This window comes from Mustelus asterias, chromosome 18, assembly GCF_964213995.1.
Source record: "Mustelus asterias chromosome 18, sMusAst1.hap1.1, whole genome shotgun sequence".
Lineage (NCBI taxonomy): Eukaryota > Metazoa > Chordata > Chondrichthyes > Carcharhiniformes > Triakidae > Mustelus > Mustelus asterias.
In genome coordinates, this window is record NC_135818.1 from 77,090,081 (window position 1) to 77,152,086 (window position 62,006).

The following is a 62,006-nucleotide window of genomic DNA, read 5'->3' on the forward strand; positions in this document are numbered from 1 at the left end:
TATTCAATTTGCCTCCCTCATTACTTATACGCTATCTTTTGATGTTTCGTGTACAAGGACACCCAGATCCCTCTGTATCAAAAAATTCCATAGTCTCTCGATTTAATTATTTATTTTTTCTATTCTTCCTACCAAAATGGATTAATTCACATTTCCTCACACTAAACCCCAATGCCAAATTTTGGTCAGTCAATATCTGATCTATATCCCATTGCACTCTTTGTGTCCTTCTCATAAATTGCACAAAAGGCGGAAGTCCTGCCTCCAGCCAATTAATGCACTTCAGAGCATTAAACGGCTGTGGGGCAGCTGACATGAGTTAGTTGGGCATGACAGTCAGCAGCACCACCAGGAGTGGTAGTTACTGTTGGGACTACAATCAGTCCCACTAGTCTAAGTGCCAGTGCCCATGGAACCAGGTAGGTATTGAGTCTTGTGGTGAAGACTGGACAGGAGCTGTAGAGGATGAGGAGAGAGGAAGGTAAGGATTGTGGTTGTAAGACCAGGTGGGGAGGTGACACCCCTGGGGGGGACATCCAATTTGGAAAGGGGCCAATAATGGAGGCAGTTGTCTTTTTCCCTCACAAAGCTTGGGCAGGATGATCTGCCGGGCTAAAATCCTCCACCCTCACCACCCATTGAAACATAGAATATAGAAAATAAGAGCAGAAGTAGGCCACTTTGTCCTTCGATCCTGTTCCACCATTCATTATTATCATGGTTGATCATCCAACTCAATAGCCTGATCCCACCTTCCCCCAATATTCTCTGATCCCCTTTGCCCTAAAAGCTATATCTAGCCAAAGAATATTTTGGTCACAACTGCTTTCTGTTGCACATTCCCCTCGCTTAGTTAATAGCCATTCAGCTAATAATCTACCTTCCTGTTTTTGTTACCAAATTGGGTAACCTCACATTTATCCACATTATACTGCATCTGCCATTCTTTTGCCCACTCACTTAGTTTGTCCAAATCACAGTAAAGTATCTATGCATCCTCCTCATTTTTTAAATAGTGCGGTTACATTAACTACCCTCCAATCTATAGGAACTATTCCAGAATCTATAGAATGACCACCAATGCATCCACTATTTCTCAGGTCACTTCCTTAAGTACACTGGGTTGTAGATTATCAGGCCCTGGGAACTTATTGGCTTTCAATCCCATCAATTTCTCAACACCATTTCCGTACTAATACTGTTTTCTTTCAGTTCCTCCCTCTCACTAAACCCTGTGTTCCCCAACATTTCTGATGTTATTTATGTCCTCCTTTGTGAAGGCAGAACCAAAGTAAGTATTTAGTTGGTCAGCCATTTCTTTGTTCCCATCCCACCCATGAATTCCTCCCATCAGTTGAAACATTGCAGCCGGGCAGGAGACAGCCCTCAAGTGGCCAATGCGGATCTGAATTTGATCAAGGAGGACAGGTTTGAAATCACCTACATCCCATAAAATTGTGGACAAGTCACAAGTGGATGGGATGGTGGTGCAAAGACCACCCAGAGAAATTTACATACCCCCACCACCTGCAAACCTACCAGTGGAAGACTGTAAAATTCTCGCCATAATATGTGGCACTGGGCACATTAGATAGTGAGATCCACTCAGTGACTGATAACACAAGTTTCCTGATAAGCTGAAGCATGGTTATGGAATGTATTACTGATTCCATACATGAAACTTGTCAAACATCAACATTTATCATATGTTTCCCTTATGCTTAAGCACTATACAAAGATGGACCGATAAATGATGCAACGAGATGGGATTTTAAAAAAGCTCCTAATTATACAGCACCTTTGGCATTCAATATGTGCTCTGATGTAGAAAAGAGCTGTTGCACAATTATGAGTATATTTACATACATCCATTCCATGCTGCTAAAAGAAATTCCTGAAATTAAGAAATAGTACGGCAGTTACTGAGTGTGCAATTATCAGTAAAACACTATTACACATCTTCAAACAATAATTCCATATGAATTGATGATAATGTATTACATCATGATTTAAAAACATTAAGATCAGTTCTAGATTCAAAACGCAACATCACTTTGAAATGGATAACATGCAGCAGTACATTGCTGGGCCTGGAAGTAGGTCAGTCTCTCATCCTCATTCTGAGGCATGCTATATGATTTGAAGATTAATAGGGGGATAAACATTGCAAAATCAAAGTTTTGTTTTTAATTATTATATTAAACATGTAATTACCTTACTACAGCCATTTATACTTCTTTTACTTTTAATTCTGGAGTTGAAGGAGTGTTCTTTAATTTCAGGTGGCAAAAGATCAACTAGATGTCAACTATTTAGACAAAACCCCCATTTGTTTATTCCTACTACTGATATCTTGTATTATGTACATAATTAAAATCAAATGCAGTTTTTCTAGATTTACTATTCTCACAAAATTCAATCAAGTAACTGAGATTCAAAAATTACATATTATGGAGAACTTTTGCATGGGAAAAAAAAATCCTCTCTGGATGAGGGAGTCTTCTGGAGGGGGCATGCCATGGAAACGGGGGGTAGTTGGGAGGGTTAGGGAAGTCCCATGGGGGGAGGAGGGGGAGGTCAGTGTGTGCCTCTACAATAGTTACCCAGAAGATAGAGGTGGTTTTAATTACTCTTATCTTTTTCTATGTAATTATGGATGTAATACAGCAGAACCATCCAAAATTTGCAATTTAAATTGCATTTTCAGATGGTTCCCAGTGCAGGACATTGTCCACTGGAGGTTTGCACTTTTGTTTGCAAACCTGGGAACTTATGAGGGGGTTGGGCAGGGTGGGGGGGAGCGGGGTTGTTCCCCAACCCATCTTTGAGGTAACTCCCAGTTACATTGACCTGAAGCTTGGAAGCTACAGCCAAATGCGCCTACACATGATCTTATCATTCACTCAGCCAACAACTCTGTTGCATCTGGCCTGTTGTTCACCTATGCCCTTCGCCACACCTCCCACGCCACCTCTTACCCTACCCCTCACTTTCTATCAGTCACTGGCCAGCTCCCTCTGTCATCCCGAGCATCACCCACTTTCTCCTATGCACTTTCAGTGCCGATGCCTTTGGCCATTATGAGTGTCAAGTCTATCTCAATTTATTGTTCAAATTTATTTCATGCCAGATGTTGAGAAAAGTATATAATTTCTGGACAGTTGACATTATGAGCACATAATGTGTCAGGCTGTCCTTATTGAAATGGTACTGCAGCTTTCTGTTATTGAAGCCACGAGCTTTAACAGCGTTAAATGTAGAGATACAGCTCCAAGTTCCTCTTTGAAACCTCCACATTAATGGACACAACATTTGCTTCTTTCCATTCAAATGAACAACATTGATTGACAATTTTTTTTAAAATAATTTATGGAATGTAGGTGTTGCTGGCACTTATTGCCCATTCCTAATTTCTCTTGGCATGTAGCAGTGAGCTGCTTTCTTGAACCATTGTAGGTTCATCCACAGTACTGTTAGACAGAGTTTCAGGATTTTAACCCAGGGAGAGTGAAGGAATGGTGATATATTTCCAAGTCAGAATGGTGAGTAACTAAGGGGAGCTTCCAAGTGGTGGTGTTTCCATATGTCTGCTGACCTTTAGAGGAATGAATAAGAAAATCAACTAATACTTCAGATGGGGCCCTGTGAAAAAAATACATGGAATTCTCTTTGGTGAAGTTCACATACACGTGATTAACATACTCAGGCTACTATCAGTTAGTATATGAAAGGAGGTAGGTTTTACGAGTAAAAGGTCGTACTCTCCGTCACTGGATTTGACATCACAGACTTCTTGGGAAGTGCACCTAGTTGAAGTGCCATCAAACTCAGTCAACTTTAAGGGCAAATCCATATTATTTAAATGCATTATGTTCTTTGTGTGTACTTCACTTGTACAAGTGAATCAACATTAACTCAAATGGTTAATGGTGATCACATTTTGGACAATGCCATAAGACCATAAGATATAGGAACAGAATTAGGCCATTTGGCCCATCAAATCTGCTCCACCATTCAATCATGGCTGATAAGTTTCTCAACCCATTCTCCCGCATTTTCCCCATAATCTTTGATCCCTTTGCCAATCAGGAACCTATTTATCATATATATAATTACACTCAATGACCTGGCCTTCTGTGGCAATTAATTCCATAGATTCATCACCCTCTTGCTGAAGAAATTCCTCCTCATCTCGGTTCCAAAGGGTCGACCCTTTACTCTAAGGCTGCACAAGAGCCCATTTTAACAAACTCATACCAGCAAGAGCTCAGAGCCCATTTTAAACATGGGCATTTCAACTGGTGGGCGCAATGCATCGGATGTGGATGGGGTGCGCAGAATGGGGAGGGAAGGACGCAATAGTCTGGGAAGGATGACCCTCGGAGGAAAACAACACAGGAGCTGCAAAAACTTCAGGGTAAGGGTAGCAAAAATGAAAGCAGGCTAAACAGTGGGAGAAGAAATGGAAATGAAAGTGTTGGGGGGAGGGTGTGGAGGGAGGGAACACAGCAGGTATGGCAGTTTCCCCTCATTCAATGTTTGCCATTAAATTGCATTTTCAGAAGGTTTCCAGGGCAGGACAATTGCCCATCAGAGGTTTGCACTTCCTATTAAAAGAGAAAGAAGGGTTGGGGGGGGGGGCAGTGATTCGACCAGATAAAGTGACAGGAGGGCAGATGCGCTGCATGAGACGGTAGCCATCTCCTGGACTTCTTTTGGCCGTGGTGCAGTTGAAGTGAAATACTTAAGTGCATCTTCTGAAGTTGCAGTGCCATCAAGGGCAAATCCATTTTTCTTTAAATGCATTATGTTCTTTGTGTGTACTTCACTCATACAAACTCACACGTATTGTTTGTTGTTGCTGCTCAAAATAAACAGCAACTTCGAAATCAACATTAATTCGAATGACTAATGGTGATCACATTTTGGACACTACTATATTGTGTTGTTTACTCCCAATTCCGCCCTTGCGCAGCTGATCAGACCGGGTGTTTTTGTTCTCTCTCTCCCTACCTCCTTGTCTGGGCGCCGAGCCTGGCGGTTGGTAACCCCTGGCAACCGTTTCAAAGGGGACGCGAGAGCTCGGCACCGCTTCCGGTCTCCGCCCGGGCCTCGAGGATCCACAGCAACCAACAGAATGGCCGCCCTTCTATTGCAAGCCTTTCAGAATCACCACCAGCGCCACAGGATTAGCCAGCAGGATGGAGACTAGCTGGGAACCTAGTCTCCATCCTAGGTTCCACCCAGGAACACAGCCCACCCCCTCAAGTTGAATATAATTCTGAGACTGAGACCATGAGCATGGGTCTTGCATACTGAAGCAAGGAATGTTACATTCCCAACCCTGATTTGGTCTCAACTAGACTATTGCGCCATTGTGTGTGTCGCACTCTAGAGGAAGGATGTGGAGGCATTATAGAGGGAGAGAAAGAGTGCAGAAAAGATTCAGGACGGTGATCCCACAGGAATGAGAAACTTCAGTTATATGTGGATTGGAGACACTGGGACTGTTTTCCTTAGAGAAGAGAAGTTTGAGAGGGTTTGAAACGAGTATTAAAACTCATGAGATGTCTGCCGAGAATTGGCAAATAAACTATTGGAAGAATTGTACAAAAGGGCATAGACTGGCAGTACAATGGTTAGCACTGCTGCTTCACAGCGCCAGGAGCTATTACAAGGGGGCATAACTACAGGGTTCATGGTGGGAGATATAGGAAGGATATCAGAGGTAGGTTCTTTACGCAGAGAGTGGTTGGGGTGTGGAATGGACTGCCTGCAGTGATAGTGGAGTCAGACACTTTAGGAACATTTAAGCGGTTATTGGATAGGCACATGGAGCACACCAGGATGATAGGGAGTGGGATAGCTTGATCTTGGTTTAAGATAAAGCTCGGCACAACATCGTGGGCCGAAGGGCCTGTTCTGTGCTGTACTGTTCTATGTTCTATGAACCCGGGTTCGATTCCCAGCTTAGGTCACTGTCTGTGTTGAGTCTGCATGTTCTCCCCATGGATCTTTGTGGGTTTCGTGGGTTTCCATCAGGTGCTCTGGTTTCCTCCCACAATCCGAAAGACATGCTAGTTAGGTGCATTGGCCATGCTAAATTCTCCCTCAGCGTACCCGAACAGGTGCCGGAATGTGGCATCTAGGGAATTTTCACAGTAACTTCATTGCAGTGTTAATGTAAGCCTATTTGTGACACTAATAAATAAACTTTATTTTTTAGAGATTTAGGGTAATTGGCAAAATAAGTAGTAATGACATGAGGGAAACTTTTTTCACTCAGCAAGTAGTTAGGTCCCTGAGTTCATTTGAGTTGGTTTATTTGGTTTGCCCTAAAAGACAAAAAAAAGCAAGTAGTTAGGTTCTGGAATGTACTTCCTGAGTGTTTGACGGAGGTAGGTTTAATGAAGGCATTTAAGAGGGAATTGAGTTATCTTGAAAAGAAAGAATGTACATGGCTACATGGAGAAGGCAGGGAAGTGGTGAATTGCTCTTTTGGAGAGCCAACATAGACATGAGAGGCCGAATGGCTACCTTCTGTGCAGTAACCATTCTGATATTCTGTGATTTTGTGACTGTTATCCTAAAGCCAACCAGCCAGGCACCAGGAGCAGTGATGCAGGTGCATTCCACTAGCACTGTGTCCACTGGCGCATGCGGCAATTTCTCCCATTATTGAGCTCATTGGTGTTTGCTCCTTTGCATGCATGTGTCTATGTTATCCAGGCTACCACTGGTCTGAACTTTTGCTGCCTCTTGCCCAAGCTGTATCTCTCCCCTCCACCACCACTCACTCACCATTCCTGAGCTCTCACTGACCCTCCCTTTCCTCTTGCCCATCACCCTTCTCCCATCCTCACCCACCCCCTCCTTCTGATGCTTTTGCTTGCCACCCCCTTCCAAGGCCTCACATGTCCTCCCCCAAGTCTTCGCTGCCCCTTTCCTGCTCTTACAGCACTTACAGCAGAGGAAAGTAACCAGGACATTGTCCCATCACACACTTCCCAAGAAAGATACAACTGGGGTTAGATTCAGACTGTCCATTTAATTGTCAAAATTCCTCAGTCTCTCATCCATTCATAGAAGTGCTCTTTCTGGAATGTTGCAATCATACCTTGGAAAAAGTTATCTCGGGGTCTGTCCAATCTCATGCAATAATTAACTGATAATCTGCTAAAATGTTACCATTTTTATATTTTTAAAAAGCAGTTTTTTTAGAGACTAGGATATAGGATTGTTTGCAGTTTCCAGTTCAACATGTAATTTTCTTCAGGCTGCATTTTATCTACACCATCTTTGGGACGTTGCTGACAGTGACCATAGAGCCATACAATGCAGAAGGAGACCATTTGACCCATTGAGCCTGCATCAACTCTCCGAAAGAGCATCTTACTCAGGATCACCTTCCCTATCCCTCTATTTACCATGGCTAATCACCTAATCTACGCATCTTTGTGTCTAAGGGGCAATTTAGCATGGCCAGTCCACTAACCTGCACATCTTTGGACTGTGAGAGGAAACCAAAGCACTCAGAAGAAACCCATGCAGTCATGGGAGAACATGCAAACTCAAAACATGCAAACCAAAGCCAGAATCAAACCTGGGTCCTGGCACTGTGAGACAGCAGTGCTAACCACTGCCACCGTGCCACCCACCGATACTATGACATAGGTACTGTTACAGCATGTGCAGAAGTGTGCCCTCTGCAGTTGCAATGTCACCCAACTCAACCAATCAAAAATGGTAGCATAAAAGCAAAATACTGCAGATGCTGGAATCTCAAACAAAAATAGAAAATGCTGGAAAATCTCAGTAGGTCTGACAGCATCGGTGGAGAGAGAATAGAGCCAACGTTTTGAGTCTAGATGACCCTTCGTCCAGCTCTGACGGAGGGTCATCTAGACTCAAAACGTTGGTTGTATTCTCTCCCCATAGATGCTGTCAAAAATGGTAGCACTTTGAATGAGAAAGGAGAAGAACATTTGCAAGCTATACAAGTGTTATGACAACAATGAGGGCCATGGGGCATCATCAATAGATCTGCCTGTGGGCTTTGTGGAGTACGAGCTGCTTTATTGAATGAGTGGAGAGTTGCCCAATGGGAAGCAGCCAGTGGGGGTTTTTAAGCCTATAACTTTACCCAGTTTGGAGGTCCTAAAGTGAATACTACCTGATTGTAAGCTGCCGAAGCAGCCTTTTCCTTTGCTACACAATAAAGGGTATTGGTGTTGGAAAATTGACATTTGATTGAATTACTACAAGGATACAGCACAATGGAAGCTACTTGATTCATTCGTCCTGGTAAAGCTACTTGATTAATCTTATTCGCCTGTTCTGTGCTGCACAGGTTTGCAAATTATTTCTCTTCAACTATTTATCGAATTCGCCGTTGAATGTAACAACTGAATCTGCTTCCATTATCATTTCAGGCAGTGCATTACAAATCATAACTGACTGTATTTTTTTTTACTTTATTTATGTAGCTTCTTCTTTTTGCCTTTCACCTTAAATCAATGTCCTCTGAAAACCAACACATCTAGAACAAAAAGAACAAAGAAAGATAGAGCGCAGGAACAGGCCCTTCGGTCCTCCAAGCTTGTGCCAATCATGATGCCCTAACTATACTAAAAAAAACTACTCCCCTTACTCGGTCCATTTCCCATGATTCCCTCCCTATTCATGTACCCATCCAGATGCCTCTTAAATGTTGCTAATGTGCCTGCTTCCACCACCTCCTCTGACAGTGCATTCCAGGCACCCACCACTCTCTGTGTGAAAATCTTCCACTGCACATCTCCCTTAAACTTTTTTCCTTTCACCTTGAACCTGTGCCCCCTTGTAATCGACACTTCCACCCTAGGAAAAAGCCTTTGACTATCAACCCTGCCTCTCATAATTTTGTAGACCACTATTACGAAACAATTTCTCTTTAGTTACTCTATCAGAGACATTCAGAATTTTGAACACTATCAAATCTCTTCTTAATCTGGTCTAATAAGAACAAACCCAGCTTCTCCACTCACTCCATATAACTGAAGTCATAGAACATAGAACAGTACAGCACAGAACAGGCCCTCATCTTTAATATCATTCTCCAAGGCCTTGGCATCCTTCCTAAAGTGTGGTGCCCAGAATCATACACAGTACTCCAGTTGAGCACTAGCCAGTGTTTCATTAAGGTTAAGCACAGTTTCCTTGTTTTTGTATTCTATTCCTCTATTAATAAAGCCAAGTACTGCATAGATTTTAATAGCATTCTCAGCTAGACATTCCACTTCTTTTTAATAGCATTCTCAGCTAGTCATTCCACCTTCAATGATTTGTTTGTCTACACCCCACAGTCACTCTGGTCTGTCATCCCCTTTAAAATTGTACTGTTGGTAAGGCTGGTGAGGATATCGAGCTGCCAGAAGCAGCATCACTCCCACTAAAAATGACATAAAGGTAAGATTTAATTACTTTGTTGAATAAGAATTTTTTTTTAGTTATAATAAATGGATACATATAAGGAATAGTAAATCCTTTTATAGATTTGTTTTTGTATGTTTGTACTTATTGTTCAAAAAAATAATTATTTGTGGTTTAACTTTGCAACATTATAAAAATGTTTCTCAGGGGTTCCATCAGTACTTTTGGCAGGTCAAAAGGGTTCTTTGGCCACAGCATTTGATTTGATTTGGTTTATTATTGTAACATGTATTAGCATACAGTGAAAAGTATTGTTTCTTGCATGCTATACAGACAGAGCATACTGTTCACAGAGAAGGAAACGAGAGAGTGCAGAATGTAGCGTTACAGTCACAGCTAGGGTGCAGAGAAAGATCAACTTAATGCAAGGTAGGTCCATTCGAAAGTCTGATGGCAGCAGGGAAGAAACTGTTATTGAGTCGGTTGGTATGTGACCTCAGACTTTTGTATCTTTTTCCCGAAGGAAGAAGATGGAAGAGAGAATGTCCGGGGTGCGTGGGGTCCTTAATTATGCCGGCTGCTTTGCCGAGGCAGCGGGAAGTGTAGACAGAGTCAATGGATGGGAGGCTGGTTTGCGTGACTGATTGGGCTACATTCACGACCTTTTGTAATTTCTTGTGGTCTTGGGCAGAGCAGGAGCCATACCAACCTGTGATACAACCAGAAAGAGTGCTTCCTATGGTGCATCTGTAAAAGTTGATAAGACTCGTAGCTGACATGCCAAATTTCCTTAGTCTTCTGAGAAAGTAGAGGCATTGGTGGGCTTTCTTAACTATAGTGTCAGCATGGGGGGACCAGGGCAGGTTGTTGGTGATCTGAACACCTAAAACCTTGAAGCTCTTGACCCTTTCTACTTAATCCCCATTAATGTAGACAGGGGCATGTTCTCCTTTACACTTCCTGAAGTTGATGACAATCTGCTTCATTTTGTTGACATTGAGGGAGAGATTATTGTTGCTGCACCAGTTCACTAGATTCTCTATCTCATTCCTGTAATCGGTCTCGTCATTGTTTGAGATCCGACCCACTACGGTGGTATCATCAGCAAACTTGAAAATTAAGTTGGAGGGGAATTTGGCCACACCGTCATAGGTGTAAAGTAGTATAGTAGGAGGCTTGTGGGGCATCAGTATTGAGGATGATCATGGAGGAGGTGTTGTTGCCTATCTTTATTGATTGTGGTCTGTGGATTCGGAAGTTCAGGATCCAGTCGTAGAGGGAGGAGCCGAGGCCCAGGCCACAGAGTTTGGAGATGGATTTTGTAGGAATAATGAGATAATAAGACACAATGGTGTTGAAGGCTGAGCTGTAGTCAATGAATAGTAGTCTGACATAGGTCTTTGTTATCTAGGTGTTCCAGGGTTGAGTGCAGGACCAGGGAGATGGCGTCTGCTGCGGACCTGTTACGGTGGTAGGCAAACTGTAGTGGATCCAAGCAGTCTGTGAGGCTGAAATTGATTCGTGCCATGACTAGCCTTTCGAAGCACTTCATAATGATGGATGTCAGAGCCACCGGACGATAGTCATTAGGGCACGCTGCTTGGCTTTTCTTAGGTCCTGGGATGATGGTCATCTTCTTGAAGCAGATAGGGACCTCAGATTGTTGTAAAGAGAGATTGAAGATGTCTGCGAATACCCCAGTTGGAAAACCATAGTATAGTTAATAAATCTCACTCCTGATTTTTTTCTCAGATATAAATATTAAATTTTATAGCATGGTTACTAGGACCGAGATTTTATTTAGCTTTGGTTTGCACTTGGAAATTACAAAATAAAAATACCAACAGCATACATTTATCTAGCTCCTTGAACTAACGGAAAATATTCTATGTTGGTTGAAAGAGGCATAACATTTTTAAAAATGAAGGTTGAAGCAGAGGAGGACATATTAAGGAGTGTCCAGAAGCTTTGTAAAAGAGATGGGTTTTCAGGAGTGTCTCTAAGTAGAAGATGGAGGTGAAGAGGCAAAGGGATTTTCAGCCAGGATTTCACAACCTGCAACTAAAGGAACCAAGTGGTGAAGTGAAGGGAGGGAGGAATGCACATGAGGGAAGATGTGAAGGAACAATTAGTTCTGGATGATGGAGTGCAGGTGATGGTTACAGAGAACACGATAGGGCAAATCAATGATGTTGTGTTCCAAGACAAAGTTAGGAATTTCAGATTCGAAGAATGGGAGTACATGGGGTCAGTGTAGTTCAGTGAAAAACAGAAGTGATGGATGAGTACAAATTGATGTGAATTGAATATCGACAGCAGAGTATTTGGTGACCTTAAGTTTGCATAGAGTTGAATATGGAAGACTGGTCAGGAAAACATATGAATAATCAAATCTTGAAGTGACAAAGTCATAGATAAATACATTAATATCAGATGCTTTGAAACAGTAGTGGAGATGGGCAATGTTACAGAGATGGAAATAAATGTTGATTTCAAAGGTGAGAATGTGCAGTCAGAAGCTCAGCTTGAGGTTTAAATAGGATGCTGGAGTTGCACAGTCTGGTTCAGCCTAAGCCAATAGACAGGGAGGGATTGGTATGGAAGTCTAGAGTAGAAAGAGAATATGGCAGAAACCAAAGTGATAAAACTAGCACCCATGTGGATGACATTATATATCAATTCTTCAGCTGTAAAAATTGATTACTTTCCTGTACCCATTTCGAATAGCTGTCAATTTCTCTTGGTTCTCTCAATCCAGCAGTGTCCATTTATACAAGGAAATGTAAGAATGTAATTAATGAAAATAAATAAAATGACATGATCTTCTAACAGCACAGAGTGTACTTGCACCACATGGACTACAGCAGTTTAAAAAGGTGGCTCACCACCACTTACTCATGAATAATTAGGGCAATAATTGTGATGCCCACATCCCCAAGCATCAATTTAAAACAACCTGTTGCATAAAGAGGTTTTCCCTCAATAACACCTCTGATTCTTATAAAGCATAATTTTACTGATGTTTGAGGATTCAAATGATTAATACATAGGAGAACAATATTGGGCGGCACAGTGGTTAGCACTGCTGCCTCACAGTGCCAGGGACCCAGGTTGGATTCCTGGCTTGGGTCATTGTCTGTGCAGAGTTTGCACATTCTCCCTGTGTCTGCACGAGTTTCCTCCGAGTGCTCCAATTTCCTCCCACAGTCTGAAAAATGTGCTGGTTAGGTGCATTGGCTGTGCTAAATTCTCCCACAGTGTACCCAAGCAGGCGCCAGAGTGTGGTGACTGGGGGATTTTCACAGTAACTTCATTGCAGTCTTAAGGTAAGCCTATTTGTGTCACTAAAAAATAAACTTTAATGGTAGATTTATAAATGATATGACCAACAGATTTCCTTAGAGCTCCAACACCTCAAATTTGGCACCACCCCACCATCTGCAGCTATCGCTTTTAGAACTCAAGGATGTAGGGATTTGTTAGATTTTAGCTGATTATATTTCTCCAATACCCTTTCTCTGCTGATATTAATTACCTTAATTTCCACACGTTTTATTTCTGGTATGCATTTTGATATGCAACATGTGTCTCCCACTGTGAAGACAGACATATGTTTAATGTCTCTACCATGCCCCATAATTTCTCCCGTCTCTGCTTGACCAATATTTATTTTAGCTAAAAATGTGCAAAGCTAGGGGAGTGGGACCAGCTTCCTTCTGTACTGTTATCATTCCACGACTCGGAAATCTCCTTTTGTGGTTGTGTATATTGTTTGATGTTGCTTCTGTGAAACGCCTTGGGGATTTTTACTATGCTGTTTCAATGCAAGTTGTTACTTCGGATCATTAGAAAGATCCCAACAGTTATTCCAGATTGTTTTTCACGAAACGATAGTTTTTTTTAAAAGCGGGAAATTGCTGAAATAACTATGAATACTCCTTCACAGCAGCGATTGACAATAGTCGGGGAAAAGGGGTGTAGTGGAAGGAAGGAGATAGAAAGATTCAGATAGGGTGGATGGCAAGAGAGTTTACGTGACGAAGGGGATGATGATGCAAGGTAAAATTGGGTGGTAATGAGAAAAAACGAAATTTGCGTTCCGATGAGATGTACATGGTTGCAGAATTTTCGTGGAAAATATAGCAGAGTAGAATACTTCTGGGACATTAATCAAAGGTCCATCACGAATCGGGACATGAATAAGGCAAATATGTCAAGTCAAAACATGGTTAGTGGGAAAATCTTGTTGTAAATGCCGCTGCAGAACTGCTCATCCATTAACTCAGATGTTCAATAAATCCATCTCGCCAAAGTGAATGATACAATAAGAACTCGGTGCCGTCAATCAAATTGTTGGGTCCACCCTCTTGAATCGGTTTGCGACAATATTTGGAGGGGGCGTGGAAGCAAACCCTTTGTTTTTTGGGGGAATTTTACAACGTTGCCGTAAAGTGGTTAGGTGTGGGTGGGGAAAATGTAGTGAAAGCTGCAGAAGTAGGAGATTTCCGGTAGGAAAGAGGATTAGGGAAAAGGAATTGGTGTATCGGGAGGTGGATGAGAGAGTTGGCAGGAAATGAACCGAAGGTGATACAGTTGCTCTTTGGTGCTACATTGTAACCCGGTGCTGAGTGAGTGAATCCGGAGCTTGCACGGTGTAACACAGCCCCGGGGCCAGAGATGTCTGCTCATCGTACTGGAGGAGAATGGGAGGCACACAGCCTGTATTGCAGCAGCAAGAACCACGTTTCAAATAAATCTAATCCTACCTTCTCAGACTGTCTTGTAAAGAAAATCGAGATATCAAATTCCCTATTGTTAAGGTACCTACACTTCTTTCCAGCTAAGATTTTTTTTAAAAATCTAGATATAGAAACATATGGAGAGTGGCTATTATGTTATAGGTTGGTTTCAAATTGGATAAAATTCAACTGTTCTTCCACCCGCTATCTAAAGTGTCTGCATATGTTAGAACTCCAAACGTGCCTGTTAATTAATTAATAGTTAATAAAATGAGCAGAGAAGTGAATCCAACTTGGATTCCCTCCCAGCAGATAGCTTGTTTGAATGTCTGATATCATTGCTGTTTAAATGTGTGAAGTGTGTGACATGTTGAGTGTAACAGCTGTGAGTGCCATGGGAAGATTTAGCAAATTAGCACCTCTAATATTCTGATGGGATATAAGTGGCTGTGTTAACATAAGATTTTCAAAAAGGCACTCGGCTTCAAGGAAAGTGTTTGACAAGCATTTTTGTTTGGGAAGTAGCAGGCAATTAAAAGATTAGTATTACTAGCATGCCATGTACAGTGAATTTATAATTCATTCTTTTGAACGAGTGAAGAGACGTTTGCCAGTTTCTTTGAAGCAGTGTTTATTTTGTGGTTGTTATAAACACTGTCTATAGGTCAATAAAAATGAAGTTCTGCTCTTTTTTTCAAACCTGTTTTGTCCCTTTAATACCTGACTCTTTTTTAAAGAGACAATATGGTAAGAAGCCATCATGGTTCTGTGTGCTGTACAAAATCCCCAATGGATCATGCCACATGGAGGGGATGTACATTGTAGTTGAAGTGATTTTTTTTTTGTAGTACAATAATACAGATGAGACAATACAGTAGACTTGTCATGTCTAATTTTCAAATGTTCACAAAATGGTTGTTGTATAATGAACGTGGATCTTTCTTGTAACTTACTGTAGGATATACAAGGCGTAGCCAGATGATTGTAAGTATATCTACTTGAAAGGTATAAATCGCACTGCACCTTTCATGTGTAAAATGTCTCAACATCCTTTAAGTGTGCACAGGAAGGGAGAGATGGGGAAAAATGGGATTTTCAGCCAAAATGGTCCAAAAGATGTATAAAATAATGAAATGTCTTTAATTTTTGAACCAATACATCTTTACTTCATAGGAATTGTATGAAGCAAAGCTTCAAGCTCGTTATTTAAATAAGTATTAGGTTTATTCAAGTTTTTCTTCATGTAAAGTGATAAATTTATGGAGTGGAGTTCTGGATAAAGTAGTGCAGATGAAAACCTGGGACTAATTTAATAATCAGCTGAATGCTGCAAGGTGAGAACATTACAGTCTCACTGGATGAGTGATGGCCTCAGTCTATAATCTTGCAGAAGGAATAAACACTTAGCAACAATGTAAAGTCAGAACAGATGACAAAGATTGATCAAGTAAAGCAGTTTTTAAGAGAACTTTTTTTAAAGTAGAGAGATGGTAGAGCCTCAGTGTAAAACTGAGGTCACTGCAGCCTCTACCACCAATGGTGGTGCAAAGAGGGCAAGAACAAAGGACCAAGTGGTGCAGCATGAGAAGATAAGGCTGCATGTTTGGAGAGTGTAATAGGGAGATTTTTTTAACAAGAGGATAAGAATTATAAATTCAACTTAACTGAGGCACAATGAGCTATGGTTGGCCAATAAAGATGGCAGTGATGAGCAAGTGGTATTTGTTGCCGAGTGAGTTTAGATCCGTTGGTCTATGGAAGATATAGAAAGTGTGACTGATATCAAAGATGTGGAGAATCTTTGAGACTAAAGGTGCAAGTATGGCATTCCTGTAGGGTTGAGGAAAGGGTGGAAGTTAAAGCCTAGCTGTGGGTCAGAAGGAATGCTTGGCTTTCACAGTCTGATTTAGCTCAAATTAGGGGCCATAGAGTCAATGGCAGAAAATGAAACTTTATAGCCTTTGAAAATTATCCTTCAGATGTTGAGTTTCTGGAAATTTTGGTTTCTCTGAAATGTAATGTCAGACATTGTAAACTCAACACTTATTTTCAACTACATCTAATAAATACAGTTGTATTCATGCTGGACAAAAGTGTTTGTGTGGGTGTTGATTTCAATTCCAACTGTTTCTATTGCTCTTAGGGTGGGTTATGGTGTGAAGGGTAAATAGGCAGGAGTAGTAGTGGTTGCTTAGCAACTGGAGGCCCTTTTATTCTTCACTTTGCTGAATTTGATGGCAGTTTGTGATGATACTGCTATTATATTTTATGTTTAAGGGAGAGTGCTTTGAGATTGTGTTTTGTTATAGTAGTCGGGCTGTCTAGTAGGAATGCAGCAGATGCTGAAAAGCAGGATAATTACCCATTTTAGCCATGCAAATATTTATTCAGCAGAAGGCTTAATGGGCTTTTGTTTACAAAGAAAAGGACCCCGGGGGTGTTTTCCTCATTAAACTATACAGGGTCATATAGTCATGTGATACTAGAAATGGGAGGAGCTAGGTTTGTAACAGAGGGCAAAAACAGCTCCCTCTGTTCAGTTACTGGAGGGGGCTGTTGAAAGATCAACACCTACAAGCTGTTCTCTTTCTCTCAAAAGTCTTTTTGCAACCTTCACAGCTGTTACTCAAGTTAGAGCAAGCATATTTGGATTGCTAACTGTATTTAAGTGCGTTTTTAAGTCCGTAAGAGGATGTTGCTTAATTGGAACTGAAATAGTGATAGAAATTAAAATTGCTTAGTTTCATGTTTAAAGATTGTTCAACTGTTAAGAATTAAGCTGCTACATTTTTTGAGTTATATTTATTCTGTTATGAATAGAGCCTGTTTTGATGATAACTCTAATTTGTCAGGAGAATCATCCCTGGAGTGAAACATCCTATCTTCTCGATGCTAAAATAGAAACATTGTTGGGGTCTAATCTGGTTTCATAATATACCTTGGGGTTCAAGACCAGCACCTAACACCAGGGAACGAACACCTCTCAACTCTGCCAGAAGAGAGATCAGACGGGATGGAAGCTGCAAAGAGACAGGCTTCCCAAAGAACCAGTTACTGTCCAGATAACCAGGGAATTGGGACAGACAGAATGTCTTAAGACAACTAAAGTCAAGAAAAGAGAGACCATGGTATTGTTCGGAAAAGTAAACGGAATGTTTTGATTTTAGAGAGACATTTGCAGCAACCTGATTTAAAGTGGAAAAGCAAACTTCAGCTGTAAATCAAAAGTTTAATGCCAATTTATGGAGTCTGGGAATTAAGAGTTAAAGCAGTTGTGAACAATTTTTACAGCAGTACAAAGACATCCTAAAGAGTAGTATAAAACCTGAATACCGGATTCACTTAAGTGGAGTGGAAGCTTTGCTTAACAGTCATTTGGAAAACTTGATTTGGAATGCAAACTGCTGATGGAAAGCATTATTGTGGAAGAAGATTTTAAAGCATGATTTTGGGAGTGGAATTTGGAAACTTTCACGTGACATAATTGGGGGGGGGGGTGGGGGGAGGATGCCGAGAAGAAATCCACAGACATTCGAGTGTGTGTATTTGACCACAGTCAATCTGTGTGCTTAAAAGGAAGTTGTGATAATGAGACTGTTGTAACTTGAGATCTAGTTGTAATCCATGCTAATCTTGAAATTTGTGTCTAATGATTAAGCTAAGGGAGCAGTAAAGGAGTATTATCATAATCCAGTTTTTCCTGTTTATTTTTTTTTCCTTGTTAAAACTAATTACTGTCCTATGCCTCTGTTCTTTGTTCTATTTTTTTTTTTAAAGTTAGTCCTTTGAGCTAGGGTTCCATTCTGGATTATTCTTGTTCAGTTAACTAGGATTGTAATGAACTACTGCTTTCCTAATTGCTTGCTTTACCACCAAGGACCACCACGTTCCTCTAAATTCTACTATTTACTTGAAAAAAATCTACTTAAATCTACTTAGCTATTCTTACTGGTGTGGATAATTCTACATTTCCCATGTTGTACTACACGTCCAAGTACATACCCAAATAATTCACTGGTCTATACCTCTTGCCTACTCTATATTGCTCAGTTTCCTACTTAGAAATCATAGAAAGAATCATTGAAACCCTACAGTACAGAAAGAGGCCATTTGGCCCATCGAGTCTGCACCGACCACAATCCCACCAGGCCCTATGCCCATATCCCTACATATTTACCCACTAATCCCTCTAACCTACGCATCTGAGGGCACTAAGGGCAATTTTTAGCATGGCCAATCAACCTAACCCACACATCTTTGGACTGTGGGAGCAAACCGGAGCACCCGGAGGAAACCCACGCAGACGCGAGGAGAATGTGCAAACTCCACACAGACAGTGACCCAAGCCGGGAATCGAACCCAGGTCCCTGGAGCTGTGAAGCAGCAGTGCTAACCACTGTGCTACCGTGCCGCCCTACTTGTCACCAGAAAACCCGCTCTTTGTCTTAGCCGTATCATCTATGTCATTGATATAGATTGTAAATAACTGTAATCCAGGTATGGATCCTTGCTTGATGCCTTAGGTACCCTGCCATCCTGCAAATGTCCTATTATTTCCACACTTTTTTTGTTTGTTTATCAATCCTGAATTAATGCTAATTAATCCCAATAACTCTTGCATGGTACCTTACCAAAAAACACGTTGTAGCCAATGGTTCCCTTTCACCTATCCTGTTAATTATGCCCTCAAAAGGCACCAATAGATTTATTAAATGCAATTTCTGTACATAAAACATTTGTTTCCCCCCCCCCCCCCCCCCCCCCAAAGACTGCTGTAACCTCATCATCAATAGTAGATTCTAGCATTGTCTTCAGGGCTAACTTGATTTAGAGTTTTCTGTTTTCCTTCTCGCATTTCCTGAACCACCAGGTGAGATTTGCTACTTTCCAATCCATAGCAATAGTTCTAAAATCTAGGGAATACTGGAAGATCAAAACCAATGTATCCACTATCTTTTGTGGCCATTTCTTTTAAAACCCAATTGTGTAGGCTATCCGATTCATAAGACCATAAGACACAGAAGAAGAAGACCATTCAGCCCATTGAGTCTGCTCAGCCATTCACTCAGATCATGACTGATCTGACATAGTCCTCAACTCTACTTTCCTGCCATATCCCTATAACCCTTGATTCCCTTATTGATCAAAGATCCGTCTATCTCAGCCTTGAACATAATGACCCAGCCTGTAGTAAACAATTCCACAGAAATACTGCCCTCTGAGAAAAGAAATTCCTACTGCTCTCTGTCTTAAATGGGTGATCTCTTACTCTGAGATTATGCCATCTGATCCTGGACACTTCCCACAAGGGAAAACAACCTCTCAGCATCTACCCTGTCAAGCCCCCTGAGAATCCTATATGTCTCAATAAGGTTGCCTCTCATTCATCTAAACTCCAATGAGTACAGGCCCAACCTACTTAACCTCTCTTCACTTTTAAAAAAAATCCCTCTATACACAGGATCAATCTAGTTGACCTTCTCTGGACTGCCTCCAATGCTAGTATACCTTCCCTTAAATAAGGGGACCAAAACTGTTCACAGTATTCAAAGTGTTGTCTAACTAGTGCCTTGTATAGTCTTAGTAAGACTTCCCTATTTTTATTCTCCGTTCTCGTTGAAATAAAGGGTAACATTCCATTTGCCTTCCCAATTATTTGCTGAACTTGCCTGTGAGCTTTTGTGGTTTTTTTTGCATGAGGACCCCCAAATCCCACTGTGCTGCAGTTTCATGCAGTTTTTCTCCATTTAAATAATGTTCAGCTTTTTTATTCTTCCACCAAAGTGCATAATTTCACATTTTCTACATTATATTCCATTTGCCAAGTTTTTTTGCCCACTCACTTAACCTGTCTATATCCCTCTGCAGGCTCCGTCATCCTCACCACTTGCCTTCCCACCTATTTTTGTCATCCGCAAACTTGATTTGATTTATTATTGTCACATTAACATACAGTGAAAAGTATTGTTTCTTGCGCGCTATACAGATAAAACATACCATTTATAGAGAAGGAAATGAGAGAGTGCAGAATGTAGTGTTACAGTCACAGCTAGGGTGCAGAGAAAGATCAACTTAATGCAAGATAAGTCCATTCAAACGTCCATTCCCTGACAGCAGCAGGGAAGAAGCTGTTCTTGAGTCAGTTGGAACGTGACCTCAGACTTTTGTATCTTTTTCTCGAAGGAAGAAGGTGGAAGAGAGAATGTCTGGGGTGCGTGGGGTCCTTAATTATGCTGGCTGCTTTGCTGAGGCAGCGGGAAGTGTAGACAGAGTCAATGGATGGGAGGCTGGTTTGCGTGATGGATTGGGCTACATTCACGACCTTTTGTAGTTTCTTGTGGTCTTGGGCAGAGCAGGAGCCATACCAAGCTGTGATACAACCAGAAAGAATGCTTTCTATGGTGCATCTGTAAAAGTTGGTGAGAGTCGTAGCTGACATGCCAAATTTCCTTAGTCTTCTGAGAAAGTAGAGGCGCTGGTGGACTTTCTTAACTATAGTGTCAGCGTGGGGGTACCAGGACAGGTTGTTGGTGATCTGGATACCTAAAAACCTGAAACTCTTGACCCTTTCTACTTCGTCCCCATTGATGTAGACAGGGGCATGTTCTCCTTTACGCTCCTGTTTTGTTGACATTGAGGGAGAGATTATTGTTGCCGCACTAGTTCACCAGATTCTCTATCTCATTCCTGTAGTCTGTCTCGTCGTTGTTTGAGATCCAACCTATGGTGGTGTCGTCAGTAAACTTGAAAATCGAATTGGAAGGGAATTTGGCCGCACAGTCATAGCTGTATAAGAAGTAAGGCTGAGAACACAGCCTTGTGGGGCACCAGTGTTGAGGATGATCGTGGAGGAGGTGTTGTTGCCTATCCTTACTGATTGTGGTCTGTGAGTTAGGAAACCTGGGAATGGTACACTCACTTCCCTCATCCAAGTCATTAAAATATATATTTTAAATAATTGTGGTCACAGCACAGGGGCATTCCACAGGTTGCCATCCTGAAAGTGCTTGTTTTATCCCAACTCTGTTAGCCAATCCTCCATGCATGCTAATATACTATCCTCAACACAATGGGCTCTTATTTATTGGTGCAGTACCTTATCGATCGCTTTTTGGATGTCCAAGTATATTACATCTAGTTCCCCTTTATCCTGCTGGTGACCACTTCAAAGAATTCTAATAAATTTATCAGGCATGATTTCCCCTTTATGAAGCCATGCTGATTCTTGTTTTTCTAAATGCTCTGCTATTACATCCTTTATAATGGACTCCATTTCCCCAATGACAGAAGTTAAGCTAACTGGCATATAGTTACCCATTTTTGTCTCCTTTTTGATTAAGGTTGTTACATTGGCAGTTTTCCAATTTGCTGGGACTTTTCCAGAAGGTAAGGATTTTTGGGAGATTACTACCAGTGCATCTATTCTCTCTCTAACTACTTCCTTTAATATCCTGGGATGCAACCTATCAGGTCCATGGGAACATTAGTTCAGGGCCCCATCAGTTTCCCCATTACATTTTCTCGAGTGATAGTTGCTGTATTTATTTTGTCCCCTTCCCAAATTTAAAAAAAGACTATGAATATTTCTTGCTACATGTTTTTGATTATGCTGAAAGATTAGCCGTGATAACACTACGCACTAGGTTTGATTGCCAGCAGTATTTTGACTTGTGCCATTCAAGGGAGCTAAGCCCTTTATTGGCTTAGACATGACAACTGGATTTTATGCTGACAAATGAGGTGTCATGCACACTAAAACAGAGAACTTGACCAATGTACAGGCTGAAAACATTTCCAATAGCAAAGGCAAATTTTCTTCTATTATGTGTTCATTGACTATTAAGTGAAACTGCCTAGGCTGGGCTTAAGTTAATCAAATGGGCTAATAGAACTACTAAATACATAAGTGGAACAATTATTTTAATAAGCTTGTGGAATTCATTGATGTAACCACACAAAATTTAGGCAGTTCTGGTTCCCAAGCTTTAAAAGAGCATTGGTGCATTTGAAAAGTTCAGAGATACGAGGGTGATAGTTAAATTTATTTTTGTTTGTAGCAGAATTATAAAGAGATGCAAAGCAAGATTCTAAAATATGGATAATGTCGGTTTTTTATTCATTTGTCAGATGTGGGTGAGCCAGCATTTATTGCCCATCCCTAATTACCCTGAACTGAGTGGCTTGCTCAGGCATTTAAGAAATGTAAGGAATTTAAGCAGATAACTTAACCCTGCATGTTGTTTCATGACTTTCGCTGGTGGTTATCTTTCAAATCCTGTAGATTCTGGAAAGATTTCTGCAGACTGGAAAGTAGCGAATGTCACCCCATTATTTGAGAAGGGATGGAGAGAGAAAACAGAGAGCCACAGACCTGTTAGTTTGATGTCAGTCATGGGGAAAAATGTTAGACTCTATTATAGAGGATGTGATAACTGGACATTTAGAAAATAATTGTGTGATTGGGCAGAGTCAACATGGATTTATGAAGGGAAAATCATGTGAATAAGTGTGAAGTTATTCGCTTCGATAGAAAATTAGTGAGAGATTGAGAAGTGTTGGATGTCCAAAGGGACCTGGGTGTCCTTGTTCTTAAGTCACTAAAAGCTAACACGCACATGCAGCAAGCAATTAGGAAGGTAACTGATATGTTGGCCTTTTATTACAAGGAGATTTGAGTATGGGAGTAAAGACATTGTGCTGCAGAACCTTGGTGAGACTGTACCTGGAATATTGTGTACAGTTTTATGTTCCTTTCCTTTTTAAAAGGATATACTTACCATAGAGGCAATGGAATAGAGGTTCACCAGACTAACCCCTGGGATGGCAGGTTTGCCTAATGAGGGATTTTGAGGAAACTGGGCCTGTATTCTCAGCTTTGAAAAATAAGAGGTGATCTCTTACAGGGTTCGATTGGGGGGGATGTAGGAATGATATTACCCCTAGCTGGTGAATCTAGAACCATGAGAGAGAGAGAGAGACTGTCTCAATAAGCAGCAGGCCATTTAGGACTGAGTTGAGAGGGATGTCTTCACTCGGAGTGGTGAATCTTTAGAATTCACGCACCCAGAGGGCCATTGAAGCTCTACCATTGAACATGTTCAAGACACAAATCAATAGGTTCCTGGATACTAATTACATTAAGGGATTTGAAGATGGTGCGGGAAAGTGGCATTGAGGTGGATAGTCAGCCATGATCTAATTGAATGGCTTAGCAGATTCGATGGGCAAAATGGCCGCCTCCTGCTCCCATGTACCTTAGGTTCCTAATGGACACGGGCACAAAAAAATTAGATGACAAATCTAAGTTTAAAAACAGGAGCAATTTTCTTTCCTTGTTCAATAGTGGATATGGGCAATGAGCTTCAATAAACTGAACTGATTTTTGGGATGGAAGTCTAGCTAAATATCTCTTTCAGAAGATGTTTGATGGCTCTAATGACAAGGATGGTTAGAGATAATTGAATACTATGGAGCATAAACAGCATAAATATTCTGGTGTTCTGGAGAATAGTGAATGAGATGGGGTTAAGTGTAAAACTTACTGTACACTAAATCCTTTTCTAAATGCAGCTGCATTTTTTTCTAGAAATCTGAAAAGAGCTAGTTGTGTTTTTATGCATGGGTGTTTTCAATTAAATGGCACAAGATTGGTGTAATTAAACCAGGCATGTGATACTATTAAATGCTGTTTGTTCCATTTCCACTGAGTTCTGTAGAAGAACAAGAGAGCTGAACACGCAACTCCCACAGGTGGGTGCTTCCCTGTGACAGTTACAACAGGCTGATGTCATTAGCAACCAATCCACATTGAGCTCTGTGTTCAAGGGGCATTCAGTTTTTGCTGTGTGTGTGGGTGCGCTGTCTCCACCTTGCAGATGTCGTCAGTTTTACTGTTAACACTTATTGTGCTGAATGTGCTGCAGTTGTGGTACAATGGTTTTCTGTCTCTTTCTATAGCTGAAATGAAAATGTCCATTCTGTTATGGATCAACCTTTGCTTTATTCAGTTAGAGAACCACTTCTATATGCAACAGTTCTACAGTGTGTCGAGCCGCTCAGTTCTCCAGGTTTTACCCTGTTTCTGTTCTGTTCAATAAAAAAACAGCAGAGTAACAACCATGTATGATTTTTTAAGTTTTGCTTTTAAAACTAAAAATCATCTCATTTTCTGGTCACAGACTTTTCCAGGTGCTGGGCAAGGTTTATACAAGCTAGAAATATGAAATCATTGTGCCCTGAATGCCTTGCCACTTAGACCCAGAAAGCAAACTGTCACTAGTGCACTAGTATAAAAAGGACATTTGTAACATTTATTTTAGGCTTTCACTGAGTTCTGTTTTATACTCCAGATCTTGGTGAATACAATTGAGAAATAATCTTCCATTGCCAGCATGCCACCAAGCTAAGGCACAATTCATTTGGTTTTGCACCAGTCTCGAGGGAAGTAGTTTTTGTTCGGTCCTTCGTAATAATGTTGTTCCATGGAAGATTCTTTTACAAAATGTGGGAACCGGTGATGTGGCCTATATTTGTTTCCCACCCCTAATTGCCTGTGAACTATGTTACCCTGGGGCTTAGTTTACCCTCTTAGCTGGATGTAGAAGCTCCCACAATACTGGACAAAGCAGAGGAGGAAAGTTCTCCACTGTCCAAGCCAACATTTTTCCCCTTAAGTAATATCACATTTTCAACAAAAACTGATTGCTCGTTTAATTCCATCCTGTTGATGGTATCATAGAATCCCTGCAGTGCAGAAGGAGACCATTTGGCCCATCGAGTCTGTACCGATCACAATCCCACCCAGGCCCTATCCCCATAACTTATTTACCCTGCTAGTCCCTCTGACACTAACGGGCAGTTTACTATCACCAATCAACCTAACTTGCACATCTTTGGACTGAGAGAGGAAACCAGAGCACCCGGAGGAAACCCACGCAGACGCGGGGAGAATGTGCAAACTCCACACAGACAGTGACTCGAGGCCGGAATTGGACCCAGGTCCCTGGTGCTGTGTGGCAGTAGTGCTAACCACTGTGCTACCGTACCGCCCATGTATCTTGCTGCTACCTTTGCATCTGTTACATTGGGAGCATTTTTTAAAAAAAAATACTGTTTTTGTTCTTTCAAGAGATGTGGGCTGCACTGGCTGGGCCAGCATTTAATGCCCATTTCTATTTGTCCTTGAAAAGGTGGGGTGGTGAGCTGCCTTCTCGAACAGCTGCATTACTTGACTGTGAAGCACTTTCACACTTCGCTGCTTGGAAAAGCTGCTATGTAAATGCTGTTTGCCTGTTTTTTTTTTACTTGCATATCTGATGATGAAATTGGTACTTCAGCTCAGGGTGGCAGGCAGCCAATTGCTTGTTGTCCTTGTAGGTGAAAAGTTGTGAGAGATGCAAATTGAGCTGCCGACATCAACAGGAATGCTTTTCGATTGTATGATTAGGTCATGGAACAAGGTAGATGCAAAATAAATCCACTCAGGCTCACCCCTCCACTCTGCTACCACATTGTGAAGTCTTTTATAAAACTGAACTTACTGCCATTTTTCATGTGTGTCAGTGGAGAGTCTAGTTAAAGTTGACATTTTTATCTATTAGCTTTAACGAGCTGCAAATCTCTAACATCTGTGTGTGTTCAAAGTGAGCAATGGGTAGTCTCAAACTGCTAGTTGGGAAGTTGCAGTACAAAACTGTCATTCAATACAGTTGAGCAATAAATTACCAATTTCACTCACAAAAGGCATAAAGAGAGAAGATGTCTGAAATGGAAATGTCACGCTAGTACAGTTTGAACTGCCCTTTTTTGTGGCAAGGATTTGGGCAGACCTGCCACAACAGATAGAACTCTACTTGCATCTGATCCATTTTGGGAATACTCATTGCTGACAAAATGAGAAATGTTCCATGTCCCTTATCTTTAATCATATATGAAGGATTCTATAATTAACTTTCCCAACTTTCTGCTCTTGCCCATGTAGACTCAGCTGACTTATTTTGGCAGCATTGGACTGAATGGGATTGAGTGCAGAAGTGCCTGCATGTTCTGAAGACACCAATGATGTACAGCTTTGCTGGAGAGAGGCCTCCTGGGCAGGATGCTGAACCCTGTTCTCGCCCTCTGTCTCAGGCCCGTGTATACTTGGAGCAGATCCGGAGCCGAGTATCTCCCAACATACAGGAGGGTCATCAGGCAACCAGAAGCGCAGCCACGAAACGAGACTACCTTGTTGATGCAGCAAAGCAGATTCGCTTAGCTCTGGATCGAGAAGTCAATGAGGATTATGAAGCTGCATTTAACTATTACAAAAATGGAGTGGATCTGCTTCTGAAGGGAGTGCAAGGTATGCATTTTAAATAGAGCTGAAAAGTATTTTAACCCACGGTAATTTGGGAAAAGTTTAGATTCCTGAGACATCTTACGATTGATGAACAGCAAATGTTTTGACGAGCATATTGTTATTTTGACAGAATAAAACCATACAACAAAAACTCCTTGGACTCCAATATCACCGATATTTAAAGTGGTACCTTCTTTATTTACACACATGGCAAATCTTATTATTTGTTGCATTGTTACTGATGACTCATTGTGTATTGCCAGCTATGTTACTAAGGTCAGGATAGTTCCGTTTTGAACATCCATCTGTGTTGAGCTAGCAATCTTCGCTAGGATGGCAATGAAAATAGTCTGCTTAACTTCAGCGCCTGAGGTTAGATTACTGACGTGAATCACTGCATTCAGGAGCAATGGAAGAAAAGCTGTGTTTGGAATATTTGATTGTTGAACTAAGGACTAATTTGCAGAGAATTGTCCAAAAATGTAAATTTTGCTTGATGTTGTGGCAGAAAAAACTGAGTGCTGTCTTCCTTTCCCCAGAATTAGTCAGTGCTTCTTTTACTACTAACTAATGGCAGCCCTCAGAATAAGGGAAACGCTTATCAAGAGGAAGAGAGAGGATGTAAAAAGTGAAGACAGTGCCAGGTAAAAGAGGTGGAAAGATGCCAAGGGAGAAAGAGAGAGCACATGAACAAGTAGGCCATTCAGCCCCTCGAGCTTGCTCTGCCATTTAATAAGATCATGGCTGATCTGATAACCTCAATTTGCATCCTATCTACCCCAGATAACCTATTACCCCCTTACGGAGAATCCATCCCTCTGTCTTGAAAATGTTCAAAGACTGCTTCCATAGCCTGTTTAGGAAGCATTCCAAAGACGCTCAACCCCCTTGAGGGAAATAAATTCTCCTCATCTCCATTTTAAATGGACAACCCCTTACTTTTAAACAGTGACCCCTAGTTGTATATTCTCCCACTAGAGGAAACATCCTCTCTGCATCCACTCTGTAAAGTCCCTTCAGCATCTTGCATGTTTCAATCAAGTTGCCTCTTACTTAAACTTTAGGGCATAAAACATAGAAAAACATAGAAACCCTACAGTGCAGAAGGAGGCCATTCGGCCCATCGAGTCTGCACCGACCACAATCCCACCCAGGCCCTACCCCCACATATTTTACCCGCTAATCCCTCTAACCTACGCATCCCAGGACTCTAAGGGACAATTTTTAACCTGGCCAATCAACCTAACCCGCACATCTTTGGACTGTGGGAGGAAACCGGAGCACCCGGAGGAAACCCACGCAGACACGAGGAGAATGTGCAAACTCCACACAGACAGTGACCCAAGCCGGGAATCGAACCCGGGACCCTGGAGCTGTGAAGCAGCAGTGCTAACCACTGTGCTACCATACAAACCTATCCTGATCAACCTTTTCTCAGAAGACAACCCGCCCATTCCAGGTGCTTCCAATGCATTTATATCCTTCCTCCATTAAGATAAAACTGTACAAAGTACTTCCAACTGTGATCCCACTAGAGCTCCATATAACTGACACACAATCTCCCTACTTTTGTATTCAGATTCCCTAGAAATAAATGATATTCTATTAGCTTTCCAATTTAAGTATCTGCATGCTAGCCTTTTGCAATTCATGTACCCAAGACACGTCGATCCCTCAGAAAATCAAAGTTCTGCAATCGCTCTCCATTTGGATATTCTGTTTCTCCTTTATTCTTCCTGGGCAACCCCAGGAATGTTTTCCCACATTATACTCCATATGCCAGATCTTTGCTCATTCACTTAACCTACATCTACATCTTTTCACAGTCTCCTTATGTCTACTTTACAACTTACTTTCCCACTTATCTTTGTGCCCTCAGCAAATTTGGCAACCATCCCTTCATCCAGGTCATTTATATAAATTGTAAACAGTTAGAAGTCACAGCACTGATCCCTGTGGCACGCCACTCACTACATCTTGCCAACCTGAAAATGAATTTTTATGCCTACGCTCTGCTTTCTGTTAGCCAGCCAATCTTCTATTCATGCCCATATGTTACCCCCATACCAGTGGGTCCCAACCTTTTATCTGTCGGGGCACATGTTTATACTTTTTTTTTAGAAAAAACTTTGAGGCACACCTCCGATTTTCTCCAACCAAGCTGCCCTCTAACAAAGCCTTTTATCTCTAAAACCTCCTTTTTTAAAAAAAAACATGTCAAGCCACCATTAATGTGATTTTTATTAGTTTGAAGTTTACAGTGACAGTCTTATCACGAGTTACATGTCAAATATAATTTTTTATTGAAAATGTGCACAATTTAAAAGGTTCTCATTAAAGATTTCAAATGTTTCCAGTTTTAAGTCTGCATTTCTCAACGTGAAAGTTCAATATTGAAAGAAATACTGTGAGCAGCATCTTACTGACAACAGTAATGTGACACCTGGGCCTGCCTCTGTGAGCAATCTCTTGATCCAAGGAGAAACTGATGACAGGGCATTTGCAGGTCTTGCTGCACTGACAGGTGCTTTGTTTTTTTACATAAGCCAGGATTGAGAAAGTCAACTCGCACAGGTGGGTTGTGGGAAATTGTAAGTGTACTATTATAGCACAATCTGAAATAGATGGATATTCTTGTCCTGCAAGCAACTCAAATGTATCCCGAGGCATCTCAGCAAATTAGTGTATGATCCATCCTGAGCTCTGCGAATTCCTCTTGTCCTTTAGTGACAATTTCTTTGATTCGAAGAAAGTGAACTAAATGGACTGGGGAAGTAACATTCAAACTTCTGTTGTAGAGTTTTCAGATGTCTGTTGAAAAGGTTGAGTATGGTTTTGCCAGTAGGACTTGAGCATCCAGCAGCACGGTGGCACAGTGGTTAGCACTGCTGCCTCACGGCGCCAGGGACCCGGGTTCAATTCCCGGCTTGGGTCACTATATATGTGGAGTTTGCACATTCTCCCTGTGTCTGCTTGGGTTTCCTCCTACAGTCCAAAGATGTGCAAGTTGGGTGCATTGGCCATGCTAAATTCTCCCTCAGTGTACCCGAACTGGTGCTGGAGTGTGGTGACTAGGGGATTTTCACAGTGACTTCATTACAGTGTGAATGTAAGCCTACTTGTGACTAATAAATAAACTTTATCTCAATTGACCCACTTGCCACTTTTTCCTGTCAAGTGGCCAGTTTTGATCTGAAGCTTTAAAATTTATCTCTGGTTGTCAGAATGTTCATAGTATCCCCCTGCATTTTAACATTCAGATGCTGAATATACCTGAAAGATATGCAAGCTGAGCATATCAAGAATCATCACATTAAATCTTTATGTCGCAATTCATGCAGGGTGGAAAACTTTTTAGTGCTTTATGGAGCTCATAACCACAAGAGAGGACTTTTCCCGGAGACAGTCATGTGTGCATGGATAAACCCTGGTACTCAGCTCCCATCTCTTCACACAAAATAAGAAACACATCCGATTTCAAAGGACTTAACTTCACACAATTTTCACTGTTTGGTCCAACCCTACAGTTTTTATTCATTTCTGGGATATGGGTGTCACTGGCTGGCCAGCATTTATTGCCCATCCCTAGTTGCCCATGGAGGGCAGCTGAGAGTCAACCACATTGGTCATGTAGTCCACACCAGGTAAGAATTGCAGATTTCCTTCTCTGAAGGACATTAGTGAACCAGGTGGGCTTTTTTGACAATCAACAATGGTTTCGTGGTCATGATTAATTCTTAATTCCAGATATTTATTGAATTCAAATTCCACCATCTGCCATGGCGGCATTCGAACCTGGGTCCCCAGAGCATTAGCTGATTTTCTTGATTAATAGTCTTACGATAATAACACTAGGCCATCGCCTCAGCTGGCATTGTTTTGGCAACAAGGGTTTCTCAGTTCAGGATACAGTGGCTAACCTGAATGTCGGGATTCCGTTCTTTCACCTTACCCATGAATCCTTTGGTTCTTCCCATCATGGAAGATGCTCTGTCAGTGCAGATGCTACTGCACTTGGTTTAGTTAAGATTTTCTTTACTCCAGAAAAAGAGTTGTGGCATGAAAGATTTCCTCTCTGGTCACATGACCAAGCAATTCTTTGCAAAAGAAGAAATTCTCTTTGATAGAATCCCCAACAACACACCTGGCATTGACGAAGAGCTGATAGGATCTGCTATTATTCGTGGAGTCATCAATCCGCAGGGCAAATTTTCCACTGACTTCAAATTTCTCCTCAAGCACCTGCTCAACATCAACTGACAATTTGTCAATATGCTGTTTGATTGTACTATCAGAAAGAGGAACTTTGTCAATTTTCTAGACAGCATCAGCTCCCAGTATTACTTCCTCAATACTTCTGCATGCCGACAGAGTTAGAGTTTCCGCAATGGTCTGTGGTTTCTTCAATTTCACTGAGCTCAGCCACCAGGTAACTTGCCTCCGGTGCGTTATCTGAAACGTGCACACGTTCCATCATACATTGATTTTTCTTCATGTTTTGTTCTCTAAAGCTTTTGAAGTACTGTATGCCTTTACTGGAAAAGTGTTTTGTATTGAAATAGTGCTTCAACTTGATGATAACTGCAGCGCTTGAGAGCTTCTCCCTGCAAATTGGGCGTTAAGGCCAAGTAGCCATCACTGTACTGTCTGCAATTGAATTTTACTTTTCTTTTCTCCTGAGGTTCCATTATTTTCAGCAACATCTGAATCAGAATGGGATTCTTCACTTCTCCAAGAACTTATCCATGGCAAACTGTGGTCAAACACGTCACACTGTGCAATAAATACCCTGAAGCATCAATTTACAAGCACAATTTCAGGTCATTGGCAATGCCAAGCTCTCAACTATTCCAAAGGTGTATCCTTGCCCCAGTTCTCCCTGCAGCATGCAGTTACCAACCTTCAGTTGCCTTCTCAGATCTTTGGGCCTTTTCCAGGGTTTCTTCGACTACTGGGGCTTCTCTCAAGTCCAGCTCACTTTAGTTCCACTCCTCGCAGTCCTTTCTCTAATTTAGCTTTATTCGTTCCTGTTTTGTAACTGACTTCCTCCCTTGCTGGAAACTTTTTTCTTTCTCCCTGTCTTCTCTCTTGTTCTCCTTAGTTCCTTCACTTCTCCCAGGGTTTTTGTGCCCTTTTTGTGTTTTCACTTTTTACGCAGCCACATGGTGCTTTTATCTTCAGCTCCATGCTCGACACCTCTGGTCACAAGGAATCTTGGGTCTCCTGCGCATGCACCACCTGGGTGGTTCAGATTTTGTTTTATATTGGTAATCCAACCGTACATGCATTGGTCAGGAATGAGTCTTCCTGGCACATGCCAACACTTTGGGGCCTTCACGGCACACCAGTTGGGAACCTCTGCCTATACCATGAGTTTTTACTTTCCACAATAGCCATTGATGGTGGCCCTTTATCAAAATGCCTTCTGGAAATCTAGGTACAGTAGATGCACTGGTTCCCCTTTATTTACAGCATATGTTATTTCCTCAAAAAACTCCCAATAAGTGTTTAAAAATTATTTCCCTTTCACAAAATAATATTCACTCTGCCTGATTTATCTTGAATTTGTCCAAGTGCCCTCATATCGCTTCTTTAATAATAGCTTTTAACATTTTCCCTCTGACAGATGTTAAGCTAACTGGCCTATACTTTCCTGCTTTCTGTCTCCTTCCTTTTTCGAATAATGAAATTACATTTGCCACCTCCCTGAATCTTGGAAGTTTCGGAAAATTAAAACCAATGCATCGACTATCCCACTAGCTACTTTTAAGATTCTATGATGAAGTCCATCCGGACTCGGGCACTTATCATCCCACAGCTCCAACAATTTACTCAATGCCATTTACTTCTCTGGGTGATTGTAATTTTCCTGAGTTCCTTCCTCCCTTCCATTTCCTGATTTATAGCTAATTCTAGGATGTTACTTGTATCCTCTACAGTGAAAACTGATGCACAGTATCTGTTCAATTAATCCGCCATTTCAGTACTTTTCCCTCCACCATCAGTTCTCCAGATTCAAGTTTCTATTGGACCAACAAACTTTTTAAACTTGTTTATTTTTAAAATATTTATAGAAACTCTTACTATCTACTTAGCTTGCTCTCATACTCCAAGCTTTCCCTCCAAATCCAATATGGTTAACTCTTAAATGCACTCAGAAATGGCCTAGCAAGCCACTCAGTTCAGGGGCAATCAGGGATGGCAGTGAATGCTGGCCTAGCCAGCAATGCCAGCATCCTAAGAATAATGAATTTTTAAAAAGGTTTATGGGTAAATAAGGGCTGTTTGGTTGAGGTGCTTGGGTGTCTGCTACTTGTGGATCTGTAACCCACCACAGAGCCAATATGTTTGGGCAAGGACAGACAATAGATAAATAACACTCAGCAGGAACGAGAGCATGTGAAAATCCAGAATTAATACTTAGTGCACAAATAATGAGATAGTTGAGAGTAGTTATTGGTTGCATGGTGAAGCAGAACTTAATCTGGATAAATTATCTACCAGGGTCAGGACAACATTTGCAGACCTTTCTCAATGTAGTTACGCTACATGGCTTCACTGCAATAAAGAAGTGGTGGTTTTGCCGCTGGTCCATCCCTTTATGGGAGGTGGAGAATAACCTGGCACAGTGATTTAAAAGAATTGTCAGTAGGCTTAGCAAAATATTCAGAGTTTTTCCATCCAGATGATGGTTGGAATCTGGAACATACTGCCTGAAGGGGTGGCAGAAGCAGAAACCCTGAGCACATTTTTAAAAAATAAATTACTAAGTTATTGCACTTCACATGCATATCCTACAGAAGAGTGGGGTAAAGTTTGACCGCTGTTTTTCAGCTTGCACAGACATCATGGGCTGAACTATTTCCTATGTAGTGTGTTGGCATCTTAACTAGCCAATGACCTTGGTGTGAGTTGGCGAGCTGTCACTCCACTCTAAATTGAGTTGTTTGGAATTGGACATTGATTATGTTTTAGCCAGGTTGTCAGAGCTGGCATCTTATGGTTTCTCTGTCTTGCACTGTGTGCGTGCGTAGAATAATCATCGATCGCTGAGCTGGCAAGGGATGCAGTTGACTTTAATTGATGGAGACAGCATTGGTGGTGGCAAAGAATACTGAGATCTGTGCCATTCTGATTTCCCTGCAAGACAGTGGTCTCATTAGGAATAATGAACCCTATGCACCCATACCTGCAACTCAAGAGAACAGTGGAGGTTGTTGAATATATTCAAGACTGAGTTCGATTTTTGATCAACAAAGGAATCCAAGGGTTATTGTGGATAGGCAGGAAAGAGGAGTTGGGACCACAACAGATTAGCCACGATACTGAATGGAGGAGAAGCCTTAAGGAGCTGAAAGGCCTCCTCCTCATATTTCTTGTGTTCTTGAATTATACATTCATGTGATTGAGTTCTTAACTTTTGCCAGGGTAATATGGTGGAGGAGAATCATTCTTGCGTTATAGGCAGTGTAGGCAGAAGCCTGGTAGTTGGTTAACTATTGACTAGAGATTGAATGGGTTGGGACTTTATTCCCTGGAGCGTAGAAGATTGAGGGGAGATTTGATAGAGGTGTATAAGATTTTGATGGGTATAGATAGAGTGAATGCAAGCAGGCTTTTTCCGCTGAGGCTAAGGGAGAAAAAAACCAGAGGGCATGGGTTAAGGGTGAAAGGAGAAAAGTTTAAAGGGAATATTAGGGGGGGCTTCTTCACGCAGAGAGTGGTGGGAGTGTGGAATGAGCTGCCGGATAAAGTGGTAAATGCGGGGTCACTTTTAACATTTAAGAAAAACTTGGACGGGTTCATGGATGAGGGGGTGTGGAGGGATATGGTCCAAGTGCAGGTCAGTGGGACTAGGCATAAAATGGTTCGGCACAGACAAGAAGGGCCAAAAGGCCTGTTTCTGAGCTGTAATTTTCTATGGTTCTATTGCATCTGCTATGAAGTGTGTGTACTGTTCAACTTAATTCTCTGACTATTCTGGCTCAAGCAACTTTTATTGTTCTGCTTTTTTAATTACAGTTGATCCAAACAAAGAGCGTCGCGAAGCTGTGAAACGCAAAACAACCCAGTATTTGAAGCGAGCCGAAGAAATATTCAACTCTCACTTACAGGGAAGCTTAGGAAATGGTACCGACGATTCTGGGGTACGAAGAGCTGCGTAGAATCTGGCAATTGATATGTTTTAAGTCTTGCAGTACTAAATTCACACAGGATAGTGAGCAGGCTGAGGTCCTCTGACAAAGTCGGTCCTTTTTCCTGAGATTTCTCATTTCTGTAGTCCTTATGCAGATATCAGAATTGCTTTGACCGCTCTGTGAATAGCACTTGTGTTATGGTGTTTAAGGACTAGTATCATCCATGTAATGTATCCTCAGTTAGCCCATGTCCAGACTAGCTAGTCCTAGAAAGTATGTTCAATGGTGCTGGTTTTAATATTCAAAAAAGGCTGGGCTGCTAATGTTCAGATATTTAACAAAGATGAGCAAGGGGCAGCACGGTGGCACAGTATTTAGCACTGCTGCCTCACAGCATAGGGACCTGGGTTCGAATCCTGGCTTGAGTCACTGTCTGTGTGGAGTTTGCACATTCTCCCTGTGTCTGCGCGGGTTTCCTCCCACAGTCCAAAGATGTGCAGGTTAGGTGCATTGGCCGTGCTAAATTCTCCCGCAGTGTCCCTGAACTGTCGCAGGAGTGTGCTGACTAGGGGATTTTCACAGTAACTTCATTACACTGAATGTAAGCCTGCTTGTGACTAATAAACTAACTTTACTAAATAAACTAACTTTACTAAATAAACTTTACTTTTAAAGCAATGTTTTAAATAACATTTTCTTATCCAACGTATATAACCATCATCATCTTCTACATAAACATGCACAACATTTATGCTTAATTATGCTAACAATTATAACCATCTTCTTTCTCCTACATAAACATGCATTATTTGCTTAACTTGTATTTACAAATTTGAATAGCGTTTGGCAGATGTTTTCAAGTTTCACCATTTACTCGAGTGACTGTGTCAACGCACCATTGCACTACTTGCAAGTTGAAGAAAACTGTGTAAATTTTTCATGATGTCTGTTTCTCTCCAGAAAATGTGTGATGGATCTTTAGATTACATATATGCTAATGAAAACAGATCATTATCACTACAATGATGGTGCACATTCCTATTGAATAACTGCTTATGCCTGCCTGCTTGGAGTTTCAGCACAGATGGCATCTTACAGATTGGAACAGCACTAATATACACCGCACCTACCCTGTTTAATCAAGGAAAAGAATGTCAGTCAGTAGCATGGAAAGAAATTAGTTTTGACTCATGGATTTGCCTCAAGAACAGCTTCTTCCCTGCTGCCATCAGACTTTGGATGGCCCTATCGCATATTAAGCTGATCTTTCTCTTTGCCCTATCAATAACTGCAACACTATATTCTGCACCCATCATTTCCTCCTCCCCTATGTACTCTATGAACGGAATGCTTTGTCTGTATATCCCAATATATATGACAAATCAATTGTTCTCAGCATCCAACATGTTCAACAGAGATTTAGGATGGGTTTCAATGGTGTCTTTTACACTGTCCTTTCAATTATTCTCAGGACAGTTTTGCACTCTGTTTATACATAATGTATCAAATGATTATCTTATTCCCCAATATTTAAAGTTAACTCTGTAATAACAGCATCAACTCTCTTGCTTTCCTTCCATCATTTATAGGGTTTCAGTAGCTTGAGGTTTCGACCAAATAGAATTCTCAGCTCTCCAGTAGAGGATCTCAAAATGTCCAAGGTTGTAGCAATCATCGACAAGGTAATCTTTCCCACACTTCCCTCCGCCTTAATTATCTCATAACGTACAGCATTAGTTTGCTAATGTATAATAGATTTATAGTAAGAGACACTTGTAATTAAACTGTGAATTCAGCATAGATTTTCAAGGCTGATATTTAAAGTGGAACTGCTAGTACGATTACATTGCTTTTTGTTGTTCAAGTAGGATTCTCTGGTAGGCTTTCCTTTGTGTTTCTTCCAGCTAATGAACTATTACTGATAAGAAATACTTCAGAGACACTGTGGTAATTTGATCTGGGTTAATTGTGTTGTAGATTGGTCATGCACTTGATTTATAGTGATACTCAGACATCTTTGCGTTAAAGATTTAAAGCCGCACAAATTATTCTTTGTTTCCCTTTTGCCTTTTACAAAATTTGGATTCTGAAAACCATGATGTAGGTATGTTTTATAATCCAGAAGGTTTAATTAGAAATTTGTCAAGAATGTTTCCTTGGGGCTTTCCTCTTTGGTTATGTATCCTCATTTTTATTAACATTTGGTGATCTTCCCATGATTCCTGGAACACTTTTTTGGATATGTGCAGTTTTTGGTCTTTCAAAACCCCACTACTCTTAGTGTTGTCATGAGTCAGAGTTAGTATACAGGTACAGCATGTGACTGAAAAGACTAAGGAAATGCTTTCCTTTATTACAAGAGGAATTTAGCATAAAAGTAAGAATATTATTATTCAGTTATACAGGACAGTGGTGAGACCATAAAGCAAATATTGTATGCAGTTTGGGTTTCCTTATTTAAGGAAGGATGTAAATGCGTTGGTGATTTAGAGGAGGTTTACTAGATTTTTACCTGGAATGAGCAGGTTGTCTTATGAGGAAAGTTTTTGGACAGACTGCGCGTGTCTCCGTTGAGTTTAGAAGAGTGGGGGGGTGACTTGATTGAAGTACATAAGATCCTGAATGATCTTGAATGGATGTGGAAAGGATGTTTCATCTTGTGGATAAGTCCAGAACTAAAGGTTGCCCTTTTCGGACAGAGATAAGGAGAAATTCTTTTCTGAGGGTGCGCAACTTTGGAACTCATTGCCGGTGGAGGCGGGGTCATTGAATATTTTTAAGGTAAATGAGAATGTGGAATTTGAAACACAAACAGATCAGCCATGATCTTATCGGATGGCATAGCAGGCCCAAGGGGCTGAATGGCCTACTTTTCCTATTTTGTATGTTAAACTCCTGATGACCGGAGAGGAAATTCAGAGTAATAGATATGAGAGTGAAAAAGACTATAGTTATCTGAAATACTCCAATTCTATAGGTGTAAGTTAGTTACTTCTGATGTATTGTATGCGAGACCGTCACTGACCTGAGAGAAGGATCCTCTTCGCTCACTCAATTTTAACTATGTGTCTTTTCACTGAATGAGTAAAACAATGTTTTCTTTTTGTTTTTGTTTAGGTGTTGTTGGTGCAGAATCCATCCACGAATGAACCCTTCATTGTCAAAGTAGGTATCTGAATTATAAACTGATGAGAACTGCTTTCATGAAATATCAATTAGACACTGAAGTAGAGGACAGTGAGCTTTTGCAGTGTTCTCCAGTGAAGCTCTATTGTTGGCCTGTGCTTACAGTTGCTTAGTCTCTAAACTAGGGAGAGCTAATGGGTGGGAATTCCTGTGTCGCTACATCCTCTTAAGACAATCCTTAAAATCTACATCTTTGACTAATGTTTTGGTCAACTATCCAAATATCTTCTGTGATTCAATGTCAAATTTTGTTGGATAATTGTTCCTATGGAGCAACTTGCAACATTTTATTATATTAAGAGTGCTATATAAAGCAAGTTTGTTATTGAATGAGCACTAATCCAGAATCCTGATTTTTGATGAGGAAGTGCAGTCTGGTTACTGGGTATTTTGAAATCCTGCGCACGATATATTGCAGCCTCAAATAAAAACAGAAAATGCTGGAAATTCCCAGATCTGGCAGCATCCATTGAGTGAGAAACAAAGCCAATGTTTTCAATCGAAGACCTTTAATGGAAACTGGGAAAAGTTAGAATTGTCATAGGTTTTCCAGCATTAACTTGTTTAAAAGGTCAGAAAATAGACCAGAATCCTCCAGTGTACTCCACTTTAGGGGCTTGAAGTTGGTTACTTCTGATGTATGTTGGATATTTGTGTCTAATCATCATTCGTTTATAAGATGGGTGCCATTATCTTTCGCCATTATCATCTGAACATTTGTGCCACATCACTGCTGTATAATCACAGCATAACAAGCTGAAATTCACTTCAGAAATGTCAGAGTGGTAGGATTATAGGGTGTTATGAACAATGATTTCCCACAGTGGAAAGCACTAAATGGAAGACAAAAGGAAAATGAATTTGCGAGGCCTTTTCGTGCATCCTCAACAGTTGGTTTTAGAGACTTGGGAGTAAATTGGCTGTCCAGTAGTTCAGGCATGGGTTGTGTGAGACACAAGTTGACCCAGTCCGATGACATCTTCTTTCTCCTCTTATAGAGCCTGCCCAAGTGTAGCCTGGTGAACCGTGAACGTCAGACAATAATCCCACAGGGTGTTCCATTTATGGTGCGACTTCTACAGTATTATGTCAGTGATGATGCAGTCTTCCTTCACCTGGAGCATGTGCCAGGTAATGACCAGCACGAAGGAGTTTGAGGAGGAGATCACAATTATAGGAGTGTGTGATGAGAACCTAGATCATGTTGAGGGAAAAACCAAAAACATAGCGATCACAAAGCTTGGTATTCAAGGTTTGCTCACATTGAGTGTGTGGACGTGACTAACTGTCTTGCTTTATGAATGTAAAAGTTAAAGTTTATTTATTAGTCACAAGTAAGGCTTACATTAACACTGCAATGAAGTTGCTGTGAAATTTCCTAGTAATTAGTGAATGAATGGGGCAGGGCAGTCATTCCTGGAAAGACACATAGAGCCAAACTCAAATGTGTTTGCATCAGCCCTGTCCCAACCTGTATCGTGGAATCTTCACATACACAAGAGAATACTGCTCTGATAGAGGAGCAGTATTGCACTGGAACATCAGCCTGAATTCTGCGCTCAAGTCTCTTGTATGTAACTTGAACCCACTACCTTCTAAATCCAAAGAGTGCTATCAACTGAGCAACAGTTGGTCCATGGGTTGCAACTTTAACCATTTTTGGCTTTGCTTATTGCTTTATGTTGGGAGAGCCACTGTAGAAATCTCTGGCAAGTTTTCCTGTGTCTGGTGCAACATGTAATACTCATTGTTTTCCTCCTTTACCTACAGCAGGGAAGCTCTGGTCTCAGCTGCGCCACTTCCGTCCATCTACTGTGGAAAAAGGCATGGAATTTCCAGAATGCTCCTGTCCACACCACAGAACCATTAAACTGAAGAACAGCTACACTGCTCCCTCTCTTTCATCCATGTGTAATGATAATTCCATACTTAGACCCAACAGCAAGATGGACTGGCAAAAAGAGACCAAAAACAGCACAAAAGGGAAATGCGACAAAAAATATGGGTACAGCATTGATGGTATCAGTGACACACAACAAGAACTTGTGAATGATCATTCATCAAACCAAACAAATGACATAGACCAACTAAATACACAAAATGAAAGTCTGAACAAGGCAAACCTTTGGCAGGGAAATAATGGAATTTCAAAAGGTTGCATAGCATTGAATGGCTTGAGGGAGAGTGGTGAGGGGACAAGTTTGCAGGTGGCGCAACTGATATACAGTGATGTAAAATTTGACCTCGCTGCCCTGCTTTCAAAAAAGGATGTTGAGTTAGCTCAAAGCAGTAAAACTGTGAACCACACCATGACCATAACCGTGGACCGTTTGATGCAAAAAGACCTTCAAGGTGAAAACAGTCAGCTTCTCTATGAGGGTAAGATTTTACGACCCCATGATTGTTTTTCAGAAACCAAAAGTTCCACTACCGCATTGAGCCCAAAGTCACCAAAAACTCACCAAAGCCAAGCAGCTTCAGATCTGTCAAAAGAAAAGGTTTTGTTGGTCAATGAGGGATCTTGGCATGGATCTACCCCAATTAGAAGCCCCGTGAGAGCCACCAGCTTGAACTTGAAGGCTAGCAGGAGACAAGGGAAAAAAGGTTCATATCAGATTACAGTCAATCCTTTGGATACAATTGAGAGCAGCAAAGTCAACTGTGCTATGGATAATTCTGAGCTAGTCCTTATGGGATCATCATCTGCCATGCCTGTAAAAAATATAGCTGTCACTGTCTTGGGAAAGGGACAATCTGAGCAGAAGACTTCAGTAAGTGTACTCAACCCTGTACAGCAACCTAATGCACATTTGATATCTTTACCTATAATTGAGCCTCCAACAAAATCATTAAAATTGAAAGGTATTTCAACTAATGCAGTGGAAGCATTGAACTTTGAAGATGAGAGTCCTGATAAGATTGACCACCAGCTTAAACCTTTGAATCAGATTTCAGTATCGAAAACTTGCTGTGACCATGAGGACTGCAGCTGCAAAACTGTATTGAACAAAACATATCTTTGCAGAGGTGAGAATGGAAGCTGCTCTAACAGGATTCCGGGGTCTTCAACTCCTGACAAAGTAGAAGATGGGGAGTCTTCATCTCTTTCACCCCAACATCCAAAAGCAGAACTGTCTATCCCAAGTCAAGCTGCCTTTGATCTGTCTGAGGATCAAATTAGAATCTGGGCAGCTGAGATGGTTCTTGCTTTAGAAAGTCTACATCAGCAGGGAATTATATGTCTGGATCTAAACCCCAGAAACGTACTTGTGGATAATGCAGGTGAGAGAATAGAAGGGAAGGCAAGATTTGCATTGGTATTTCTCACCTGATGCTTCTTTGTCATATTGGGACGGGGGTTGTTGTGTTATGTCATTGACTAGAACTACTGTTTTTTTATCTTGACAGGTCACATTTGTCTCACATACTTTGGTCAGTGGAGTGAAGTTGAAGTTCAGTGTAGCACCAAAGCCATAGAGGATATGTATTGTGCACCAGGTAATGGCTGTGGTTTGGGAGTACAAGATTGAATCCAGGTGCTGTACTGGATTTCCCGCTGAAGTGCTTTGGGAATTATTGTTAAAAGCAAAATATGAATATAAATTGTTGATTTACTTACTTGGCAATCACCCACACACATACTGAGACATACAGATTCTAAAGATTCTACATTCAATTCTTGGCCTGTTTTAGCTGGCCTGAGCTGTGCTTTTGGATCATTTAAAATTTTGGTTCTTTGCTCCTACATTTTTGTGCAATGGCTGCTTGAGATTCAAATAAGTGGTAGCTGGATGAGCTCTAAACCAGGTTGCTTGTGATGGCCCTCCTGCATGAACAGCCCAGTAACCACTTTGTTTATATATAAAGAATGAATATTTGGGCAAGGAGCAAGAAAGTTAGACAACTTGGAAGTTATCCTTAATGAGTTTGCTTGTCAACTAACAGGATCAAGGTTCACTTATTACCCCTGTGCTCACTGATCTACATTGGCTTCTGGTCAGGCAATGCCTTGATTATAAAATTCTCATATTTTTGTTTTTCCAATCTCTCCACACCCCTCATGTCTCTGTAACCTTCTCTGGCCCACAACCCTCTGAAATACCTGCGCTCATCCAATTCTGGTCTCTTCAACATCCTTAATCAGACAGCCTGGAAGATAGCGTCAGACAGGTGCAGTTTCCTGTAGAGAAGCTAACCTGGGAATGGGGAAAGCAAAGACAGATTCAAGCCAGTAGGTGGAAATTTTAGGACCGATATCAGGAACCTACCTCTTCACTCAAAATGATGCTCCCAGCAGGTGATAAAGGCAAAAACCCTGAAATCATTTAACAAAACAATTAGATGCAACAGTGGGGAAATGTAAAGTTTTTCTGGATGGATGAATAAGATGGGCCCAGAGCCTTAAATATATTTGACTCCGAGGCAAGAATGTGCGGCCAGATGAAGAGAAAGGTACAAGGAGAATTGTCCCTACACTGTTTAAGAGAAACATTGTGTAGAACACTAAAATAGTAATGTTTCTATCAATTTGAGATCAACATCCCTTCTAATTGTTTGTTTTTGATTTTGACAGAGGTTGGTGGGGTTGGAGGAGTAACTGAGGCCTGTGACTGGTGGAGCCTTGGAGCTTTGTTGTTCGAACTTCTAACTGGGATGGTAATCTTGTTACTTTTGTGACATCCTGATCTTTTGTGTGATGAAGATTTATACTGGCTGTATGCGTGAGGGTAGGTGCATTGACGCCTACTGACCCTATTGCTGCAAATTTTCCTTAAATGATCCCAGGGTTTAGATCTCCTGCACTCTGACTCCAATCCATTTGTTGATCACCTACTTTCTGTGAAGAACACCCTGTTACCATTCCTCCATTTGTATCTTTTGCTAGCTTGAATCCATGTTCTTCTACATTCTCAATTTTATTGAATATCATATTCTGTCTTTTCCTTTTCCATCCCCTTAATTATCTTGCTTACCTCTAATAAGGTCACCTCTCTGATGCCACCTTTCAAGGCTCAAAAACCCAAGTTTCTCTATTCTTCTTTCTCAAACTACTGATGCTCCTGCTCACCATTGCAGTTCTTCTGTTCCTTTCACCTTGGTGGCCAGAACTGAGTGCATTACTGGGGGTGCGGACTGACCACATGGTTTGGTCACAACTTTCTCAAACTTGTTTGGATTCTGTAGTTGGACATCCTGTTTGTTGTTGTTTGTTCTGCATTGGTTGGATTTGCAGCATGTCAATTCTGCTAAGACTAGTTTCTTTCAACCTTAATCTATCCAAATACCATTTTATACTGAAATGCTGTTGCTATTTTTTCCTTGCATGCAATGCTTTAATATAAGCATTAAATGTAATCTGCTTTTGTTTTATCTGCTTGCAAGTTTTGTTTAACTTGTTCTTTAGTATCATTGCTCCTCATCTGCAAAATTGGCCAATTTGCAATAGGTTGAGTTATGAATGAGTTATTTGATCGGAATTAGAAACAGTAGCGTCCTTGACATTGATCCCTTAGATATCTGGGTTTTCGCCTCTCCCTGGAGATCACATGGTCTGGAATGGGGGGGTGGGGGTGAGCTAATAGGTTGTGATGAACAAAGCATCGTAGCTGTGAGGGACAGCTCGGTGGATAGGATATTAGTATGTAGATAGGCTGGAAAATTGGGCGGGGATCCTGGATTCAGGATTCAATCCTGGACCGGGGAGCGGCGTGGGCTTGGAGGGCCGAAGGGCCTGTTCCTGTGCTGTATTGTTCTTTGTTGTTATATCCCATTGAGTATATGCCCTGTCCTGGCATGACTCCTCTAACAAAATACCTTTCCAATCCTTCAGCCACTCTTAATACGCTCCCAAGCCTCAAAGCCCCCACAATATCGACCTTTAATTTTAATCTCTTAATATAGATTTTTTATTTTACTGAGTTAGTTATTAAAAGATGTACCCCTACTAAGGAAATAAAATTGAAACTACTGTTAACCCAGATTGTGTGCTCCTGATTGTTGTATCTTTATGTTCTGTATCTTTGTGTGTCCCAGGCCCTGTCTCAGTGCTACCCCTCCAGAATCCATCCTCACACCCAACTCCGACTCCCAGACCATCTCAGTCCTGCAGCAGTGTCACTTCTCCAGCAGGTGAGGATACCAATGAGCTGTTTGTGCTGTTTACATTCAGACTGTCTCAGAATGGACATTGGTTGTCTATTTGGATTAAAGTGATCAAGAAAATGATGTTTTAAGTTTATCTAGACTGCCAATACTGTAGGAATAGACTATTTCAATTTATGTAGCACCTTATCAGGCAGTTTGTCACAAATAACAACTGAGATTATCTGTTTTTGGTAGCACTGATTGGGGGAAGAAGGTTGGTACCATGAAAGAACAAAGAACAATACAGCACAGGAACAGGCCCTTCGGCCCTCCAAGCCTGCGCTGCTCATGTGCCCACTAGACCATTCTTTTGTATCCCTCTATTCCCAGTCTGTTCATGTGGTTATCTAGATAAGTCTTAAACGATCCCAGCGTGTCCGCCTTAATCACCTTGCTTGGCAGTGCATTCCAGGCCCCCACCACCCTCTGTGTAAAATACGTCCCGCTGACATCTGTGTTGAACCTTGCCCCCCTCACCTTGAACCCGTGACCCCTTGTGTTCGTCACCTCCGACCTGGGAAAAAGCTTCCCGCTGTTCACCCTATCTATGCCCTTCATAATTTTATACACCTCTATTAGGTCGCCCCTCATCCTCCGTCTTTCTAGGGAGAACAACCCCAGTTTACCCAATCTCTCCTCATAGCTAAGACCCTCCATACCAGGCAACATCCTGGTAAACCTTCTCTGTACTCTCTCCAAAGCCTCCACGTCCTTCTGGTAGTGTGGCGACCAGAACTGGACGCAGTATTCCAAATGTGGCCTGACCATCGTTCTATACAGCTGCAACAACATATGCCAACTTTTATATTCTATGCCCCGTCCAATAAAGGCAAGCATGCCATATGCTTTCTTCACCACCCTCTCCACCTGTGCTGCCACCTTTAAGGATCTGTGGACTTGTACACCCAGGTCCCTCTGTGTCTATACTCCTGATGGTTCTGCCATTTATTGTATAGCTCCCCCTTACATTAGATCTACCGAAATGCGTCACTTTGCATTTATCTGGATTAAATTCCATCTGCCATTTCTCCGCCCAATGTTCCAGCCTATCTATATCCTGCTGTATTCTCTGACAATGTTCATCACTATCCGCAACTCCAGCAATCTTTGTGTCGTCCGCAAACTTACTGATCACACCAGCTACATCGTCCTCCAAATCATTTATATATATCACAAACAGCAGAGGTCCCAGTACAGAGCCCTGCGGAACATCACTAGTCACAGACCTCCAACTGGAAAAAGACCCCTCCACTGTTACCCTCTGTCTTCTATGGCTAAGCCAGTTCTCCACCCACCTAGCTAGCTCACCTTTTATCCTGTGAGATTTAACCTTTTGCACCAGCCTGCCCATATAGACGACATCCACGGCCCTTCCCTCGTCAATCGTTTTTGTCGTCACCTCAAAAAACTCAACCAAATTTGTGAGGCATGACCTCCCTCGTACAAAACCATGCTGTCTATCGCTAATGAGATTATTCAGTTCTAAATGCGCATATATCCTACCTATCTCTAAGAATCTTCTCCAACTTCCCTACCACGGACGTCAAGCTCACCGGCCTATAATTACCCGGGTTATCCTTGCTACCCTTCTTAAATAACGGGACCACATTTGCTATCCTCCAATCCTCTGGGACCTCACTTGTGATGTGGAGATGCCGGCGTTGGACTGGGGTAAACACAGTAAGAAGTTTAACAACACCAGGTTAAAGTCCAGGTTAAAAGGACTTTAAATTGTTAAACTTCTTACTGACTTCACCTGTGTCCAGTGAAGAGACAAAGATTTCTGTTAGAGGCCCAGCAATTGCATCTCTCGCCTCCCTGAGGAGTCTAGGATAGATGCCATCCGCCCCTGGGGATTTGTCTGTCTTGATGTTTCCTAAAAAACCTAACACTTCCTCCCTTGTAATTGAGATTTTTTCTAACGGGTCAACACATTTCTCTAAGACACTACCAGTCAACATGTCCCTCCTTTGTGAATACTGATGCAAAGTATTCATTTAGGATCTCACCTACTTCCTTTGGTTCTAAGCATAATTCCCCTCCTTTGTCCCTGAGAGGTCTGATTCTTTCCCTAACAACCCTCTTGTTCCTAACGGATGCATAAAATGCCTTAGGATTCTCCTTAATTCTGTCTGCCAAGGACATTTCGTGACCCCTTTTTGCCCTTCTAAGTCCCTGTTTGAGTTCTTTTCTACTTTCTCTGTATTCCTCCAGTGCTCCATCTGTTTTTAGCTGCCTGGACCTCATGTATGTCTCTTTTTTTCTTTTTGATTAGACCCACAATTTCACTGGTTATCCACAGCTCTCGAATCCTACCTTTCCTATCCTTCCTCTTTACAGGCACATGCCTGTCCTGCAGTCCTATCAACTGCTCCTTAAAAGACTCCCACATGCAGATGTGGATTTACCCTCGAACAGCCTCTCCGAATCAACATCCTGCCTAATCCGGCTGTAGTTAGCCTTCCCCCAATTCAGTACCTTACCCATAGGACAACACTCATCTTTTTCTATTACTATTCCAAAGTTTACAGAATTGTGGTCACTATTTGCCACATGTTCCCCTACTGCAACTTTGATGACCTGACCAGGCTCATTCCCCAGTACTAGGTCCAGTATAGCCCCCGCTCTAGTTGGACTGTCAACATATTGTTCCAAAGAACCTTCCTTTGAAGAAGCTCACTCTTCAAATAGCATCATGAAATATTTAGAGACCATCCCAGCAGCATTTCAGTTCAACATTTCTCTTCTAACAAAAGCATCTAATGGTGTAATACTCCACACTTATGCAGTGAAATGTCATTCAACCTGGAATGGAAAGGGCTTAAACCAACAAACTGCTACTAAATTAACCCAAAGTTGAGGCATGTAATCGTGAAGTGAACCGAAACAATATGCTTTTGAAATAAAGTAACAGCATTTCCAAGAAGAAAGTAGCAATGATAAACTTGTGTGGGTTCTAATAATATTCGTACTTGTCTTTTTCTACATCCCAAACCTGTATAGCATCTTTCTCTGGACTGATGACAAGCATGGAGACTTTGCTCAATTGAAGTCAGCATTACTGTGATCAGAATTTGAGGGGATTTTGGCATAATTTGTGGTCTATCTTTTATTTGAAATACCTGAAGTAGAGTGATCAGACCATGAAATGGGGATACCACTCTCTGGTTAAAGCTGAACAAATGAATCCTGTACCTCTAGTTGGAATATAAGTGACCACCTGACCTAGGAATTGAACCAGAGCCTCACTAGAGTTCTAACACAGGAAAAGGCTATTGGGGAGTTGAGCTATACAAATTGAGGTCTAGAACATGAATTGAGTTTTGCTTCATAAGAGAATGTTTTTGGACATTGAGTTAACATTGGCTGCACCACTGCACTCTAAAGTTTTTATTTATTAGTCACAAGTAGACTTGCATTAACACTGCAATGAAGTTACTGTGAAAATCCCCTAGTTGCCACACTCCAGCGCCTTTTCGGGTACACTGAGGGAGAATTTATCATGGCCAATACACCTAACTACCTAATTGCACACTACTGAATCAAAATAGGTTTTGGAAGGTCAACCTTTAAGTTGGTTGCCCGTTCACTTAATTTGGCAAGTATTGGTGTACGGAAAACAAAGAGCAGTCACTAGAAAGCAAGGGAAGAGGGTAGACATGTCCAGCACCTGGAAAGATTAATTTCAATCTACAGGTACATAATTTTAATATAGATGGATTGTGAAACCGGTATGAAAGACTAAGGATCGTGGTGCAGCATCAGTGGGTACTAATAAAAGTTGGATCCTCTTGATTATTACAGTAGTGGTTTCAGTTTACAGGAGGGTCTGAAAACAGGTGAACTCCACAATATAACTGAATGTAATTGTGAGGAAAGTAGATACAGTTAAAAAGTGATTTTTTTCTTGGGTTAAGAGTTTGGGAGAATAGAGACAACTATGTAATGCTGCAGCAGACCTAGAAGGTCATCACTCAATACTGCTAATAGTCTATTTCCCAGGAGTATCTGTAACCTTTCTTTATACCTATTTCAGGCACAAATGAATGCTAAGTCTAACCAGGTTTCCTTCATCTCTCTTTCTTCCCCAGTTGTTACAGTGGAATTATCACTGCCGGCTCGGTTCAGGGGAAAATGGAGCACAGGAAATAAAATCTCACTCCTTTTTCAGCTCTGTACATTGGAACAAGCTGAATGGTTATCGGTGAGGCATGTTGCCTAACCTAATGACTAGCAACAGCGGCTGGGATGGAGAACTGAGTGAACCGAACAGATCGGGGAATCCATGCTCGTACACTAACAATCAATCGCAGCAACTATGAGCAACAGCAGAACATGACCATTTGCTGCAAAGACTGGAACTCCACCTGCTGTGTTTAGGACAGTTAACGTAACACTAAAGCTGATCATGGGTCTCTTCAGCTAACCAAGATAATATCTCTGTTGTAGCACAAAACCAACAATATGCTGTTCAGCAAAATCTTTAACCTTGACATTAATTATGCACACATCGTTGTGATGAAATGTACTTGGAAATAATGTCTGTTGCTAATTAAATAGTCCTTTGTTCGGCAAACAGCATCTCCTTTTCCTCAAAGGGATTGCTTCCTTTTTTCCCCTGTTTTTAACTTTTTTCCATTTTCACATAGTCTCTTTCTCCATTGCTCAGATGAATCTCTCTGTAGCAATGGCCAACCCACATCCCACCTCCCTCCCCATTTCCTGTTGGTCCCAAATGACCAGGCTTGCCCCTCCTGAGCCTACTTTTACATCAGTACTGACATGGTTAGCAGTTCCAAACTATTGTCCTTTCTTGAATGTGAAAAATGCAGCCAGGGTATGAGGTGATAAACAGATAGAAGATGAACCACATACTAAAGCGTGTCCATTAATTGTATCAGAAATGTTTGGCTATGGTTTGCTTTCAATCCAGACATGCCCAGTTCATCCATTTGCTCTTGGGCTTCTGTACTACTTTTCCCTTGAAGTCATCGTGGGAAAAGGTGATGGGATTTTATCCATCAAATGAAAATACACTTGCATATTTTGCGGACTTTTATAAAAAGCACAATTTTTAAAAAATTATTGTTGAACTACTTAGTGGCTTCCAACTATATGAAATTGTACATTAGGAAATTCCTTATCTTTTCCCTGCTGTCACATGAGGAAATTTCTGATTGGTGGTATGCTAGCAATCAGGCATTTAGGACCTTCAGGAACGAGAAGAGGTTCCTGGGCAATACCCCATGAGATAAAAACAAAGTTACTGCGGATGCTGCAATCTGAAACCAAAAGAGAAAATGCTGGAAAATCCCAACAGGTCTGGCAGTATCTGTAAGGAGAGAAAAGAGCTGACGTTTTGAGTCCAGATGACCCTTTGACCCCATGAGATTGCAAATTCTCCAACAGTCCCTGTTGCCAAACTTTTTTTAAAATAATCTTCAGAACCTTTTTAACAAAAAGCATGAAAATACAAGTGAATGAGGGGCTGCATTGTGACTGCTGTTGTACTGACTCATTTAAAAGTTAATCTCAGAGAGCTGTAAGTGGGGGAACTTGTGGTTAGACCTCTTTTTGCTCCTTTCAGGACTTAGATCATTCTCTTTATTGATTGTTTGAACAGATGAAAATAATTGTTGTTAATGACACTTTAATACAAGTGACCATCCTTTACTACTGGCACAGCGGCACTGGTTAGCACTGCTGCCTCACAGCGCCAGGGACCTGGGTTTGATTCCCGGCTTGGGTTACTGTCCTGTGGAGTTTGCATGTTCTCCCCATGTCTGCGTGGGTTTCCTCCAGGTGTTTGGTTTCCTTCTCTCCCCCCCCCCCCCGCCCCACAGTCCAAAAGACGTGCTGGTTAGGTGTATTGGCCATGCTAAATTTTCCCTCTGTGTACCCAAAGGTACTGGAGTGTGGCAACTAGAGGATTTTCACAGTAACTTCATTGCAGTGTGAATGTAAGCCTACTTGTGACTAATAAATAAATTTTGACTTTATCTTTAGTTTCACATTCCCTTCTTTTCAGAGCAAGTGAAAGCACCTGTCATGCATTTTTTTAAAGATTAAGTACTGCCAGAAAAAGATCCCGCAACATGTTTTTGTCTGATTGTAATCTTTCGCTTACATTTTGGGTGTTGCTGAACCACCCCAGCCTTGTCCGGTAAACTAGGGCATGTTAATCTCACGTGAGTCTGCTGTGTACTCTGGAGTTTTGTTGGCTTCTGTAAAGGGGAATGATTCAGTTTAATGCCTGGTTATAGTAATTGTGCATGTCTTTGTATTCTACCCTAGTGTTTGCCACAACGTTATATATGCTGCAATAGTTTCACACTGCATCACTGTAAAGTATGCCTCATCTCTTGCTGGGTATCAAAATTATTTGCAGTGTTCACAATTGTCTTGTTCTGCGAGGGTTGTTATCCCCTACTGAAAACTCATGGATGAGGAGGAGTTAACAGCACTGCACTAGGTAAATAGTTTGGTGGCTACTATTTGGTTAAGAGGCAATCTACCTCCCTCCAGTTGTGGACAGACATTTGTTGAGCTAACTACATCTCTCTCACTGCTTTTGGTTATGTTTGCTGAACGCCCATGGTTTGCTCATGTATTGGAAGTTTATGCTATCTTATAATTACAGGAGTGTTAACCATGCAATGCACAATGTATTATTTTGCTGCTAAAGTTGTGTCTTTAAGATGACAAAAGCTAATTGCTGTCGCTGAGGGATATTTGTAGATCGACAGCTCCTTGTAAATTGGTGCGAAGATAATTTTTATATACTTTTTAAAGACGCTACTTATTCCTCAGTTGCCTTTTCCTATTTTATGAATTGTTACAGCACAGGAGGCCATACACCCTATCGTGTCTGTGTCACCTCTCCAAATGAGAATCCACTTACTGCCATTCCACCACCACCAGCTCTGTAACCCTGCACTTTATTCCTCTTTCAGATAACAAGCCAGTTCCCTCTTTACCACCTTGGTAGAACCAGCTTCCAATGTGTTCTCAGATCGTGCTTTCCAGATCCTAACCACTCACTCTGGGAAAATGATTTTCCTCATGTCTCCAATTACCTCCAGTCTGTGTCCTCTTTTTATCCTTCTGCCAATGTAAACAGTTATTTCTCTTTCTACTTTGTCCAGGCCCTCATGATTTTGAATAGCACTACCAAATCTCCTTGCAACGTTCTCCAAGGAAGACTGTCCCAGTTTCTCCACTCCATCCCTGGAACCGTTCTTGTGAATCTTTTCTGCCCTCTCTCTAATGCTGTTGTGTCCTTCCTAAACTAGATGCAATAATCCAGTTGAGGGTGAACCAACACTGTACAAGTTTATCATAACCTTCTTGCTTTTGTACTCTGCTCCTGTTAACAAAACAGGTAGAATGCTTAATAAAGCATACCTTAACCTGTCCTCCTACTTTCAATGACCTATCTCCTGCACCCGTTTAGAATTGTACCCTTTATATTCTCTGCATTCTTCCTACCAAAGTGAATGACTTCACACTGTTGCAAGTGCGATGTATGCTTTCAAGCTTGGCACTTTACATGTGAGACAAGTTAAATAGGTTAACTTGTATATGATATAAAATTGTATTTATTTTCTTGACACTTCTCTCCTCTTGAAGGTATTGACCTCTCATTAGGAAACTGTTCTACAGGCACCAGTTACTCAAGTGACCGTTATTTATTTGTGAATCTTGATTGAGTAGCAACAGGCTATATTACCATGAAAGCCGTTGCACTCAAGTGAAAGCTTGTACACACAACCACTTTCCAGTAGGAATCGTAAGCGATATAAGGCAAGGAAAACATGGTTGATTTTGCCCTCCTTAATTCAGGGCCATTGAGGTTAGATTTGTCAGACATGACCTACCTATTACAAATCCATTCTGGCTCTTTTTTTGTTGGTTAATATCTGCCAAATGCCCAGTAACTTCCTCAGTGGATGTTAAACCGATAGGCCTTGGGTAGTCTTCTTTCTTATGGTTGTAGTCAAATATACAAATCTCTATCTGAGTTTGATGTCCTCACCAAAGCTTCTGACACTATGGCTGGAATTCTACCACCTCATGGTGCCAAGGACTGGAGAGTTGCAGATGTTCTATCCTTGTTCAAAAAAGGGTGCATGGATAAACTCAGCAACTACAGGTTAGTCAGTTTAACTGCTATGGTGGACAAGTTTTTAGAAATGATAATGTGACACAATTAAGTCTCTTAGACAAGTTTGGATTAATTAAGGACATTCAGCATGGATATGTTAAAAGGGGATTGACAAGGGCAGCGCAGTTATGATGTATATGGACTTCCCAAAGTTGTTAAAGTGCCATATAGTAGGCTTGTGGACTAAAAGGATAAATGAATGCATGGATACTAGGTTAGCTGAGTGACAGGAACAGTAATGATGAATAGTTGTCTTTTGGCCTGTGGAGAAGGTATATAGAGGCACCCCAGGGAATAGTAGTAGGCCCCGCCTTCTGTTGATGTATGTGAAGGATCTTTAAGATGTCAGAAGTAGTATGAACTGTGCAGACGATTGTGACAGGACATCATAGGCTAATGGAATAGGTGGGTATGTGGCCGATGAAACTGCTGAGAAGTGTGAGGTGATGTATTTGCTGAGGTGAATGAGTAGAGGCAATATAAAATAAAGGATACAATTCTAAAGAGAATGCAGGACAGAAGAGTATAAGCAGAAATTGTTGAAAGTGGCAGGGCAGGTTGAGAAATTGGTTTAAAATGCATTTGAAATTCTGGGCATTATAAGTAGAGCAAACCGGTATGGAAGCTATGAAGTTTTAAGACTCTTGACAAACTAGTCAGGAAATATGATATCCCTCTAACTTTTTAACATGACTGAAAATCCAGTGCTCACTCTGCGTAGAATTGCAGATTTTACAGGAACCAGTCCAACATCGTTCCCAGTTTGCAATGGGTTTATGTCACCCCAGTTCACCAAGTTATAACATTGAATAACTGTCAAAAGGCACCTTTCTCGGCTTCTAGAGAGGCCCTAAACCAATGCCAGACAGCAAGTCTGTTCCAGTGATTCTTTCCCCACCATAGCAGAATCTTTCATTTCACGTGCGGACGTACAAATTTGGAGCAGGAGAAGGCCACCCTTTGACACTGCTCTGCCATTTAATAAAGTCATGGCTGATCTGATTTTTAAGCTCAACTCCACATTCCTACCTACTCCTGCTAATCTTTTACCCAAATGTTTATCAAGAATCTGTCTACCTGTCTTAAAAATATTCCAAGACTCTGGGTCTCTGTATTGAACACAGTAAGAGTTTTAACAACACCAGGTTGAAGTCCAACAGGTTTATTTGCTACCAAATAAACCTGTTGGACTTTAACCTGGTGTTGTTAAAACTCTTACTGTGTTCACCCCAGTCCAACGCCGGCACCTCCACATCATCTCTGTATTGAATACAGGAGTTGGAACATCTTGTTGAAGTTGTACAAGACATTGGTAAGGCCACACTTGGAATACTGTGTACAATTCTGGTCACCCTATTATAGAAAGGATATTATTAAACTAGAAAGAGTGCAGAAACGATTTACTAGGATGCTACCCTGGGACTTGATGGATTGAGTTATAAGGAGAGGCTGAATAGACTGGGACTTTTTTCTCTGGAGCGTAGGAGGCTGAGGGGTGATCTTATAGAGGTCTATAAAATAATGAGGGGCACAGATCAGCTAGATAGTTAATATCTTTTCCCAAAGGTAGGGGAGTCTAAAACTAGAGGGCATAGGTTTAAGGTGAGAGGGGAGAGATACAAAAGGGTCCAGAGGGGCAATTTTTTCAGAGGGTGGTGAGTGTCTGGAACGAGCTGCCAGAGGTAGTAGTAGAGGCGGGTACAATTTTATCTTTTAAAAAGTATTTAGATAGTTACATGGGTACGATGGGTATAGAGGGATATGGGCCAAATGTAGGCAATTGGGACTAGCTTAGGGGCTTTAAAAGAAAAAGGGCGGCATGGACAAGTTGGGCCGAAGGGCCTGTTTCCATGCTGTAAACCTCTATGACTTTATGACTCTGCTTCCACTGTCCTTTTGAGGAAGAGTTCCAAAGACACTCAACCATCTAGTGAAAAGAATTCACCTGTCTTAAATGGGCGACATCTTATTTTAAAATTTTAACTGTAATCCCTATTTCTAGGTTCTCCCACAAGAGGAAACATCCTTTCCATTTCCACCGGTCGAGTCCCCCCAAGATTATATGTTTCAATCAAGTCACCTCTTACCCTTCTAAACTCCAGCAGATACAAGTCATAAGACAACCTGCCTAATCCAGATATTAGTCTAGTAAACTTTATTTGAACTGCTTCAAATGCTTTTGCATCCTTCCTTAATTAAAGAGACCAGTATTATGTGCAGTACTCCAGATGTGTTACCAATGCTTTGTGTAACCTCCTTATTCTTGTATTCAATTCTCCTCATGATAAATGACAACATTCTATTAGATTTGCTAATTGCTGCGCCTGCCTACGAACCTTTTGCAATTCATGCATTAGGCCACCCAATTCTCTCTCATTCTCTTGGGCAGTCTCTCTTTGACCACAGATTGTGTTCCCTTCCACATTCTGCCTGGTAGTCTACAGAAAGGCTGCAAACTCCTGTGCTGTCCACACAGGATGCACCTTTTGTGTCTCTGAGATCTCTGCCCAAAAGAAAAACAGAGACAAAGACGGTCCAGTTAGCCCAGCTGTTCTTTCCTTTGTCTTCAGGTGTGAAGATTTTGCATCTTGCTCTCTGCCTGTCCCCATGGTAACCAAGCTTGTTGGGTGAATTTGTAGCAGATCACATAACCCTTCTTTTTCATTTTGTATTAAATAGACTGCCCTGCAACAACATCTTTATAAAACTACCTTATAAAGCAATCACAACAGAAGTATTTGTTTGATCTCAACTCAATTTTGGACATCACACTTTGGGAAGGATGTGAAGGCTTTGGAGAAAGTGCAGAAGAGATTCTTAAGTGATTCCAGGGATAAGGGTCTTCAGTTACATTGGTGGATTGGAGAAGCTGGGGTTCTTCTCCTTGGAGAAGGCTGATAGACAATGGGAACTGTTCCCATTCCCAATAAGATCAGGGACTAGAGGACACAGACTGGTGGTGCTTGCGAAAGAACTAATGGTGACATGAAAATCTTTCAACTGCAACTGCTGTCACCAACTGGCAAGTCATTGGGAACTATTATGCATTTGCAGTTGGCCTGCATTGTAGCCATGCCAAATATGCAACTGATCCTAATACCTTTTCTGTTTGGCAGCAGGGGCATCAGCATGCAAATTCCTACCCAGCCTGACTAGCTCATTAGATAATTTAATCCCAGAGTCATTGCCCATTGTGGGGCTTGAGACAATGAGTTTTCAATTTAATTTTTTAATTAAAACAATCACCGAACAATTGTCAATAAAGGCAGAAGTTGCCTGTACAAGAATAATGAAGCATGAACAGTAACTTCCGGGGGGAGCCCAGTACTGAAGAATGCATTAATTTGTAGAAAATAGTAAACGTTAATATATAATGCAAGATGGATTAAGCACAAACATTTTGATCCTTTGCAAAGTGTTTTCAGTAGTATCTGTTGTATTTTTGATGAGAATTTTAATAATGAGGGCAAATGAACAGTCAGTCCTGACAAGATTCTGTTTGAAACCTGTTATTAGGAATAAATTAGATTGCATTGCAAAACTTAATTTACACTGTGGAGCTGTAAATGATTGTGAGTTATGAGACACCAGCTGCATTGAAGAACGTCTCTCACTTTCTGTGACTAACACTGCTGCAGATGTGCAGCACAAATCAACACAGCCAGAACTTCTTTGATAGAGTAATTAGGATCTGACAGTGTAAGATGGAAGCCGATTCAATTATAGCTTTCAAAGGTAGGTAGACAAGGAGTTGGAGAGAGATTTGCAGGACTATGGGGAAAGGGTGGGGAGGGGGGGGATTGAGACTGATTGGCTCCTGTAGAGAGGCACCATAGATATGATGGGCTGAATGGCCTCCTGTGCTGTACACTATGATTTTTAAAAAGTCAATTAACGACATTGAAAAACTGTGCTTTCATTAACTCCGTTAACATGTCAACATTCCTATAAAACAGCACTATTGCCAAACCTTTTGATTTGAGCCTCAGTAAAAGGAAAAAACTAGTGTGTGGTGTATGTGATTTGTTTAGTGTGTAGTGCCCCCTGCTGCTTCAAGCAATGATGTGGAGATGTCGGTGTTGGACTGGGGTAAACACGGTAAGAGTTTTAACAACACCAGGTTAAAGTCCAACAGGTTTATTTGGTAGCAAATGCCATTAGCTTTCGGAGCGCTGGGAGAAGGAGCAGTGCTCTGAAAGCTAATGGCATTTGTTACCAAATAAACCTGTTGGACTTTAACCTGGTGTTGTTAAAACTCTTACTGTGCTTCAAGCAAATGCAGGTTTTTTTACATGCAAGATTAAGCTATTTCTAAGCAGCCTTAACAAAGGTCAAAAGGAAAACTACAAAAATGATTCCCACCTTTAAAGGACTTCAGTTACTTGAGCTCAAAAACCTTGCTATAGGGACATTGGCAAAGGCCTGTGCTATTTTCCACCCTCAAGCTCTTTGTATCTATTCTCCTTGAACACTTTGATTAAATCACCCCTTATTCCAGGGAATTGGAATCAGATATCCTTTTGGAGAATCCAGATATCGTTTTGGAGAATCTACATCGCAATCCTCCAAGTCCGGCGAATCTTCCTAAGGTATGATGTTCAGGACAGCTCACAGTACCCCAGGTGGAGTGTAACCAGGCTCTGTATAGCTCTAGTTGTCTTCTATGTCATTGTCTTCCAGTTCTCTAAATATAAAGATCAACACTCCTTTAGTCTTTTTATTTATTTCTTTACCTGTTGTTGTATATGGATCCTTGCATCTCTTTGGATCTCCATTGTTTTTAGTTTTTACATAAGAACGAGGAGCAGGAAGAGGCAATCCAGCCCCTCGAGTCTGCTCTGCCATTCAATATGATCACGGCTGATCTTGTCTCAGCCTCAATTCCACTTTCCTGTCCGTTCTCCTTAATCCTTCAACCCATTACTAATTAAAAATTTGTCCATCTCCTTCAATTTACTGTCCTGGCATTCACTGCACCATGAGGTAGTGAATTCACAACCCTTTGAGAGAAGTAATTTCTCATCTGTTTTAAGTCTGCTACCCCTTATTATAAAACTATGACCTCTTGTTCTGGGTAGTGTGGGGCCATTGCACATATGCCAATCTCTGCACTGACAGATTGGTGCATGCGCAGTGGCCTGCTCAGCGCTGTGCTGCCAGCCTCTCAGATGGGAATAGGCCATGCCCCTGGATTTTCAACATGATTCACGCTGAGGCACTCTACAGTGCAGAGTGTTGGAGATTCATTTTGAAAATCATTTACTCCAGTTTTTATGCAAATTCAGCACTTAGAACCTTTTTGGGAAAATCCCAGCCAATATCTTTAATTTCATTTTAATTTTATGCTCTCCTTTACACTACTTAGGGTGGCACAGTGGTTAGCACTGCTGCCTCCCAGTGCCAGGCACCTGGTGAGAGTTGGATCAAGTTGGTTCTTCCCTCTTGCTGGTTTTCTCACAATCTGCTGCAGACCCAGTCTGGCAAATGTGTCCTTCAGGAGTCAGCCAGTTCAGTCTGTAATGATGCTACTGAGCCCTCTTGGTGATAGACCCACCTTGTTACATTCTGTGTCCTTGCTACACTTGGTGCTTTTTCCAAATGGTGGACTTATTCATCAATCGAAAGAGGACTGCATATGGCAATCAGCAAGAGGTTTCCTTGCCCATGTTTACCTGACTGGGTAGATGCTGAGGTGGAGAGTCTAGAGCTAGGATCAGAGTCTCACGATAAAGGGTCAAATCTTTAGGATTGAAAAGATAAGATGTTTGCTGTCAGAGACTTGTGAATCTTAGGGTCTTGAAAGAATGGTTGCTGAAATTATAGGTGCATTGGTTTTAATTTTCCAAAAGTCCCATCAGATTGGAAAAAGGTGCATTTGATTCCTCAAGAAAGGAAAGAGACTGAAAGCAGGCCTGTTAACTTCACATCTGTTGGAACCTGTTATTCAGAAGGCTATAGTGGGCCATCAGAGTCAAACATGGTTTTGGTAAATCGGGTTTCATAATTTATTGGAGTTTTTTGACGAAGTAACAAGCAGCATGGACAAAGGGGAATCTGCACTTAGATTTCCAGAAGCCATTTGACAAGGTGCCATATCAAAGGTCAGTATGTAAAATAATAGCTCGTGGTGTGGGAGGTAACATATTAGCATAGGTAGAGATTGATAAGCTGACAGGAAGTAGAGAGTAGGAATAAATTGGTCTTTTTTGGGTTGGCAATATGTGATGAATGGAGTGTCACAGGGTGAGAGCTGGGACCTCAAATATTTACAATTTATATCAATGACTTTGGATGAAGGGACCAGTGGTATGGTTGCTAAATTTGCTGATGAGTAAAAGATAAGCAGGAAAGTAAGTTGCGAAGAAAAAATGAGTCCGCAAAGGGACATTCATAAGTTAAGTGGGTGGGCAATAAATTGGCAGATGGAGGATAATGTGGTTAAATGTGAATTTTTGCAGGAAATGCAGCATATTATAAAAATGGTGAGAAATTGCAGAATGCTGAGATGCAGAGGATCTGGGTGTCCTGATACCTGAATCAGTATATGTCACATGTACAGCAAGTGATTAGGAGGACAAATGGAACATTGCCATTTATTGCAAGGGGAATGGAATATAAAAGCAGGAATTAAAAACAGAAAATGTTGGCTCTCTTCTCTCTCCAGATGCTGTCGGACCAGCTGAGAAGTTCCAACGTTTTCTGTTTTTGTTTCAGATCCCAGTATCCACAGTAACTTGCCTTTTATAAAAGCAGGGATGTTTGGCTACAGTGGTATAGGACATTGAGTACTGTATAGTTTTGTCACCTTATTTAATAAAGGATATAAATGCATTAGAAGCAGTTCAGGGAAGGTCACTCAACTGATTTCTGGCTGTTATCTTACAAAACAAAGGTTGGATAGGCTTGGCCTGTATCCATGGGGTGATTTTTAAGAATTCTTTCATGGGACTGCAGGGAGATGGGTGCCTTATCAACCCTCGTAATCATGTTTTGGTTTGATGTTTTCAGTTTCATTTGTAAGTTTTTTTTGTTTAAGGCACTATCCCTTTAAGGGGCTGTCCCTTTAATTTGTCCCTCAGTTTATTTGATTTATTTTCATTGGTTATTTGATTTGCCTCAAAATAAGGTGTGTAGAATGTGAGGTTGAGGTCACAATCTGATCAGCCATGATCTTATTGAATGCTCAAGGCTCAAGGAGCCAATTGGCCGAGTCTTCCTAATTCATGCGTACGTTTGGAAACTTATAATTTTCTAATGAGCCCAAGTCTACTCTTTTAGTATAGAATTTGAGAAAGTATTTGATTCCCCTCTCAGCCTGACTCTCTCCATTAATTTACTTGTTACTATTTGATACTGATGTGGTCAATGCTCCTTTCCTCCTGTTTCTCCTAAACTGAAACTAAATGCTTTACAGACTCTTTCCCCCTCATTTTGTTTGATCACTGTGTTGAACTCAAGATGCTTAAAACCGCTTCTCTTACTGTAACTTCCACAGACCTTTGCACTTCCCCCATTTTCTTTAACTCCAATGGTTTGCAGCTTCTGACAGCACCCAACTTTGGCACCTTGATTTACCTCAAATTCTCTTCTATAATTTTGAGCCTTGTTGAGTCACATACTGTTGTTAACTAACTGAAAAACCCAAGATGGCATCAGTCCTACCAAAATTGTGTTCCTTTACCAGCAGAGGTCACTGCTCACTTTTCATCCATTCATAGCAATTCAGTGACATACAAACCAACAACCAATGGACAGATCTGACTCTGGGCTGCAGGATCTTGCAACTTTCTCCTTTTCCCTTCATTAACCGCTCATTCATGTGTCATTGCACTCTAATCATTATTTCTGTTGACTGACTCTTTTCAAAAGATGGAGAGAGAACCTGATTTAATAGATAAAGTGGGAACTTGCCTTTCAGGCTCTTTCCAAATGGCCCTATTACTGAGTTCCTTTTACTTATAAGAAACATGCACCATATTTAAAGAGAAGTAAGGTATAAATGGATGAATCCCACTTTAAAAGGAGTCCTGTTGGTGAGACAGAGCTGATATCTATAATGCCACCTTACCCCCAACTTCCATGTGGAAGGAATCAAACCCTTTGAAAGCAAAGAATGGTTAACAGGCTGTGTCCATCACTAGATTTATTGCCCATTCCTAGTTGCCCTTCAGAAGTTACTGCTGAGATACTTTGTTGAACTGCTGGTTGTCCTAACTGGATGAGGGCCTTCCATTGTGCTGCTCGGCAAGGAGTTGCTGGATTCTGCCATTGTTTGCTATTGCTATGTTACCATGTCTGAGTCAATATGGTGTTTAACTTGAAGGGGTATTTGGGAGGTGATGGTGTTCCCATGAAACTGCTCCCCTTGCACTAGGTATTCAGGATTACAAAACAGCTTGCACGTTGTCAGTCCCACATACTCCCTCTGGGTCATGTGGTGTGGGGCTTGGGTGGGAACAGGAGTTTGAGGAGCATAGCAGCTACTGGAGGAACACGCTGGGCTGGGGAAAGAGATTTGCCTGGTGTTGGCAAGGGCCAATATGGTTGTGGAAGGGGAGTCTAGTGGGAGAACGGGGGCTGTTCACTTACCCTGGCTGAGCAAAGTTCATCCTTTGGACACTGCTACACCATCCTCTTCTGCACTGACCAGGGGTACCACTGCATGCCAGGCTAGGGTGGTGACCCTGCTGGAAGACCATCTCTTGCAGTGGGGAAAGGGGGTGTCCTGCCTCTGCTGTATCCCATCTGGCATCCTGATGAGGACCCTGTCAGAAAAGTGCGGTGCTATCTTTTTGCCTGCCATTTCCTGCAGTCTTTATGGAACAAGTGCTGGGGAATTGTTTATATGGAGCTTGCAGCAGTTAGTCATTGTGGGGTGGGAAAGATACTTGAGCATAAAAATTATTACTAATGAGGCATAAGCTTCAGTCCAAAAACACACTGCCATTTTCTGATAAGATTTCACTCCACATTTTCTTTCTAATCTTGAATGAATTTTCCTTATGGGGCAGTCATTCATGTATTTACATCACTGAATCCATGTTATTCTAACAACTAATGATCTCATTTCCCCCAGAAAGCTCCACGAAGGCAAACCCACCCATTGCTGACAGATTTGTCCTTGCTTGCAGCTCCTACTATTTTCTTGTGTTTTGGATTTCTGACAGCGTTGCACAGCCTTGAGTGTAAGTCACATGTCTGCTTCCTTTTCAATTGTTTTCCATAAAAGGTGGCCTATAACTGAGAACCTCAAATTCTAGACTCTGATATTATTCCAAATCAGCAAATTTGCTCATTCTAATTCAAGTTCCACCCCAAAACCATGAACACACAATCTAGGCTGACACATCAGTGCACTAGTGGAGGTGGTGCCATCTTTCCAATAAGTGGCTCCCATTTGCCGCCTTGGTTGAACATTAAAGAGCCCATGGTGCTATTCAAGTATTATCCCTGCTGTCCAGGCTGGAATGTATTCCTCAGTCATTATTGTAAAATTATAACACTGCCATTTGTGGGACAGTGTGGAAATTGTTTCTATACTATGACATTGACTGAAAAAGTGCTTCATAGTCTGTCAGGCTCTGAGACATCCTAAGGTTACAAAATTCAAGTTTCTTGTTTCATATATTTATGAACAAATTTTTGGAAGATATGTTAGTAATTCATTAAAATTTCTCCAGCCAGGATCATTAAGACACCAAAGTATGCATTTAGTCAGATTCCATGTAAAAGGTGTTCATGTGTGCTAAGAATTTTGCACCAAGGTGGAATATTGCATAACACATTTTAAGAAACAACACCAAAGCATGAAGAAATGTTGTTGATCCGATGGAGTTGTGGCTTGTACTATATGAGGTCTGGCACTTCAATTTGACCCCAGAGTC

General features: G+C 41.3%; 1 protein-coding gene across 7 annotated transcripts; it reads left to right on the top strand.

Moving 5' to 3' along the window:
• Window positions 1-13,854: 13,854 nt before the first annotated feature.
• On the top strand, window positions 13,855-50,766 carry rps6kl1 (ribosomal protein S6 kinase-like 1). Of its 7 annotated transcripts, none has more exons than XM_078234328.1 (12): window positions 13,855-14,231; window positions 15,109-15,134; window positions 26,131-26,493; window positions 34,513-34,637; window positions 36,218-36,310; window positions 37,746-37,793; window positions 38,813-38,945; window positions 39,585-41,096; window positions 41,223-41,312; window positions 42,388-42,470; window positions 43,848-43,943; window positions 48,050-50,766. In XM_078234328.1, exons 3-12 carry the CDS (start codon window positions 26,208-26,210, stop codon window positions 48,164-48,166), a joined length of 2,583 nt encoding a protein of 860 aa, XP_078090454.1. In that variant the 5' UTR covers window positions 13,855-14,231; window positions 15,109-15,134; window positions 26,131-26,207; the 3' UTR covers window positions 48,167-50,766. The 7 variants fall into 7 exon arrangements, with proteins under 7 accessions (XP_078090454.1, XP_078090453.1, XP_078090457.1 ...); XM_078234327.1 differs by lacking the exon at window positions 15,109-15,134 and adding an exon at window positions 21,491-21,536; XM_078234332.1 differs by lacking the exon at window positions 15,109-15,134 and adding an exon at window positions 21,491-21,536 and having other exon boundaries at window positions 13,869-14,231; window positions 48,130-49,950.
• Window positions 50,767-62,006: the final 11,240 nt, after the last annotated feature.

Coding starts and splice junctions, on each gene's coding strand:
- rps6kl1 (XM_078234328.1), top strand. CDS start 26,208: ATGATGTACAGCTTTGCTGGAGAGAGGCCTCCTGGGCAGGATGCTGAA. Junction 41,097..41,222: donor CGTACTTGTGGATAATGCAG/GTGAGAGAATAG, acceptor TTATCTTGACAG/GTCACATTTGTCTCACATAC. Junction 42,471..43,847: donor TCGAACTTCTAACTGGGATG/GTAATCTTGTTA, acceptor TGTGTGTCCCAG/GCCCTGTCTCAGTGCTACCC.